This window comes from Schistosoma mansoni, chromosome 6 (assembly GCF_000237925.1).
Source record: "Schistosoma mansoni strain Puerto Rico chromosome 6, complete genome".
Lineage (NCBI taxonomy): Eukaryota > Metazoa > Platyhelminthes > Trematoda > Strigeidida > Schistosomatidae > Schistosoma > Schistosoma mansoni.
The window spans coordinates 2,968,967-3,041,055 of record NC_031500.1 but is presented as its reverse complement, the minus strand read 5'-3'; the positions used below and the strand labels follow the sequence as shown (position 1 = coordinate 3,041,055).

Below are 72,089 nucleotides of genomic sequence, written 5' to 3'. Positions count from 1 at the left end.
GGTTTGAAAAAGCTGAATCAACTGAGGGACCACCGTTTCCAGGACCAACACAGGCCACTCATATTCCTGTGCTTTTCAAACTGAAACTTACCTTCTTACGACGATAGTAATAAAATAAAAACGGGTCGTTTTTGGGTGAGACCTGAACAAAAGAGCATTCAGACAGACTACTGACTTACACAAAGGATTATCCTAGCTAAATTTTTAAAGCAATATTTAGTTCATTTTTCGTTACAATCTAGTTTTGCCAGCAAGACAATATTTTTGTGTCCACATCTTCCCTTGACTGAATAAAGGCGATTCTTTTGTACTTCGATAAAGTTTTCGCTACGAACTTCCCCAACAAAGTTGTAAATAATCCAAAAACAAGCGCAGAGAATGATTATCTCTTGATAAAAGAAATCTCAAGCTATAAACTAAGATACATACGCTAGGAATAATTTGAAGATACGTATTATCAAAGGTTTCTCTTTCATTATTTCGTTTAAAAAAACAACTCAAGAAAAATGTGACCCGTGGGAGTAATAGAAAACATTCAAATAAGAAATCTAAGATATCCATTATAACACAAAATGGAGACAACATATAAATATAATTCATGACGAAATTAAAGTCAGCTAAAGAAACAAGACATGTGTTATTGATGATTCTGGGGAGTCAAATGAAAAAGTATGTAGAAAGCACACTGATATTATTACTTTAAGAATATTATTCTTTATCTAACAACAGAATAAATATAATAACAGTATTTGTAGATATACATCATGAATACGCTATGAATCCATAGTTTACATTCAATGTTGGACTATGGCTGCGCGATTCAGCACTCCTGAGTTTCAACCTTTGTGGATTTAGGCCTTTCCGTAAAGTAAGAAATGAAAAATGCACACATACTTTTTCAAGGAGGAGAATGGATTGCTAAACCCAGACCGTGAACGACCGGAATTCCCGGAAAATAAGCTATCAGTATTATTGTGTGCATACCCCGCACGTATCAGCATGTGTTGCAAAATAATCTAAAAATAAGTGAGAATTTCACAACTTACTTGTGTTTCAGAATTCATTTCAGGAAAGTTGGGAGCATGAGATTCAGAGCATGCTCTACGGCGTCCACCTTCCACACCAGTCGAGTGGCCAGCGTGAGTATCGGACTCTGCTGTTGTTCGTGAAGGTGTGAACGCGGAAAATGTGTGACCCTTCGTGTCAACATAAAGCTTGCGCTCTGCTAAATACCTAAGGTGATTTCTATCCGACTCGGAAAATGGCTTCAAATTATCCTGAGATACATTTAGCGATTATAAAAAGAATTACTTCTGGTGAAGCATTTTCCAAAGTTTTAATACCAGGGTCATCAATGAAATAGGTTATAACAACAGATGCAAAGAAAAGCACAACTGATATTATTGGAACGACAATATTGACAGCGGTCGGAGTCTCATCGATATACTTGTCCAACAGTGCCAAATCGGGAGTTGTTAAATTTGAAGTCATTCAAAACTGTAGGCAACTGTCAGTTACCTTACCCTTTGCAACGAATCCGCGAGTGCTCGACTTCTTCAGAAAGCGCGTACTTTGAAGTGACGCCTTCTAAACATGAATGTATTTAGCTTGGTATAACAAATAGCAAGATCCAGAGTAATATTCCTGTATTGAGAACAGGGAACCAATGTAGTGTACAACAACTTTACGACTTTATTTGTGGTAGAGTCTTTTTTATTGAGTGAGTAAGTTAAAGGTGCATTAACTACTTCTTCGTCTTGTTGCGATAGATCTGAGTTTGTACTTTAGATATTCATCAGATTTACATGAATTAACACCATGGAATGATGCAAATCTTGTGTCGTCTCAGTTGATGTTTGCGTGTTCAATGATAATATTATCAGGTATGTTGTGTAAAATCATCCATAATTAACGAAATCCTTAGGCTGTATGTACATGTCTACCTTTTTTGAATTATACCAATCTTTGTCTATTTGCTCATACATCGACAGAAACACTAACTTTGTTCTATTCATACTGTAGCGGTAAATGAATGCTCAAAACAAACAGCTCTGTAAGTCTTCAACATATAATACTGGCCACATTAGTTTTAATAGACACATCTAACTGAAGGCTCTCGGTTACGCATCCGCACCGGATCACGGATAGAAACGCCTTGTTCAACCTCTCCTACGACCAGTAGCCAGTTTAGATCAGTCACCTCTTGATATGTTGATAACTTATCAAATATATCCTCCAATCTCCTCACTTCTGACTTTTGATTTCACTGGGTGAGCACGATTCTATTACAGGTGTTACTGTGATGATGCAACGGATATTCTAGTTTTACAACTGGATACCAGTAGCACCTTCTATGTTTGATCGTTCCCAGTCAGATAGAAATCAGAAGTCAGACGAGAAGAGGCAGGAAAGATATATTTGATTCGTTACCAATATATCGAGGACCTTTTCTATAAGCTGGCTAATGAAACGTAGGAGCTGTGTCCCACGCTGTGTTGAAACGTGATCTGGTGCGGATGCATGACCGAAAGCCTTCAGCTAAACAAGTCCACTTAAACAACGTGGTCAGCATCCAATGTCGAACACTTAATGAGCTATTGATTTTGGGGAATTATTTACAGCTACAGATCACTCCCCCCCCTAGTGAGGTAGTGATGCCCCTAAGACGTGACCAGCCAGAAGTTTAAACCCAACGAGTTTGTCGTTGGTAAACACTCTTCTGATAGCTTGCTTCGTTTAGCAGCGTCTGGTCGTCTTTCCTTAAACTATGGGACCAAAATGTACAACGTAGCAATAAAGAAATATAGTACAATGAAAATTTCGGTTCCTTGCGAAACTTCGTCGTTCTTTTCCAGCCGTCCTGGAAAAGAGGAAAAATAAAACGTGTGAGTGCATGTCGAAAATACACTCGTACTTGCGTAAGGACACAAGATGAGCGGAAAAAAAATAAACTGATACACTTACAAACAGCGTAAAAGCGATCGGAAAAAAAGGTTTTCTTTTGGTTTTTTTCAATATATAAATATATATACGCCCAAAAAAATGTTTTGTTTTTTTTTTGTTTTTTTTTTTATATAAATAAAAAAATGAGCATATTAAAAAAAATTTATAATAAACTTTGAAAGGGTAATTCAAGATAAAGCTTATGTCCTACGTGCAATATTCGTTAAGATGTTCTGGAAATCTTACTCGTCTTCCAGAACGCGTTGTTTTAGGTTTTTCTATCGACATTGACGAAGTATCAAGTTGTGTGTCGGTTGTCGTGTAGGGTACTACGAGTGTAGTAGCTGTGTCGTTTGCTTGTACCGAAGGAAAATCGACGTAGCTAGGGTTTCCTTCTAGGTACGCAGCTTTGAGTCGATCGATACTGATGCTATCTTTCGTACCGTTCTTATCGACTACATAGTACTTAGGTTCGCGTTGAAGAACTTTGAAGGGTCCTTCGTATGCTGATTCGAGGGGTCGTCGATGTGAGTCTCGACGAACGAAGACGTGTGTACTATGTCGTAATTCGGGTTGAACGAAAACATCAGTTGATTGAGGTCGAGTGTGAGCAGGTTTAACTGAACGCATAGCGTTTGTAAGCCTACTCGTGTAAGAGTTTAGATCCATGTTCAATGAAGAAGCTGAAGGATCCACGAATTCTCCTGGGAGTCGGAGTGTCGTTCCGTAAACGAGTTGAGATGCCGTGTATCCAATGTCAGCTTTCACTGCATTGCGGATACCTAGCAAGACGAGTGGAAGAGCGTCTGTCCACTGTGAAACGTTTGAAGCTGATAATGAAGCTTTTAGTTGTCGATGAAAACGTTCTACCAACCCGTTTGCTTGTGGGTGGTAGGCGGTCGTTCGGAAGCGCGTGATTCCTAATAGTGAGGTCAGACAACGGAAAAGTCCAGATTCGAATTGGCGTCCGCGGTCTGTAGTGATTGTGGAAGGGCAGCCGAAATTTGCTACCCATCGTCCGACGAAAGCACGGGCCACGGTTTCAGCAGTAATGTCCTTAATCGGTACTGCTTCTGGCCATCGAGTGAAACGGTCTACGCATGTTAGGAGATATGAGTATCCGTTCGAGTCGGGTAAGGGTCCTACTAAATCTATATGGACGTGGTCGAAACGAGCGTCAGGGGTTTTGAAAGAGCCTAAGGGACATTTGTTATGTCTTATGACCTTAGATTTCTGACAGCTTACACAGGAGCGTGCCCACTCCCTCACGTCTTTATTCATGCCAGGCCAACAAAAGCGTTCGGCTATAAGTTCGATTGTTGCACGAGCACCTGGATGAGAAAGATTGTGCAACGTATTGAAGACGTTGCGGCGATAATGTTTTGGTACAATTGGACGATCCCTACCTGTAGATGTGTCACAGAGTAAGGTTTCCTTACCTGTTCCCATCTGCCTAATACTTAGTTTAAGAGTTGTCGAGGATAACTCATGCTGAAGATCAATGTCTTCTTTTTGAAGCTGAGCGAGTTTAAGAAGGTCGATTCCTTGGAAACTGTTCAAGGAGCTAATTCGAGACAAGGCGTCTGCGACTACATTGTTTGCTCCAGGAATATGTTGTATGTCTGAAGTAAACTGCGAAATGTAGTCGAGTTGTCGAGACTCTCGCGGTGAGTACTTGTCTGAAGATGAACTTAAAGAGAAGGTAAGAGGTTTATGATCGGTAAAAAGCGTGAATTCTCTTCCTTCGATGGAATGTTGAAAATGCCGTACAGCACAATACATAGCTAGGACGTCCAGGTCGAAAACCAGCCTAGATTCCGTGTCTAACAACCGTCTCGAGAAAAATCCTAAAGGTTGCCACGAGTTGTTAACCCATTGTTGTAAGACTGCTCCGATTGCTGAGTCAGATGCGTCTACTGCGATACCAATGGGTGCTTGAGTGTCCTGATGAGCAAGCAAGGTTGCTTTAGCGATGTGTTCCTTAACTGTGGAGAATGCTTTACGGGCTATGTCGTCTAAACTAATTGATTTCGCATTTCCACGAAGTTGATCGGTTAACGGTTTCATTAGGGATGCGCATTTAGGTATGAACCGTCTATAGAAACTTACGAGTCCGTTAAAAGTTCGTAAGTGCTTGATCGTGGTCGGTTCTGGGTAATCCAGAATGGCCGCCACTTTGCTTCTAAGGGGTCGGATGCCTTGGGCATCAATAGTGTGTCCTAAGAAGTCTAAGGAGTTAGTTCCGATTTGGCATTTCTGAATGTTGACAGTAATGCCATGCCTTTGGAGTCGATCGAAAACAATGTCCAGATGCTTGAGATGCGATTCTCTGTCCGGACTTGCTATTAGACAGTCATCAACATACGCATGTACGAAGTTGAGACCTCGGAAGACATCGTCGATAAACCTTTGGAAGGTTTGAGCCGCATTTCTTAAACCAAAAGGCATTCGTAGAAATTCGTAAAGACCGAAGGGAGTGATGATGGCGGTTTTAGGAATGTCGTCAGGTGCCATCGGGATTTGGTTATAAGCTTTAACCAAGTCGATTTTCGAAAAGACAGTTGTACCTTTCAAGGTAGCTGTCAAATCGTGAATATGAGGCAGCGGGTAACGATCGGGAATGGTTTTAGCATTCAGACGCCGATAATCACCAGTTGGCCGCCAATCATTGCTGTCCTTTTTAGGGACCATGTGCAATGGGGATGACCATGGACTATTCGATGGTCGAATTATCCCTAGGTCCATCATGTGGTCGAATTCGTTTTTAGCTAACCTAAGCTTCTCGGGAGCGAGTCTTCGGGCTTTCGAAAATACAGGTGGTCCTGTAGTCGAGATGTGATGTGTAACATTGCTGGTTACACAAGGTAATTTCGATTGCGATTGGCATATCCCGGGGTATTTGTCGAGTACTGCTTGGTACAAGGGGTCTATGTTGTGCTTAATCGTGACTGGGGATAACCTGCAACCAGAACAAGGAGTTACGCAAACGGATAACTTAGTGTTTCCGTCTATTAACCTTCGTGCGCGTGTGTCGATGAGTAGATTGTGATGTTGTAACAGGTCTATACCAATGATTGGCATAGAGACATCTGCAACCACGAAAATCCAGTGTATGGGTTTGCGTAAACCCACGTTAAGGTAGACGTACCTTTTACCGTAAGTAGCGATCGGCTTTCCGTTTGCCGCCTGTAAACTTAAAACAGACTCGCGAAGTCTGTCGTCGGGATTTGCTGGAAGAACGCTAACTTCTGCGCCAGTGTCGACGAGGTAGCGAACTTTCGTAGTCACATCCGTGACATATAAGAGGCGGCTGTGTTCGCCGGCTACGGTTGCCGTTAACGCGTGCCGGCTGGGAAGTTTCCCGAACTGTTTTTCGTGTCACTCGATTTTGGGGTCGGATAATTGCAAGGTTTCCTGCAGTTTCTGGAAAACTTACCGTACTGGTTATGATACCAGCACCAGTCGGGATTGTCTGTCTCTCGTGGTCGAGAGCCAGATCGCTTACGTGAGGCACTTCTATGCGGGGTTTTTGACCGACTACGGTCATTGCGAACTCTAAGATATCGTGTAAGCGTGTGACATAGTTCGGCCATGTCAGTCGAGGTCGATTGGGGTTTTTCTTTGACGGAAAAAACCTCGGCCTTAGAAGATCTAGTGATTTCCAAGATTCGATCGGCAGATGCAGCTAGTTCATCTATGGCATTGTTTTGAAATGAAACAAGCACTGCCTGCACCTGTTGAGGGAGTTTAGACAAGAAAAGTTGTCTAAATAGGCCATCATCGAAAGTTCGTTGGCCGATGACTTCTCTCATTCTAAGCAACATGTCCGTCGCAGAACCATGTTGCAAGTCGATATTGTTAAGGAGTTGGTCTAACCGTTGTCGATCAGTTAGGTCTCCTCGTTTTAAAATCGATAGCTTAAGCGATTCGTAAGGTTCGGAAACATCACTAGTAAACATACAAGGTGTTACGTACCTGTTAAACTCGCGCGGTAACGCCTTAACTACCGCGAGGAAACGTGTGCGCGAGTCCGTGATTCCGTGCATGCAAAAATCGGCTTCTGCATAGCAGAACCAGGACTCGACATTGTCGGGCCAAAATGGCGTTAACTGAATCGAAATAGGGGGAATAGACTTTAACTTAAAAACCTTGGGTGAGTGTTCCGTCATATTAATATAGATAACGAAAAATGTCTAATTAAAATATATCCGAGAAAAAAAATTCGCGAAAAAAGTATATCACAATATATAAAATTCAAATAAAGAATAACAATGAATAATAATATTCCAAAATGGAACAGACTCACAGTATATTGACTTGGTGTACCAGATCACGTCGGTCTCACCAATGATGATGCAACGGATATTCTAGTTTTACAACTGGATACCAGTAGCACCTTCTATGTTTGATCGTTCCCAGTCAGATAGAAATCAGAAGTCAGACGAGAAGAGGCAGGAAAGATATATTTGATTCGTTACCAATATATCGAGGACCTTTTCTATAAGCTGGCTAATGAAACGTAGGAGCTGTGTCCCACGCTGTGTTGAAACGTGATCTGGTGCGGATGCATGACCGAAAGCCTTCAGCTAAACAAGTCCACTTAAACAACGTGGTCAGCATCCAATGTCGAACACTTAATGAGCTATTGATTTTGGGGAATTATTTACAGCTACAACTGGTTAAAGTGTTGTCAAACTACAAATAATTGTGGCATCTTCAATACTATCCCTCCGATTATCTGAATATTAACGCCTGAACTAAATTGTTCTGCACCAAACAACCAACAAAAAGGAAATAAGGGCAAACAGAGGAGAAGTAAAAATGAAAATGCGTTCGAAAATAAGAACGAAATAATCAGGAAACACGTCAAAATTTCCGCTTTTTAGCCTGTATAGAGGAAATAACAACCAAAGACACCATTAATTTAGGTGCAAGGAACGTCCGGACAATGTAGGAAACCGGAATAGTCTTCCATATTGCCGCAGAAATGAAGAAATACAACCTGGACGTGCTTGGAATCAGTGAAACACATTGGACGGAAGTTGGATAACAAAGACTAGCTTTAGGAGAGCTGCTGTTATACTCTAATCATGAAAAAGAAAATGCTCTACATACACAAGAAGCTGCATTGACGCTGTCCAAACAAACACAAAATGCACTTATAGGATGTGAAACTCATGGATCAAGGATCATCAAAGCCTCCTTCAAAACAAAGAAAGAGGGCATCACAATAAACGTCATCACCTATCAACGACTACAATGAAGACGTCAAAGATAAACTGCACTCAATCGTTGAGAAATAACGAACAAAGGACTTGACCATTATGATGGGAGACCCAAGTACCAAGGTTGGAATGGACCACACCGGGATGAAGAACATGTACCAACTGACTGGAAAAAAGGACTTCTGATCAAAATACCATAGATAGGAGATCTCAGCAAGTGTAGCCGATAGGTTAGTTTGAGGCCTATCACAGAAAGGTATCTTCTTCCAGAACGTTGAGTTGTATGCTTGGCCACAGCGTACCAGCTATGCACTGATTCTTGATTCTGCCTCATATAATACTCGAAAGGGAAGGCAGAAAAAGAATCTAAAGCTCGATGTGAACGAACATCATCAGGAAGGTGTTTCAACGAATGTACATTATTGACTAAGTTTTCCGGTGCATAACGCCACTCAAATTCTTTAAGAAAGTTAGGCGAGTCAATTCTAACCGATTCTGTAATGCTTTTACGTAAATTTAGATGTGCTGACGAATAAGTCGCTAATTCTAAACGCTTGAAATCAAGGTACAAGGGTTGTGGTAAACAATGCTGAAGATTTACGGAACCCAAATACAGAAGGAACGGCTGACACTCTGTCGCTTTCCTTACTGAGACAAGGTCTAATGTGCGACAGTCACGTTGAAAGTAGGAAGGAGTACTTGGTGCGTAACTTGACATAAACTTATTTATATCCCTAATTATATTTTTGTTCACGTTTCTTAGTCCTTTGTGAGAAGAATCTGTCCACAAATTCATTAGTTTCTTCGTTACATTCAAGTATACCATATGCTTTGGATTTGAAGGGAAAGCTGAGATCATGTTAATTGGAAATCTTTCAAAATTGGAATGGCTTTAATGGTGAGCAGATTAAATCTGCTGATGAAAACTATCATCATTTCGCAATGTATATTCACCATTGTGAAACCTCATCTTTCTGTCAAGGTGCCGACCAACCACAACCCATCTGTCGTCACCTGCTTTCCCACTGTGATCAATAATGTATCTAACATTCGAACCGGTAGGTGAGTCATAGATTTCAGCAACCAGCTTATTAGCTGTGTATTTGTTGAATTTCACACTGAGCTGATCCCCCATTTTTTTGAGTTCGGAAATGGTGTCCGCAGATCTTTCGCAGAATTCTGACGGCTCACAATTCCCTCCATAGACACCTATCATTAACAAATCACTAAAGTTAGGGGCAACGATGTGTCCTAATATAGGCCATAACTGTTGACTGGAGCTCTTTAAAATAGAAGTCTGTCTACACAAACATGCAAGCTCAACTTATCAAAATCACAAGTAGACAACCAAAGTTCGACATATCCTAGCGGATTGATTTTCAATCTGAAATGGTAGTAAACATCACTGCTGATGAACTTGGGTTGAACGCTTGTACACGTTCGTAGGATACATCTGATGCTCCCTCATAAGTCCGGAACGAGATCTCGAAACGCGTTCAGAACGCGACAGGCATCTGTGGCACTATCCCATTATTGTAGCTACCGGATAGTTGATAGGTTCTTACTATAATTAATCTCAGTGTTTATTTCCATTACCACAACATAAATCACTGCCAAAGTCAATTACTGTTGATCGTCCCTTCGTTAGTAAGTTGAATAAACGAAAAGAAGTTATCTTTTTTCACGAAAGTCGTTAGAATTTCATTCTAATTTCTGTTGTAAGTTGGTCTATGACAATCAGAGACGCCTAACAGGTTCACTGTTGCCCTACGTCTACGAACGCTCACTGACGTTTTCTGAACCAATTTTGCAGGGCGAACGAGGTGGTTAGTGATAATGTACATAAACACAGAGAGCACGACACTTACTTGAATGTCTTCGTAAGCTATCTGTCATCGCCACTAAGCACACCAGAACTCTTATGTCAAACAAACAACAAAGTTCAGATATATACATTTCAGGATATTTCATGTGTCTACATATTTAGACCTGTTTATATGACAAATTTCCGCTTTTGTTATGAAACAATACGTTATGTTTGAGAGATTTATGATAATGTCAATACAGTGAGCGGCATTTCAGATTGAGTACTTTACATATATTTGTCTATATACACAACGTAAGGGGAAAGTCTATTTTTCCCCTTTTTGAGGTGTCATCTGGTTTATTTCCTTTTTATTGGTTGTTTGAGACCATATTTAGAATTTGGTTTTCTAGTAGAGTCGCATAAATAGGCACAATATGTGAAATGCATCTGAGAACCTGTAAACCAAGAATATTCAGTGGGTTATTGACTTCCTCACTCGTTTTTATATTCTCTCAGCTGTAGTGACCTACTTGAATAAAAGAGGGGCTATATCTAAAATAAAATTACACAGCTACTGACTTACATGTATTACTATCTTCTGAATTCTTCCATGACAACTGAACTTTAGTTTAAATGGTTATCTGGAACCCTTTTACAACATTCAAGCTGAAACATTACCACAGTTGTTTTTAACCTGTTGAAAATAATGGAGTCTAACATTTTAAGGACTCTTCTTTCCGTCAACATAGTTCTCAACCTTGGAAAACAGAGCAAAATTGGCTTTCATAATCCCCAAGCTTTTTCCACCAATCCTTGATTATTTGACTCTGGTTAAGACGCCTTGATTATTTTATTTTATTTTTGTTAGATTCTGTGCTAACGACAGCAAGGTTTTGTCTGACTGAAATCAAGGTTCTGACGGGATTGAACTATCCTACCTGCTGGTCAATGTCATGTGCTTAGGTTGGGATAAAGACCATTCCTATCATATTTGTAAGTTATGTTGGGTGCTACTTTTCTCAGTCTTCTGTTTCGTCTGGTTTTACAAATGTATTGCAGCTGTTAATGTCACGACTATTCTAAATATCCTTAATTATACCATGTTCATACTATTAGTGTTGCTTTTCCTGAGATGTGTTACATTCTTCAAAGTTTTACTGTGCTATAAAATGAGTTGACATTGCTGCAGATTTTGTAGTTCCCATGATAATAAAGAGTTAATTTAATGCCACAAGGGCTATGTCGCACCTATTTATAGCTATCTGTCACGTGGCTTATGTTATTTCCGGCACAAAAATTGTCACACGCTGTCACAATGTTGTCTTCATTGTCTACGCCTAACATCAAAGTCAGTCTTTTCATTTATAACTTTAAGACAATGCCATTGCACGGAGCTGAAAGTTGGTGAAGTACCGCCACTAACGCCAAAAGCACAGGTGTTTTTGGGAAGCTGTTCATGCAAGAAAGTTCCGATCCATGAGTCAGAGACTGTCAGCAACGAGAGGACACACTATTTAGAAGCAACTAAAGTTAATAACAAGGCAGGTCCTCACTTCGAATTTTTTAGAGCGAATGAAAGAAGGAAAATCAAACAACTCATTGTACTGAGAATTATACACAGAGATCAAGACTATGAGTAACAGTCAGCAACAAATGGGAAAGAATTCCTATTATAGAGTCAGCAGGTGATCCCGGCTTGGTTTTCTGTGGGTGTGAAAACTTCTCTGTTTATGAATTTCATGAAACAATGACAGTGACTATTAAATATCAAGTAATTGTTTCCGGTACCTTCATCTAAATGTTCAATTAATGGTTTTGGCACTAAGTAAGATTGTCATTACTCATTTAACTTCCAGTTTTGTCATTATTAGGGTATTATCTTTTTTGAAGGTTTCTTGTGAGCTGTGTTAATTCTTCAAATTTCCCCCTATATTTGGGGGGTACCGTATTTCCTGCTTGTTCTTTGGATTGCTGCTGATATGATTAGATGAGCAGATCTGTCAATTGGTGGTAAAATAACTTGCCCAAATTGTTGGAGATGTCCTTTGTGTTTGACTGGTTACTAGTTTATATCCCTAAAATGTCTAATCACTTGATGTTCTCACAGTTTGATAGCATAAGGCTTGTGCAGGGTTTATGGCTGTTTGTTTTGACCGACCGAAGTGCATTATTGCTAAACGACGGAACCAAGTCTCCGGTTCGTCAGAAACATACTTCTTCTCGGACACGCAAGTACATTAGGGCTCTGTTACAATTTACTTACTCAATCTATTTTGCATTTAATTTGTATATTAGATTTTGACTGGAACATTTCGATGGTTTGTTGTTCCTTCTGACATTTCGAATGTTTTTGTGGTCGCTTTTGTATATGAAAATAAAATTCTGGCTTCCTACAACGGAAGGGTAGAATTATACTGTTTGTTCCTTTGAATTTTTGTTTTATCGTTACTTTAGGGGGCTATTTTTCACCAAATAATTGTCTTTCGATCCAGTCTGTAACGGAAATTGAGATGTGACACAAATTTATAATATATTATTTGACACCAGACTTTGAACATTATTCGGGGTTTTGATTGTATTCGAACTCTATGGATTCATTCGTTTGGTGTCAGCAGATTGTTTTGAAAGTATTTTGAAACTATCACTATACAAAGCTGTAGACTGTAATAAGAATATATCGCAATACCCAGGGGATGAAAAGTCGAAAGAGATTTCGCATTCAAAATCTGAGGTTCCTTGTTTAATCTTCGATATCAGTGTATGTGATGATATCATGACTTTTCGCATGTCAAGCTTGAGTAGACTTAGTTGTGCTTAGTTTAGGCCGAATGGGGCTGGGCCTATTAAGGAAGAATTCGAAGAGAGACTTGATGTAGAATGGAGCTTGAATGTATAAGACATTCAAGACGAAGTTGAGTCACCGGATTTATAGTGCAAAAGTTTCGGAGGAGGAACCAGCCAATGGTTCCTTTAGCTTGGTTGATGACAACAATGCTGTTGATATAAAATTAAAGCCTGAATTATCAATTTGAGGTGATTTTGAATCTTCAGCTACATTTACGACAGAATTTCAATTGAAATTAATATTTCTTTAAAAGCTCAAGATAACGTTGAAGTAACTTCGTCGTCTGAATAAGTCTTATACAAATGATACTGATAGACAGAGTTCATTCTATTTGAAGATGGCTGTAACGTTAAGACTTTTCAAAGAAACGAGCTTAAGAAATACGGTCAGTAATGGACGAGATTATTTTAGTGGCAATATGTTATTTAATGGATATTTTGAAAAAATAGTCAATGTTTCATCCGAATACACTACAAGGGAGTTAGTTTTTGTCTTGTATATGTGTCATTGATACCGGACAGTGGGTTATTTGACACAAATTACGGCCAGTAATCGAGAACGTATGTGCATTATGTTTCCCTAGTAACTTGAATTATCATCCATGCGAGAGCTCACATTTACGCGAAGAGAAACGTGGTTTGGTTGGCTGTCTATTCGAAGGACTCAAAGAATCCGATATGTAGTGAATATGAATAAAGACAGACAACTGTATTTCGAGGAACATGAAAGAGTATTTAACATTTAGCGCTTATGGTTGTAAAAGAGATAGCTATGCAGGTTGAAGTCAATTTCTGGCAAATAATAACTGGCAAACCATTGCAGACCAATACCGCACAAACAGAAAATGAAGGAACTGTCACTGATTAACAGGACTTTCTGAAGTCTGTAATGTCGAATTGCTAGCGTACAACTGCAATTCTTCTGAACCATTCTATTCCAGTTCTCGTGAAATTTATTGTTGCTCAGCCACGTTAAGTCTTGAAGGGTGAACAAGACGAGTAAAGGTCAAGAACATAAACATGAGAGATAATTAGTTCTTTGCGAGTTACCCTACGGATCACTGTCATAGTCAGCCGGCCTAACAACACTGAATAGCGTTACTACCAAACTTAAGCGGTTTGAAATTAGTAATAGCTGTGAAAGTTGGTTCAAACAGTCATGCCCTCGCTCCATCAAAATTCAAAACAAAATGACTACGTCAAAAACGGTTCGAAACCAACATTATCACCCAATCATTCAACCAACAGATGTTCGACTAACTCAACTGGCCAAATCAGTTAAAAAATACTTTTATATCAATACGGCAATATTGTTTTATCTTGCTTATAGGGCAATATTAACCTTTGTTAGCATAATGAATGTTTTCAGTTCTGGAAATTTCCACTTTCTCGCAATCAGGAAATGCATAAATCCGTTCATGTCAAGCAAAAAAATCAAAAAAGGGAACGGATCAATATTGCGGGCGTCATGAAAAAGTGTAGAATAAAACAACGTTAAAGTGTTACGTGTGAATCATTGAAATTCAGCAAAAACGTAGGAAAGACAAAATCGTCGTTGTAAAATAAATAGTACACGTCCTACATATGATTAAAAGATCGAAGGAATGTACAGCTGTACTGACCGAAAAGAATAATTTCATGCATAAAGTTTAGGCAATAGGTCACATTACAAGAGCGTGTAAGTAGAGGGATTCACATGCACATGAACATAAAGTCTGAAAAGCACCTCACGATCAGATAAGTTATACTACACGGTGTACTACGTGTAGACCAGGACCGAAGAGTGGTTTACTGACAGAAATCAGTCTGTCTTTCAGAAAAGTTACAATGGACAATGATTTTTGTGTAGCAACGTATATGACTGTAAAAAACCGTAAACTTGATATGTATGTAGGTACGAAATGAACAGCATGCGCAAGAAAATACCTTCCCCAAGATATATGAACACTTATTATGATAGTACTTTGTTAAACCAAACTGTAAAAAACTAAGCAATTTATTCCGGTGAAGATATCACCTCGGTAGATGTCACAGTAAGAAGAATGTCCATATTAATCAAAGAAGTCAGCTGAACTTTGAAGATGGACTAATTTTACTTGCTTCGAAAATAAGTAATCAATTACAAAGCAAGAAATACTTAAAACGAATTGCGGGAGGCTTTTCATTCTCAGTAATATGGAAAAAGATCAACTAGTTCTCGTAAACACATGAATAACAGCGATTCAGTATGGCGACCGCCGTAAGGCAATATTACGTTGAGTATATTACAACTGTAAATGATATCGGACAGTTGATCACAGCACAGAAATAGTAAAAAAAGAGTAATAACAATTGCAACCAAACAAGAGGCAAATAAAATATATTTGAGTGCAGTGGTTGGTAAAAGTAACGCTACATGTATTATGGGAAACAAAGAAATCTTTCCTCAAAGAATATATTCATAGGGAGATTTTTAATCATACATAAACAAATGTGTAACTCGGATATAGCTCTTCACTAAACTGATAAAAACAATCTAAATTTCGGATTCAACCACCATATTGAGTTTATTCATTCCATGATCTCTGTTGGACTTGTTTCAAACTGTTTGCCACTTTTCTCTGAGCAAAGTATTCAACACTATGAGTCAACTCATGAAACCTAATGTAGGGAACGATCTGGGGGTTGACTATGCAACTGCCATCCAACAGAAAAATTCATAGTGTGGAATTAAGCTAAATTTGGTTACTAGTTATCACTGGCTGTATCAGTCAAAGCTCCAGTATTTGGTCTGAATGCGATAGGTAAATGACGCAAATTTTATTCCATATGACCAAATTACGTTCTTGAACATAGCGTACAGAGCCTTTTTGAACCAATCGTATTAAATTGTCAAAATATAGACTCTGTGCTTGATTTGCCTAGTTTTGATTGAACAAAGAAAACAAATCGTATTAACTGCACAAACTACTTCAAGTGATACAGCCTTCACTGCAAAGTCAAGTTTTTCTTTCACACAATATAGCGTTCTGTACGGAAAAAGAATGGGTAATAAGTCAGTATTTATTGCCTAAGAATCAATAAAAATGCGTTTGACAAAGGGGAATCAAATATTTATCGGCAGATATTCAAAGAACGAAAATTGTCAAATAAAATACCTTGAGTTCAGTCGAAAACAACTTTCTTGTCAATAGCCAAGCCATTTGACAAAAGTAAATCCGGGATAGATTTATATAAATTCTCAGTAAACAAAGGCTGAGAAATGTAGAACCACAAGCACGCGAATCCCGATTGAATGTTTAGATACACAACAGGTTGATAGATAAATGAAGCAACGCTTTGAAAGGAATTTTGAGAGCATTATTGCTGCAACACTGGTATTTTTTCTGAAGACAAGATTATTCGGTCATGAAACAACTATATTTGAAAGTAGTCTGGCATTTTTAGAAGTCAAACGTTCAGCATTTATTTTTTCACCTTTCCATGAATCATCATTCTTTTGGCACTTGAAAGTGCCTCACATGTGGAATGATCTAAGGTTCACGCTATCAGGACCAATAAAGACCTTTCAGAGCAATTTTTCGGCACTGCAGAGGGTTTTACATTTTCTCCGTAGCAGTTTAGACAACAACACTCTCCAGCCTGGTAAAAAATAATTCAGATGTGGCTAGGGACTCCAGGCCTTTCTTTTTTGTAACAAAATTTATCTACGAAATCATCTAGTTCTTCACATCTGGTTTTCAACAGCTGTTTAGACCCGAGTACATGCTTTTGAATGACCATGGTCCACCATATGCTCAATTGGTCTCTAACGATTTCACCTGATCATAAGTTTTTATCACTGATGATGTCAAGAGAAATGAGGTGTTAAACCACCTATCTTGTTTAGTTGAGCCGACACAAGGTTTTCTGGGGCCAGTGCCCCCATATTGTGTCGTTTGAGACCTGCAGTTAGTGGTTTAAATCTAGAATCAGTGATAATATCGATCGAAAACAGTTATAAATGACATCGTGCCAGTATTGTTGTACCAGCGAATGAGTGTCGTGTAATTAATGATTAAACGGATTGCTGTATCAGTGTTCGGTCACCAGTTCTGTTTTGGCATTTGGTGATAGTTAATAACAATGTATTTCATTCTCTATAAGGACGTCAACATTCTTATTGACAAGTTTACCTCATGTTTATTCTGGAGTTTCAGAAACAACATGTCATAGTAACTATCCATAATTATTAGACCGCACAACAACCACTGCTATGTTCTTACCATGCAAAGCAGTTGATAGTTGTGAAATGATCAGTGAGGGAGGAAAGTATTGACCTAGGAAGACTTTTATAGTAGTAAGCTTGTTTTATTGATGGTTCTTGGCTTTAAAATTATTTTCTGGAATCAAAAGTTGTTTTTTCATAGTGACATTATGACCATCTATCACAGAAGTTACGCCGAAAGGCTGAGATTATTTGCTAAGAATCAAAATAGGTTTTTCGCTATCATTAGACAGGTTTACTCTAGAACCAATAGTCTGTTTCCTATTATGTGGAGATTAGCTATAACAAAAGGAAAACCTGACAAGTATGTTCTTGATATAAGCTGCGTGGCTAACGGCAGATGTTATGAGGCATCATGTGTAGACAACTGCCAGAATCAAGGTCCTACAGACTCAAAAGCACTTGCGATCACGGTCACTGTCCCAGAAGTACTACTGATATCTGAAACAGGATAGCGATAATTCCCTCTTATTTTTGTAGTGTACTCAAAATCTGGCTGCGGTAGGTAGATTTGAAAAGCAATAATTTGAACAGGGATTGATAACCTTCTTACATTGGAGATGGTTTGAACGGAAGAGCCAAACAAATCCTATCCACCTACATCACGAAACTGCTCTAGTAAAAACGAGCTGCTTATCACATCAATAGACTCGAGAGAAACAAAACCTGCTGTTGGAATAAAAAATCAGAGATACCATGAGAACTGCACAGAATGACGTCAAAATCGAGAGACATTGGGCATACATACTATTTAATTAATAATTATGTACGTATTGGACAGTATGTAAACGTTGCATTCTTAAGCTATGTGCTACTTTACCCTCTAATGATGAAGTATGGAGTTGGAGAATATTGTTGCAAATACTGTGTATATAAAGGCTAAAAGAAGTAAGGGATACATTTAAATGTTTTACGTCAGGTGGAGATGATGGAGACAAAGGTCGAAGCCGAAAGTGGAAGACATTATTAGCCTTCCCTCACATATCTAATTGTTCATACTTGAAGAAATGTTTAGGTATTTACGAGATAAGTTTACCAAGCCTCTTGCGCGCAGATTTGAGTTATGATTTTATTGTGGAGCAGCAGCCGATTGGAAAGAGATTGTTCCGGTTGTTCTGTAGGAGCAATAATTTCATTTCGGATGTCGTTGATTTTGTGGATTCTATTGTAGGCTTTATTATCCTGTTGTGTATTCTTCAACTTTAGAACACATTTGCGGTGTGCATTCCCAGCGAACGTCAAAAGATTGGGTTGGAAATCTACCGCAGGTTTCTCTCAGACATGGTAACACATCCTTTTTCCTATTTTACTCTTAGAGTGGCAAAAAGTTTCATCAGCTTGGAAACATTGACGACAACTCAGTGTTACATGCTCTAGAACAGTCCAATGACGCTTATCCTGACAAAGAACTCTTTCGTTCAATCCTCAAGATCCTTGAAGATTTTTTAAGAAACTCACCATTTTCTGAATTTCTAAATTCAGTTTACTTTAATCGCTATCTTCAGTGGAAATGGTTAGAAAAGTAGGTTTGTCTGTAATAAATTCACGTATTTACTGTCCTCTTATAACTCAAGGTTCTGGTAAAATGCACCAAGATCCTTAGGTTTTTCAATAATTTTATGGTGATATTTCAATTTCAGTAGTGTTAGTAATTTACTTCCTGAATATTCAATTTTTACTTTCTAGTTGAGTCTAGCGTCAGTCTACGTAGTGGTTGAACTGTTCTGTAATTGTAATTGTCATATATAATGGTATTTTGAGCTAATAAACTTCATCATACCTTTAACCGTCTGATAAGGTTAATAATCCTCTTTATTTTGAAAAGCCTTTTGTTCCATATCATACTGATTCTCAACATTAGGGAAAATGTTCCTAAACTGCGTTTTTGAGCGACGGCCCCTATTTTAAACAAACACTGTGAAATTTGTCGTTCTCTCACTTCAATGACTGCAGACTTTTTACCCTATTTTTGTGTTCCGTTGTTGTTGGTGTTGTGATTTTAGTTCCCTCATCTTCCTTTATATTGATTTTGTCTGTTCGTTAACGCTAACCATGGAATCATAAACCTAGACATACTTCTGTCTTATATTAATCTTGTCTTTGTCCAAATAAACGGACTGGCCAATACTGCTCTCACTATATTTAGTTTATACATGAGTTCAAACTATTTCTCGCTTGTTTCACAGGTCCGAATGCTTGTTATTTCGTGGAAGGTCCATCTTTCGGAAGACTATATTTTCCGTAACACAATCTTACTGTCTGTATATTGATGATAGTAGATTCTTCCAGTAAAAGGCTAACCATCTAGATATTGGGAAGAAAAAAGTTTTAATGGTTATTCCATAACATTCATATAAAAGTGAGTGCTTCTAGCGTTACTGAAAAACGTTTAAGGGGAACTCAATCAGTAAATTCAGTTTTATTCGAGTATATTTAGTAAAGGGCACCGATGTGTGTCCTATAAAACCTCTAAATAATGAAATATAACTTTTGTAAATTAAAAATAGCTAATTCTTGCTGTTTATGGCTCGTAGATGCCAGTAGAATAACTCATCTAGTTTGCCTTCACCAATCTGCGTCTTAAAATGTGACAAGAATTTCCTGAATTTGCTCTGAATTACCGGTTTATTTCACACTTTCAGAACACCAGTCACCAAACACACCTTTCGAATGTACCGAGTCCTAGGCAAAGGGGGATTTGGAGAGGTGTGTGCCTGTCAAGTTCGAGCAACTGGGAAGTTATACGCATGCAAGAAAATGGAAAAGAAACGCATGAAAAAGCGTCATGCAGAAAATATGGCCATGATGGAGAAGGAAACATTACAACGAGTCAATTCTCGTTTTGTGGTTCGTTAACTTTTAACTGGTTGTATTTTTTCCTAGTATGGTTAGAGATTTATCATGCCGTTCTATTCATCAAATATTTTTACACTGAGTTATTAGTTGGAGTTAATTTTCACTTTTTTCATTTATGTCCAAAACTAACAAAGTATTTTGGCTTCCAAATCATAACATTTTGAGTGTGTGTGCTAAACTCCAACATGATTGGCACTAGTGTCTCTTTCGACCTTAATAATTTAACTCATTTATTAAGTATGCTTTTATGTTTACTGTTCGGAATCAGTCTGTGTAGGGGGTAATGATACTGTTAAGCTCCCCAACTAAAACCAAGTATGGCCGGGTTTGAACATAAAACTTTCTTCTTGAAGCTGTCCCCTGACTATTAAGCCACTATACTGTTCGATAACATCAAAACTCACTGAGTTTCATGATTTTACTATCCAATGTATGAAGCATTGATATACCAAGACATGCGAACCCAAAACAAATGCTTTTCATTCTCCGACTTCACATCATGAACTGACCTCTCCACTTCCGTCCTATTTCCGGAGCCAGCAAACTCTGTTCAACAGTTGCTAGATCATGCTTAAAAGTTTTATCAAGCAACTAAACCTTGTTTCACAGTAACACTACGGATTTAAGGGTAGTCTACACCATTTCCAAACAAATTTCTGAACACCAGCATTACTCACTTGACGCTGTCACCCTATGTGGGAAATCCCCTAAAAAGAGAAACGATCAAACTGAAAGAGTCTTTTAACGTTCGCAGGCTAGTGTAACCAGGTTCATAAATCTAAAAGGACTGTTCGCTTTGCAGTACGATATACCTGGAGATTCATGGTTAGGCCAACGTCATAACGACACCAGTAGTGACTAACGTTGGCATAAGCTGGTCTGGATTTCGCGACCGATCTCGATTAGCAAACTAGCACTCACACAACTACCCATGCACATAAACTTCCCAAATTACTTCCGGTATCTCACCATCAGGGCTAAGGGCCAACATAGGTTCCTATCTGTGTTATAGAAGATCCTTACACGATGTTGTACAGTTTGATTTCCAATGCAGCTTAACACTAAAGTGTAGGTCCGTTTTCGTTTGAGGGCTACTGAATACTTCACTGTCCAAACTAAAGTAACTGAGGCGGGGTTTGAACCAGAAAGTTAGCTGTTAGGAAAGCGCTGTAATTTCCTAGCCACTGTTTAATAATCACAGTACATGTTAAATTACCCACCAAAATCACTAACCCAGTAAATACATTTTGAGAAGCCTGTATTTTATGGTTTGGTGGAATCGTATTATCTTTACACTTAATGATAAGAGTAGTTCTTCACGTGATAGATCTGCGGTAGATCTCTGTTATCACATGCCTACGTGGTTTATTCTAACCTTTGGACAGATAAACTATTTAAATCTTTCCATTCATTTTATCACCTATATGTTTGCTCTTGTTAATTACTCAAGTGTTAACTTGAGTATGCTTCATATATGCGTGCATCTAGTACGTCTATGTCCGTATATTCACTTGTATCTCTTTCTTGCTAATAAAGACTGGGTCACCTATTACTCACTGATTAGGGTATTTCCGAAACTGCAGTCCACATGCATTTCCTTTCGTCTCTTATTGTCCACCTACATTGTCAAATGCTTGGAATATACGTTTCTTAGATACTTTCGTATTTGACTTTTTATACTTACGTTGTTATCAACAAGGTTAGTTAGGTAAACAGGATATTTTTCATTGAAATCAATATCGTTCGATCATTATCGAGTCAGAAATAGGCCATTAAAAGTCCATGCTGCCACATTTTCTTTCTTTTTCATCAACGCCCTAAAAATATTCAACGTGCTACTCTGGAGTCCATTTTTCATGTTCTTCACAAAACTTGAATTACGGCGTAATCTAGTCTTTCGAACAACTGATACCCAGACCTATGGCCATTTTGTTTTGTAAACAAGCATGACAATGGGCATGATTGAGAGCAATAGATCTATTTAGAAAATTCAATGAGTCCGATGATTAAGATTTCGTTTACGTCGTTGAGAAGAACTGTACATCAATTATTTAATATCAAATGTTTTGTAACATTTGAGTGGTTGGAATTCATTGCGAACTTCTACTTTTCTGTAAATAGTCTATATTCACAAGCTATATAACTCAGAGTAGTTTAATCAAAGCTGCTGGGTCATAAAATCAGATAAGCTATCTCAGAACGTGATCACAAGGTTTAAAAAACATAACTAGTTGTAAGGATATATCGGCTAGCAGAAGCAGTTATTATAAATTAACTTCCAGAATTTGTTTCCGTCACGTCTATATCCTCTTTAATTTCTACGACCTTTGTATTACGCATAGCTTTGACATTTATTATTTAAAAAAGATAAACTATTCGACACACACTTTTATCAGGGTTATCTTATAAGTCATACAAAATAAAATACCTGGTAAGAAAATCATGAATTACCTAAGTTTGGTAAGCTAAAAGCTTATAATGAATGTGCCTTAGTTTGAGTCGACGATAACTGAACAGTCAATAATGTTAGGTAAAGAATACCAACATTCAGAGGTTGTAATTGAAGATAAATTGAATGTACATAACCGAAGCTAAAGAAGCACTGGGCATCTGGGGTAACAGGATTACAAAGGTTCAATACACCCTTCCTTCGAGATACTAAAAAAAGCAACGAATTCACGATAACCCTTATCAACAGATAACAAGCCTGTCAAGGTCTACTGAAAGAAGAAGAAATTATTATGGAGGATAACTGAGAAGGGATCAAAGAAGCATTAACTTTAACGTGCCAGGAAGTTTTCGACCGCAAGAAGCATCATCATAAGGAATGGATCTCTATGGAAACCCTGGATAAGATTGAAGAGTGGAAGAACAAGAAGACAGCAATTAACAACAGTCAAACACGAGTAGAGAAAGTCAGGGAACAAGCTGAATACACAGAAGCAAACAAACAAATGAAGAAGAGCATTAGAGCTGACAAGCAGAAATACGTGGAATACCTAACAACGACAGCGGAAAAAGCTGCAAGAGAAGGAAATATAAAACAACTATATGACACTGTAAAGAAACTGGCAGGGAAATATAGTGAACCCGAGAGACCGGTCAAGGACAAAGAAGGGAAGACAATCACGGAGACTCAAGAATAGAGGAAAAGATGGGTAGAATACTTCGAGGAACTGCTGAATAGACCAGCTCCACTGAATCTACCGGACATCGAAGCAGCACACACAAACCTACCTATAGATGTCACTCCACTAACGATCGAAGAAATCAAGATGGCCATCAGACAAATCAAGAATGGGAAAGCAGCAGGACATGACAACATACCAGCTGAGGCACTAAAGTCAGACATTTAATTAACTGCAAAGCTGCTCCACATTCTATCGAGGAAGATTTGGGAGGAAGAAGAAGTGTTGACAGACTGGGAAGAAGGACACCTCATCAAGATAACAAGACGATAACAAAGGCGATCTGAGCAAATGTGAGAATTACAGAGGCATCACACTGTTGTCAGTACCAGGAAAAGTTTTCAGCAGAGTGTTGCTGAACCGGATGAAAGATTCAGTAAACGCTCAACTTCCATATCAACAGACTAGAATCCGTCAGGATCAGTCTTGCACAGACCGAAACGTGACGCTACGGATCATCGTTGAACAATCAGTTGAGTGGAACTCATCACTATACATCTACTTCCTTGACTATGAGAAGGCGTTTGGCAGTGTGGATAGGATAGCGTTATGGAAACTTCTTCGACACTATGGTATGAGTACCTGAGAGGATTGTCAAAATCATATGACGGACTACACTGCAAAATGGTTCATGGGTGACAGCTGATAGATGCATTCCAACTAAAGACTGGAGTCAGGCAAGGTTGCTTCCTCTTCCTTTTGGTGGTTGACTGGATTATGGAGACCTCGACATCTGACTGGAAGCACGGAATACAATGGACATCTCAGAATCAACTAGACGATTCGGACTTCGCAGATGATCTGGCCCTCCTATCCCATACACACTGATAAATGCAAGTGAAAACAGCTAGTGTAGCAGCAGCCTCTGCGTCAGTAAGCCTCAACATACGCAAGGAAAAAGTGAGATCCACAAATACAACACGGAGAACACCAACTCAATCACACTTGATTGAGAAGCTCTGGAAGAGGCGGAATCTTTCACGTATCTAAGTAGCATCGTCGATGAACGTGGAGGGTCAGATGAAGATGTAATGGAGAGGATTGGGAGAACAAGGACAGCATTCCTACAATCGAAGAACATATGAAACTTAAAACAACTGTCAACCAATATCAAGGTCAGACTCTTTCATACGAGCATCAAGACAGTTCTAGTATATGGAGCTGAAACTTGGAGAACTACCACAACTATCATCAGAAAGGTACATTTATTCATAAACAATTGTCTACGCAAGATACTGAGTGTCCGTTTGCCGGATACCGTGGGTAGGAAATACATTACAGAAATCTTCAAACTGAATCACGAGGCTAGAACTAACTTGGAATCCTGAAGGGAAACAGAAAAGAGGAAGGTCAGGGATCACACTGTGTCGGGAATTGCAAGCTGATATGAAAAGGATGAATAGCAACTGGAAATGATTGTCCAGGACAGAGTTGAATGGAGAATGTTGGTGGGAGGACTATGCTCCTCCACGAGCGGTAACAGGCGTAAGTATATATATATTATCAGTACGTATATAATGAATTGATAGAAAACATTTATTGTACGTAAGCGATGTCTCCAAGTAGTATAATTCGCTAGAAGTTGTTTAAATGGTCGTCCTGTTTATTCACAATATACAAAAACAACAATGGCGATTTAGTTATTAAAACATTCGGCTCTCAATCATTGGATCACAGATTCTTCTGACCATGCTTTACCTACTCCATTTTAGGCATTTGGATATATCCTTAACCCCTACGCTAGAATTGAGCCTCAAAGCTAAGTATATGAAGATGCTCATAGTAAATTATTTATCGAAACAACAAAAACTGGGAATATAGACAATATGATATTGATTAATGCACTATTCTTTTAAAACAATTCATTTTTTAGTCAAAGTAAACGTACATTTTCACACGTTTATTTCATAATCTCATCCTGTTAATTATTATTATTGTTATTATTGCTGATATATTCAGGTCAATCTGGCGTATACATTTGAAACCAAAGATGCTTTGTGCCTAGTTCTTACAATTATGAATGGCGGTGATCTTAAATTCCATATCCATAATATGAATAATGGCAGTGGTTTCAATGAGAATCGAGCAAGATTTTATGCCGCAGAAATCACTTTAGGTTTACAACATATGCATACACAAAATATTGTTTATCGTGACTTAAAACCAGAAAACATTCTGATTGATGATCAAGGTTGGTAATTCTTTATTGTTCAATTATTTTCATTGCTTCTCATTAAAATTACGTTTATTCTGTTTGCTTGTATGAATTATCTTTGATTCAGTAGACTATTCTTTGAAGTTTATCTGCACATTGTCGATATCAATTTAATAATGATTATGAATGAACAAGTTCGAAGTAGTTTAATTTTTCTGCTTCTTTTTACACATTCTTAACAAAACTTGCCAAAAGATACATTCACTGACTGTATCATCGTAGATTTTATTTTGGTACTTATTAATTTAAAACACAGATTTTTCATTATGTTGAAGTACCATATTAAGAACTGAAAGCCATTGATTTTTTATTGAATTCTCTTGTTAGGTTATTTACCACGGCTGTTTAGTCTCTGGTAGTCCATCGGACAAAGCCAGTGATCCTTATTGAACCATTCGAACCAACCGAAAATCGTATTAATTAATTTATTTTTACTGTTCTCAAATTAGTTTCTAGAATCCATAAATAGTACAAATGTTTTTCATTACTGTTATTATTATTATTTTTATTACTATTATTATAGGAGCGGTTAGTTAAGTGAAAAAGAAAATATTCTATTCAATTATTCCATTCTTAAAATCTTCGTTACATATTAAAATGTATTTATACTATTGACAGGATAACTTTTAGACTAGTAAACAGTTTGAATCAATATTTATTGAGCTTCTTTGAATTTGATTTCCAACTCCATGAGTGATTCTTTGTGATAAGTCAAATAGTTCTTTCATATTCATGTCGTAAGCGTATTTAAACCTAAAGCACACAACTAACTTCTTTTGTTCAAACCTTACGATTTTCTTTAGAAAATACGAATTATGTTATGCTACACGTGTTTATTAATTCGACAGCCATTAATTCCTGTTGATTTCTTTGAAATAAACAAGTCAACGTTTTGCTTGTATTATGTTCTTTTAGCTATATGGCTCAATCGCTAAGCTTTCATTATCGTTATGGATAAATTTTACATGAAGTAAGCTATGATAATGTTGTTCAAAACGACAAACAACGCTTCTGAATTAAATCAGATAGAGCTCTACAGACACAACATATTCTAAAGCATTCATCTGAGTTACAAATCTTTATCATTTCACGAGTCAAATTGTTTTGATAGGGATTATGACTGCTTCTATAGTTTAACAAACGATAAATCTAGGAGCCGTAACAATGTAAATATTGTCATTTGAATGTGAACAAGAGATGGATAACTCTTTGGCGCTTAAGAATCTACTTCTTGTAGGGAATGGCGCAGCATATTTCAAATGATTTCGAACCCTTACCATAGATTTCAGTACAAAAGTCATCAATTAAAATCTAAATAAGGTACTGGATGTAATTAGTTCTATTTAATCTTAATTAGGCGTTTGCTTAGATACATTGGAATGTGCTCACCAAATCGAGAATATTAACTAACGTGGTTAGGTTTCTGAGAATTATTGGTTTTATGCATATAGCAAGATATCTGGAGTTTCAGCAATTAGTCTCTCAGTCTTAGTATTGCATTTTCATTCTGTCTTCAGCTACTTGCTTTTTCAGTTGTAATCATTCGTTTATTGTCTCCATGGGTTTATTTATAAATTGAGCTAACATATACGGTAACTATAGTTTACCACAAAAAATACAATTCTCGTAACTCATTAGTGAAGAATTAATCAGATTATACTCCCGTAAGGATTGCATCGTGAAATTAAGAATTCTCCAACTGCATAGCAAATAAATTTTATTTTATGCTTAAGCTAAGTTGGTTTCGGTTGTTTCGATAGGCAAAATGCTAGAAAAAACATATGTATTATTTTATTTATATCAAAAACTTATAACATAGCCACTTCTTACATATCTTTCTGACCCCATCTATTTTATGACATTTTCTACACTAATTGTACAATTTAATAATTATTCTTTCAAAATAATTGGTTGGGTTTAAATATCCATCTACCACCGTTGTTGCCTGTTATATCTTTAGCTAAATAGTTTAATCAGCAATGTATTAACGCTTATAGAGGTGTAAATTCTCACATTGATCATGTTTCTTAGTCTGACTCATCTGTAAATTCATTCTCACCAGAACGTGTTCATTAATCGTAAACAGATCACATTTTTAAGGTTAAGAATTACATATCTTCATTGAGCATTCCTTAAATATACAATTTCAACCATCTTAGTCGACATAAATCGCTTCATTCTTAACATAAAAGTTTCTTTTGATAGTTAGTTTATCAAAGATGTATCAATGAAAAGCGTTAGCATGAAATTAATGCAATTGAATATACTCTGTTTCTCTCTTTCCTCTGGTCATACGCCTGTTTAACTAGTAAATAATCTGGAGAAAACGAACAATGGATGACTTATTCTCTCATCACAACTATACTGTATATACCAATGGGAAATCCATAAATTGATATTTTTTTTCCATGAAGTAACTTCTAACTTAACTTTTCATATTTTTACTGAGTTTAAGGAAATGCTGCAAAGTATATGTGTTGGTTTTGCAAATTTATCTTTAAAGATATTGAACATTTCTATCTACTAATACGTTTTGTTAATCATAATATTTTTTAAAACTAGGACACGTTAGAATTTCGGATCTTGGCTTGGCAATATATATTGAACCTGGTGGTACAGCTAAAGGAAGAGTTGGAACTGCTGGTTATATGGGTAAGTTTAGGACTCACCTGTTTTATCTATCTTTAACTGGTCTATTATATATATATATATATCCAGCTGACGATACCCATTTAGGGTGGAACGCACGTTCTGGATTCCACTGCTAGCCACCATCCATTGACCATGTTATTTTGATTTTTTGATTTTGCTCCGGAATTTGTATGAAAATATGTTCTATAACTATACAGCAACTGAAATTTGGAATGTCGCTTTACCAATCTTTCCCTTATACTTTCTATTTGTTATTCTTTCACATCCCTGATACATAGAAATTTAATTCGCTACTGATCATGCTTCTTTGAATAGTAAATGAAAGGAAGATGAACTGATAATGACAGCAGTGTCTGATTGTTTGTCTTTATTTACACATCGTTAATTTCACTTATAAAATGAGTTGATTCCAGAAGCACATAACAATTATGATTGTGCATAGATGAAAAGTCAAATGTTTTGTTTGTCTAAAACGTAGCCTTCATATTCAGAAATTCACTATTTTTTAAACTTTTTATTGGCTTCTATTGAGTTTACCTCTAAAATATCGTTTATAGGTATCGGTGCCAAGGTTGGACTTGATAGTTTCAAATACATTGAGCATTAGATAGAGAGTTAGTAAGAAATACAATTTTCCTACTCATTGGGATAATTACATGTATATATATATATATATATATATATATATATATATATCGTTTGTTTATTAGCACATTTGGAATTCTCACCTTTAAGAGCTGTAAATCCCACCTTGAGTTCATATGATACGTTCAATACATTGACTGCATTTCCTTCTGGTTTGTTTTGTCTTATGCTTTCCAGGTCATCTGTTAATAAGCATATACAAACGTGTTGTGCAATAATATTATCTTTTGTAGACGCAGTAAAATATTTCTTGGGACATACTAGTCTTTCTCTCATTGAAAAATAGTTTATCAAACATGGAAACAAAATGAATAACCAATAAAAACTATGATTTAAGACTCCAGTATATAGGTGTTGCTAATCTACCGTCCATAAATTCTCTGTTTTGTTACATTGGATTAAAAGCTATCATTGAAATCCGAACGGTATCTTGATTTAAATATAAAAGTTGTTGACATAAACATCAAACGTTGCTGATTCCATAGATTTTAATTCATAATTAAAATTTGGAATTCTCATATGTATTTTTTCACGCTGAATTGTAATGTTATCAACCTATCATTGAATAATTACTTGAGTAATTCATAAAGGCAAGCTTTAGGTCTACTAATTATACTCAGAAATAATAAGTCAGTAATTTGTAATCAGATCTTTTTGCAATATACTAATGAGTTTGAACCATAGTCCGAAATTTAACTGGAGAGATATATGATGATAGTGCACCGATAAAACCAATACATTTTAAGTTACCTGAAAACCATATTTGCACTGTTGTCAATTGAATGTTGTATTTTCTATACTACTGAGTCGAAATTCAGTGGTTCACGGAATATAACACAACAATTATACAATCCAATCAGTGTGACCTGTCCCACTTCCAACATGGGTAAGCTCTATCTATCATGTTCTATAGGTAACGCGTTTCACACAGAATCTGAAAGTTCATGATTCAATCCCTAGCTAGTTTATGTGTCTGGGGTGTTGGAGTTCTTAACTAAGTCTAAATAGCTCTCAGGTGCTCCATAATTTTTCATGGTTTTCTGAGCTAAATAATTCAGCAGTCACATTTCCACTCTTTCGAGATTAAAAAAATCCTCAGGGATGATCATCAGTGTTATCTTCAAGTGGTCTGACTTATTGCTTCTGTGAAATGGGATCCACATTCTTATTGAAAGCCTGCAAGTGTTTGACGCTTGATATTTTCGATAATGTTTCGTTTCTCTAAGCATCTTTAAACTATCAGGTCTAATTAACAGCTGTTGTCAATGCTGAAGGTCTCACAGCTTACATCATGTGTAAACAGGTAAAAACGATGTATTCACAATTTTTTCATCGTTTTATTTCAAACACTGTGTTCAAATAAAATTTTAAATTGAATCTTTCCCAATATTGTTAATCATTTGACTTTAAACTATACGTTTGATTTTAATCGAATAATAACTAGATACCTTGTAAATGAAATTTACTTAAAACAATCAGTCATGTAATGAAAATTGTTGTTCATTGCTTACAGAGTCTGTTGTATAGTTAATGTCGTGTATTCATTGTATGTGTAGGTATAGGTCGAACATGTGTGTTCTGTGTGTAATTCAAGTAGATTTAGTGAATTGTTATCTTAGTAACATAACTACACTGAATTTAAATTTTATTGTCATTAAGTTATCATCAAAAGTCAGTTGCCCATTATTATTATTATTATTTACTTCAATTTACTTACTACTAATATAGCACCTGAAGTAGTCATGAATACACGTTATACATTCAGTCCCGATTGGTTTGGATTAGGTTGTATTGTTTACGAAATGATTATGGGACAAGCACCATTTCGTCGACGTAAAGAACGTATTCGGCGTGAAGAAGTTGATCGTCGTGTATGTGAAGACACAGAAGAATATAATTATAAATTTTCCGATAATTCAAAAAAATTTTGTCAATCTGTAAGTTAATATTATATCATTGTATGACTAATCTCTTTTATTATTACAAAAATCAATTTATGTAAGTGCTTCAAATCAACGTAGAGTGGAATTAACTATACTTGTTTAATTAATCTATCTGTTTAGCGTCATAAACAGTATTTAACCTGAGTTACTACACTTTACACCACCATATTAAAGGAGTGAGTAAACTAATATGATGAAAAGCAAGTTTGTTAGAATCATAATATCATTGATATTAAAAAAAATTTAAGATAGAATATGCAATGCTTCAGGTTTTCTGATGTGGATTATTTTTGCTACCGTTTAACATACATGTACAAATATTATTTTGATAGTTACAAACCATTTTAAGAACTTAATTTTCAATTATTATTATGGGATGATTTAGAGCCTCAGTGCAACTGCTTCAACTTAAAAATTTGAGTAGTGGTACCTGTGTACTCCCCCTTGCCAAGAAAATTCTAGAGAATCTGATCAGTGGTAAAAGAGCCAAACGAATATGACATTGATCACTAATCAACCAGTCGTTATATCTCAATCCTGTAAGAGGTCCGTCGCTACTTGTATAACTTAGTGGTAAAGTCCTGGATTGTTAAGTTGAATGACTTCTATTCGAATCTCACAAGAACGATTAGTTCCCTTTAGATTTCAGGTGTACTTTTATAACGAATATCAACTAGCATGAAACTTAGATCTAAAGGTTCATATCAACTATCCCTAACTAACTAGCACACATAGAAAATATGAATGATTGTTGATTACATCAACCTGTACTTGATTACAGAGATGTTATTCAAAGTTTGAAAAATAAATCTATAACATCACAATAAAACTAATAACATAACAAACAAACACATAAAAATCATCTAACTAATTTAAATACACTAGAAATTGTTTTTATATCGTTTCACAGTGAAAGTGTTCTCGTTTTTTTGTCTGTTTTTGAAAAAGTGCAATTTTCTAAGTTAAAATAATGGGAAAAAATTTTTGTTGTTGTAAATTTGTGTTTTAATATATAAATCTTTGTCTGTTTACATAATGTGCGATGGTTTATATATATATATATATATATATATATATATATATATATATATATATATATATTAAAACATTTTTACATTATTTATATATATCGTACATCTACTCCCTGTCAGTCTTGTGACGTAAACACAACTGATTGTTTCATATTTATTTTGTGGTGTAATAAATTTACTATTGGAAGTAAACACTTACTTGTTATTGTTGCTATTTCATCGATTACTTATTGAATAATGTAATGAATATTTTAATGGCTGGAATAAGAAAAGAAATACTAAGTGAAGAGAATAAATACAAAGAATTCTATTGAGGATTAACGTCTTGGCTCGGATAGATAAAATAACATATTGGATACATTTTCTTACTTTACTGAACTATAAGATACGTAGAATTCCAGTAATAATAATAATGATAATAGCAGTAAAAATAATACAGTAGGGTTTAGTAATAGATAGCGAATAAAAGAAGGATACTATGATGCAACCAAGCTACAAATATAACACTAAGGAAAATCAGGCTTTAACAATTCAGTGATTGTTACTTCATCAAAACGGAAGCAATTCAAACTTCTTTGTTTATCAGTAAAGGGTTTTGTGGAGATGATAGGGTTTTGATATCACAGACTGATCGTAAATACACTATCACTGGAAATCAAAAAGCACTAGACATCTTTTCTGTCTTAGTCATGTATACAACTGTTTCCCGGGTCAGTGGTTTAAAAGTTAGGCGTTTGCGCTTGAAGCCGAAGGTCTTCAGTTTGATTCCCTGTGGTGAAGTAGTGGATTCACACCTATGAATTTGTTAGTATATATACATATATATAATTACAATCTGTTTACTATGTGATTTTCTAATTATAGTATGTCTAAACTTGTATATACAAGTTTCTATTAATTATCACTTGATAGAAACTGGTATTGTGTGCTGTCTTATCATTTCAGGCAATCAAATGTTCATCTAACACTCACAGTATGTTCGCTAATCTATACGGTTTGATAGATTACACAATATGCACTTTAATGTTTAATAAATGAAAGCCATTGGTAGAAACCCGAAATTCCATACTTGTCAACAATGTATGTGTATATGAAATCTTTAGAGTGATATTATTCGGTAAAATATTTGAATACTTTTCATCCGCCCACGATCGAAGGCAAACACATCCGAAAAAAAACTTGGCTAATCTGTTTTTCTTTAGAAAAAAATCTCATTTGGTATTTTATGTAATATAACAGATATACAATTATATATAATATTTATGGGCTATTAATATACTTTTTCTTTGAAAAAGTACTATCTTTCAGGAACATGTAACCAGATCATTGAATTAGATACTGCGGTTTTAACACAATTGGCTTTTAGTTCATATCTCTTAGGTGAATAATAATAATATTGTTAATTTCATCTGATAATCTATGTTACCTATAAAAATTGTTTAAATTCCTTCAATTAGTAATTGATGTGTTGTGTATTTTTTAAAATGTACATGTAGTAATAATAATAAATCGTGGTGGATTTTAGCGACTTTCTTAATCTACATTCGTGATGGTTAGTTTCCACTTTCTGAAATTTCGCTAGAGTTCTTTTTTGCCTTGTATAATCAAATCTAAATTCTTCGTCATACCTTTTTTAAAGCTTTTACAAAAAGATCCACATTGTCGACTTGGTTGCGATGATGCTGGTCCCGAAAGTGTTAAGCATCACAACTGGTTTTCCTGTATTAATTGGGTACGTTTAGAAGCTGGACTTGAGGATGCACCATTTCTTCCTGATGTAAGTTTACCACTTCGGTACATATTACGAAAATAAACATGTGTTGGCGATAAATAAATCTATCAATCTGGACATTATACTTCTTACAAATAATATAAGTTCATATAATATTTATTGAAGACTAACGATACAATTTAAAAGTTCAGAGCTTTGGTTCTATCTCACATCACAATATTTGAAAATCGGGTAGCTAACATAATGGTTAATACTCTTTAAGAGCGTTAAGCATTAGGCGAAACAGCTATTCTAACCTAGTTAAAGTTATAACATTATAATTTTAATATTTTACCAATAAACTAAGTGGATATATATTTATAGGCTAATACTGTCTAACTAACAGTAAAATCTTAATTCACTAACTTAATACTCATTTAAATAAGATCACTTAATATCTTGTTAGCGATGATAAAATAATAAGTTGTGTCACATGTAACAAGTCCGGCATTCATTTCTCTGATAAGTTTCACTAAGGTCGAAACGTACATATTTATAGCTCACAATTATATTTACTTATAAAATCAAACTAAAAGCTTTTAGGTTAATCATAATTATAATTTTAATATCAAGTTGTATATAAATTTGTAGGATTACGAGTAAATAAATAAATTTACGATTACCAAAAAATATCCCTAATTTGTCGCATCATTTTTCTAGAAATACAGAACTTATGAAAAATTACTAATTTGAGTAAGTTCCTCTTTAAAAAGAAAATTTTATTCAACATATACACGTAAAAACAAAGGAAATAAATCTTTGAAATTTCTTGAATAATGTTAAATTTAATTCTAATATAAGAAATATCTAGTTAACTTTTATAGTCCAGTCGCGTCAAATGTAACTCTTCATCCCCACGTGGTTACAGTGTAAAATTCACCCTCTTAAGCACTTTGATTACGTTCTCATCATTTCATAATTATAACTTGTTATTATTTATAATTATTCTACATTGTTAATACTCTAAAAATACTAGATTGTAAATGTGTAAATTTCTATTGGGTTACATTTTATTGAAGATAATCTTATTGAGATTGTTTCAAGGCTTATCAAAACATTGAAATACGTGAAATTTGAATCAACTAATCATGTTAGAAATTTGTATTCTTGTTATATGCAATTATTGATGAAATATGTTTTGAAGAATAATATCATTTCCAGACAACGGAAGTAAAATAGTTTTCACTAATGACAATGAGTGATCGTTGAGCTAGTTTGAAGATTGATTGAATGTTCAGTTGTTGTGGATGTACACTCCTGAAGAGTCCCATGCGATGGCAAAACGACTGCCCAATTTCTTCATCAAAGTACCAGTCATTGAAATAGCCTTTAATACTTTCACAGTTAACTGTTAATTTTTAAATCATTAGGCTATAGATTTAATTTTTGCAAACTTGTAACGTGTGACTTAAATTGTGTGTTCGGTTTAACATGTACTTCTGAAATGATAGCTAAAAGTAATTCATTGCGTCAAATTTCTTAGTTGTTTAATCTATAATGGTGTGTATATTTGCATACTAGACTGATAAATATGTCGTTTAGTTTTTCGTGATTACGTAATTGTTTCGATGATGATGACTGCGATGCCAATAAGGGAAACCTTTCTTTATATATCAATTCCTACAGTTTATTTTGCTCAGTTTCATTCCTTCTAGTCTCTTGAAATTAATGGATGCTGATAGTAGAACAAGATCATTTTGTGTTTTGTCTTTATTATTGTTAGGTAGGTAAGGGCTTTTTGGTGAATAGAGGTATAGACTTTTGCGTTTATGATATTATTAGTGTAGTGTTACGATTTGATATATTTTGGAAGTAAAGTGAGATATTATTTGATTATAACGAATCGGTTAATATGGAAGTCAAGGGGGACTTGTGGAGAATGCAGAATTTTCATGGCTTAAATTACGAGCTGATCTTAGACCACTTAAAAAACTGGAAGCACTGGGTGGCCGTTTCGTGTTAGTACGGGACTCCTCAGCGATGTGCATTCACGAGCCCGTATTCATGAATAATGGTTTAAACTGAAAATCCTTCAATCGTAACAAATTCCACCATACTAATAATAATTATGTTCTCACTAGTGACTAGCTTCAAGATGGAACTCTTGAGGTTCTAGTGAGAAGCCGCGACCAATGGAACTCAACCACGTCGAGTGTAAGATAGTAATCTACCACAAACAATGGATAGTGTTCGCTCATTTTCGTGACATTAATACCGTTGAATTCCGACTTAGTGGTTTGAAGGTTAGGCGTCTACTCACAAGACTGAAAGTCCCAGATTCGATTCCCAGCTGCAAGGTCATGGATGCGCTCTTTTGAGAAGTTCCATTATTAGGGTGAAACGGCCGTCTGGTGCTTCCAGCTTTTCAGTAGTGATCTAACTAACAACTGCTCGTCATTCAAATTACTATGATAATGAAGTCTTTTTAAAAATCTTTATTAACAGTTAATCTATACGGCTTCGAAATATTAAGTTCTAATTTTCAAAAAAGAAAACGCTTTGTTCACTTTTACGTATGTGCATATCTGACCAACTGGATAGTATCACTAGCTATCTTTCAAACTCAGACACTAGATATACAGAAATGCCAAGTACATAGACGTGTAAATGATCACGTTTTAGAACCATTTTGTTCGTGTTGTTATTTTTTTATTATTAAAGCTAAATGATACCTATGGGGTATTAATTCGACTTATCACTTTTTTCTTAAAAAAAGAAGTGTTGCTATTGATCGGTAAAATGGGAAAATCCCAAAAACAATTGATTTGTTTATTAAATGATCATAACCGTCAACTTGTTGTAGGCCGGAAGAAAACTAGGAGCGGTCGAACCAAAACATGACATTAGCTCATGATTTCATTGTCAATTGAATTGAGCCATGTTAACGAGTATAGACTACCTGGTCAGGGTCCATGTGATTATTGTAAACACTGGTTAGAAACTTTGAATGACATAGCCCAAAATCATTTGAAATGGCGCAGGTGCATCCGTTATTTGTCTTCCCCCATATTCTAAGCTTCTGAATTCCTTAGAGTTATTTTTATTTCAATAATTTATATTTTCTTCTCGAATCGATTCTTCTATGTCTAATATTTTCTATTACCGCCAATACTATCACTACCTTTACTACTCTCTAGGATTTTCTTTAACTATATCATCTCTCTGTGCTAATGAGGTATGGTAACTCAAACCTATGTAAGTACATACTACGTTCTACGTTGTGACTAACTGAAAACTAACATGTGCTCGTGCCGATAGACGCACGTCTAAGGGGAGATTTCGTTAACAAACAGTATTGTCTAGCTGTAAATAACTTTAATTATTGTAAAGTTATGTTTACTGTTGTTTCTAACTGTTAATGCGTGTGTTTGTATTACTTATAACTCTTGAGATCATTGTAATATTCATTATTGCCAAATAAAATTAATTAGGTGGTTAGAAGTGGTTGAAATTGATGCTCTTTGTGGATTTAGATCTCAGATTATCCAGATTCACAGTCTGAAACGCTATCATTGAGTTATTCAGGCCACGATTAGCGTCATGTAGTACCGGGTTATTTTCATTGATTGATTACTGAGTAGGGTCCAATGCCATGTTTGTGTGTAGTTCTTTAGTAGTGATCAAATTAAGCTGAATTCTTACTGAATATCTCCAACGACCTAACACCAAAACACAATTTACAAAATATCGAGTTACTGAACCACCGACATTATTGGATAATGATTGTGCTATATCACTAGTATTCTAAAGTTAAATATAATTAAAATTATGAAATTTCAGTTGAATCGCCTAAGTGCCATTGTGCTCTTTGTTGTGAAATCGAAATGGGATATATTCGATCATTTAAGTGATCATCACTATGCTCAACTGAAATGTTACACACTAGAATGAATCAACTCAGTTCAGTGTTACGTGGTTAATGCTAGGTTCCATTAATGAAAACCTCTCACAATTAAGCATATTTTCACCAACCATATGTTTTAATATGAATAACTGTTTTCAATACGTAAGTTACTGAACTTTTTCGAAGAAGTCGATTAGGTATTTAGAAAAAAAGAAAATTATCGACTTACACAATTATGCTTTGTGGTAATTGTGTAGAGTTAGTGTTCGGAAACATTCAAGTGAACTAATTTTTATAACTGATTTGATTAGATTTTATGACTGGGTCATGATATCAAGATGATTTTATCACTGCAACTTATCATCTTTGCATACTTAGTATCTAGTCACTTAGTAACAAATAGAAAAGGGAAAATTATAAGTGACTTATTAAAACAGGAAGTTTTGATAGGTTCAAATAGTATATTGTTTGTCTTTTAAACAATCAGTCATCGGGCTTTACATTATATAGTAAGGTATATGATGGTAATAGTAGTAATCTGCACATGAAAATTATGCTTCCTAGTTCACTACTTCGATCTAAAATTAGTTGTTGAACTATCTTGATAGGTGAGGAGTTGGATTTTTACAAATCTGTTGGTGTCGTCATTCCAGTAGAAAACAGTTTTTTTATTTTTGACAATCAGTTTTTTTGCATGAATGGAAATCACTCATACAAATACTTCAATATTGGTTAGATTTTATCTGTCTCAGTCAATTCCAAATGCCTAAGAAGAACATGTTTAAGAAATATCTTTGTGACAATCATCAAAACATATGGTTGTTTATCTTCAAATCTAAAAGTTTTGAACTAATTTTACCCTTACATATGTTGTATTTATTAAATTAGGATATTGTAGAGGATTTTTATTTGAATTATTGTTCATGAATTCTAATGTACTTGGATTTCGTTCTCTCAAATGATAAACAAAGATAAAAAATTATACCATTCACTACACTAGCTCTGTCTGAATTTCTCACCTATTTGTGTGTGTATGGTTAATCAGTTGTGATCTTCTCAGTTAAGCTAATTAGATAGAAAAAACAAATACTGTTACATTCATTGATTAATTAGAAAATATATTACTAATGTCTTAACCTCAATACTCATAATATTTACACTTAGTTATTTTGTACAATCCAGTAATTTAGACATTTCATTACAAACTGGAATCAAAGATCTCATTTCGTGGGCTTTAGTTAAGACAGTTAGGCTAATATCACGCGATCTTCTCCGTTCACCTCTCTCCTCTCTTCAATCCACAAATTGTGATTGAATGATATGTACGTCAATATGTACTTAGTTACTGAAATGTATTCCTAATTATATCATTGAATAAAAATAGGAAAGAGAATTCAGTGAAGCAACTATTCTTTTCGACGAAATCATTTACTTAAGCTGTATATTAGTATATATAGCTATTTGATAAGTATATGAGTTTATAGAAGGATAGAAGAGATTGAGTCATAAAATAATGATCTGAGATTACAAGTATCCACTTAACAAATATGAAGAAGAAGAAATGAAAAACGTACAAATCATGATCACAATCGAATAATAATCATAAAAGATATTTAGACAATAGTAATAACTGATTATGGTTTAAAAAAATCACAAAATAATAAAAACAGAAACGAAACCAAAACATACTGGAGAAGGGAATTAGGCTCATGGGAAAATGAAAGGTTGGCCTAAATTGATGGATCATCAATGCCTCAGTAGTGTATATGGTTTTCATTCAACTTCCCTCTGATCCTATTCTTTTGACCTGGTAGATTATTAGGTGAAAAAGTGTGTCATAATTCTGACCCGTAAACTATTTTCACCTTATTTTTCTCTGACCCCTTGCTCATTACGCAACCTTCTGATATTTGAAATCTCAGATCACTACTCTATGATGCAATTTCTTCTATTCTTCTATAAACTCATATACTTATCAAATAACTATAAATACGAATTTACAGCTTAAGTGAATGATTTCGGTAAAAAGAATATTTCCTTCACTGACTTCTATTATTTTTTAATAATTGTAATTTAGTTTTGGCTATATTCTCCACTTTTGACTTAAACTTTACATACTAGATTCTAAAATTGATTTTTTCTTTATTGAATGGATATCTTTTTACTTTTATAACAATGGAATCATTCTACTGTGACTTAACCTGATTGTTGTTAATTTACCAATTGTTTGTTTATTTGTTCTCAGTGTTTCCCATATATTTTTTTGTTTTTATCTTACAGCCTCATGCAGTTTATGCAAAGGATGTTTTAGATATTGAACAGTTTTCTACAATTAAAGGTGTTACTTTAGACAGTAAAGATATGGAATTTTATAAAAAGTTTTGTTCTGGTGCTGTTAGTATACCATGGCAGAATGAAGTAAGTGTATAATATATATATATATATATATATATATATATATATATATAATGCCGCTGTAACATATTTTTATTCATGTCATCGAAAGCTAATCTTAGTCAGCATCTAAACTAATGATAGGAGGAAAGTAGTTGAGCACAGCGATTAGTTTACTTGTTTCTGAAATCTCATAATTTTTGGGGAGTTACATTCATTTATTTAAAGACATAAATATTGGTACAAAGGGACATCGAATACATATGCGCCTGAGGAGTTAGTTCTTGGTCAAATCCCGGCACATATTCAGAAGACCCGTCTAGCTTCTACCACTTGCATATCCTGTGGCTTGAGTGAAGTATCCGTCTACCAACCAAAGGAAAAGTTCACTGCATAACATTTCGCTCTGTCCCACTTCATGGATTTGAAGCATGACCTTTAAGAATACACAGTATTCATATATGTGTTTTGTGACCACCGAGTGAACAGTGCATTAGGAATAGGACATTAGATAAAGATGACTAATCAGTTGATGAAGTAGTAAATCTTAATCAACTGAGGTGGTTGAGATATGTGTTAGATATGCACAATCACCGCCTACCTCGACGGGGGGTGTTGTCTAGTGTAGGAGTAGGTTGGAAGAAAGTTAGGAGTGACCGAACCGATACATGTCTTCAGTCCACAAGGTCATTGACTGTTGGTCTGAGCCATGTAGGTTTGTGTAGGCTACCTTATTAAAGTCCTCATGAATATTGAAATAAATGGTTAGAGACTTTGAGTAGCATGGCTCAAAACCATTGATAATGTCACAGGTGTATTCACCCTTTATCTCCCTTTAGTTCTTGAATCCCGAAATCTTCTTATATCTATTTATTTCTTTTTTCTAAACATAATATTTTATACTACTGCTGATACTGTTACTACTTCTACTACTTTCGGATTTGTCTGGATAATTTTATCTTCCTCTGCTATAATCGAGTTCGGCGAATTGAAGCGATGAATATGTGTCAGGTTCTATTGACATTTAAGGCTCAAAACCACAGATTACGATTATTTCAGGAATTTTTATTAGTAACTGAACATGTATGGTTCAGTAAGCATCCGTCATCTTTTATAATATTCAGACGAATGAACTTACTGGCTCTTAAATTCAGACAAATCCCTTAAAATATATGTTTGTATGAAAACACTTTCTTTCTCCGACTTTTCGTAAATCTCATGCTTGTTAAAGGATCGCTAACTTACCTTACAGTATGCAGAAATGCTGTTAATGTACAGAATTTGTTGAATATGTAGTAAAAAAATAGTTGCAATGAAACATTTTTCTTTGGTGTAAAACATTTTGGTACGCAGTACGTGTGGTTAGAAAATATACAATGATGAATCAATTGGTTGATATCAAATAACGTTTTAAAGTTATTGGATGTTTAGTCAAATCAGGTAGAATTCGGGCTCGATCTAGAGATTCACTATAAACATACATCGCCTTTTCTACAATTATTGAATGGGTAGTATCAGTGTTACACGTAAGAAGATAAGTAGATCAATATAGAAAACCTCTTTTGTTTTTCTCTTTTCACTGATATCTGTCGTTAGAGAAATTTCTAGCCTTTATCTAACTAAATGTGGTATTGTGGCTGGTAAAAAACTAGGTTTGAAAAAGTTCTTAGCAGTCACACAGAGTGTTTGAATCATTATCATTACGCTTTATCGTCAATGATAGTCTAAGTTGAGTAAAGTAGTGTGTGGTTTATCTCAATAGAATCAGCCTGACTGACTACTAAATTCAAGGGTTGGTAATTTTCAGTGAAGCGACTCGAAATCCATCTGAATTTTGTGTACTTCTTTCTCTGATTATTCTACCGTCAGATATATTACATTGTTTCCAGCTTTATTTTTTGTTTTTAAGCTGTTTTTACACATTTATAGTTCACCGTATACATCGGCTAAGTTTCCGCCTACGTTGCGAACTAGACGTGGTGGGAATAATCAATTTACTTTTTAGTGTGGGATTACAGAGTAGCTTCGTAAAATATGAAAATCGTACATTAAATACATTATTTGCACATCTTCCTTCAGTTGTCCTTCACATGTTTCACGCTTCTTTCAATTCCGTTGTTATTACAATTGCTCCGTTTCCCTTTCTGTTCTCCTCAATTCAACCTTCGGCTGACAGGCATTCCACTTCCGATTGCTGCTACATACTACTTATATCTGTCAACATAAGTAGCATACACCACATAAATACCGTCAACTGTCTAATTTTCTTTTGACTTGATGACCAATTCTGAACCATATCACCTAGTCTCCAACTACTGATCTCATTTTTCACTTGTAATCTAAACCGGATGGTGATTACTTAATAATAATAATCATAAATAGTCATTATTACCATATCTTTTATTCTTATAATAAATTCTTATCATTCTGCTTTTCTTTTCTTTTAGATGTTAGAAACTGGTTGTTTCGATGATTTAAATGAATTTTATAAATCTGATGGAACTTTAGTAGATAATTTAAATCCCGATACTCCACCTATTCAACAAAACTCTCACAGTCAAAGTTTTTTCAGTAGGTTGTTTAAGCGTAAACATCGACCTCATGGTCCCCCTATTGATGATAACCAATCAATAATTAATAATAATAATCCAGTAGACATTGAAGAACAAATAACAACGAGCGGTGTTTCATCAGGATTAGAAAAGGCTAATAAATCTGATTTATCGATTGCCGAAACCAAGTTATCAAATCAAGAACATTCATTTAAACAAGAAAAAATTGTTAAATCCGATTGTTTAACGTCTATATCAACTAATACACTCGGTACTCAGAATGATATAAAGACTGATGATTTTCTTACTACAAAAACAACTAATAGTCATTGTAGTGTGGACTCTAGCGCTGTATCTCATGAAATTATCAATTCAAAGCGTCAACATTCACATTTTTGTACTTGTTTTTCAACTCTATGCTGTTCTTGTACGAAATAATTTCTATGTGGTTTTTTGATTTTGTTTTTGTTTTTGACAAAGAAAAATCATTATTTTCATCTGTATGTTTACAATTGTACTGTTAATCAATTATCTTCTGTTTTGAATTAACTATACACAACTGTTCAATGAATCAGTTATCTTCTAATATTTCCTATTACTTTTCTATTTTCCCGAAAAAAAGGGATATCCTTTTTAATGATGGATCGAATTTCATCCTATTCATAGCATTTATATATTTTCAATAACCCTGACTTCTAGGTTATCAATGAGAATTTCTACAGTTTCCAAACCATTTCACTTCAAATTTTGTTATTTTATTCAAATTTAACCCAGTTTGTTTCTTATGACAGACCACATTTTTATTGGTAAGTGTACAATCAAGCAAGAAAATGAAACAATACAATAATTGGTCTTTCTTATTTTGTATGTTGTTATTATTATTCTCATCCTTTGAAGGTGATGATAGGCATATTTCCTTACGTACCTGCTTACTTGCTTATTTGTTTTCTTCCTTGTGTTTATTTGTATAAATTTATCCTATAAATAATTAGCGCCTGATCTATCTGTTCCATTTATCTACAAATCAATTTTAACCTCCAAAAGTTTTGTTTTATTTATTTCTGTTTTATAAACACTGTTTGATTTATCTACCTGATGTAGAATCCATTTCAACTTTGAACATCTACGTACGTCTGGTGACCTATATTTTAATTTAGTGCAAAAAATCAGTTATTTTTTTGTCAGCAATATTTACGTTACTACACTCCTAGATTACTCAGACTTCCGTCTTAATTTTTTAAATTTTATTTTCTACCTTTTCATCAAACTTAAACCAACCGACCGACCGATTAACCAACCAGTCAATCAATAAAATGTGTTTCAATTTGCTTTCATTTGTTTTCTGAACATAAAACTAAACAGAGGCAATCCAGCTTGACATTTTTTTACTTTTCCATAGATATGTGTCATACGCTAACATATATGGGATTGTTAATCTCAACTTTTGATTCGTAATATTTTTTGCACTATTTCATCGTATACTGTTTGTTGCAATATTACTGACTTGACTATCTTGTTCACAATGCTCACGCACACATAGACCTACTACTACACTTGCCCATCGCTTGTGTTAATTTTTGAACACAGTGCAAGAGTCGTATTTCATTTTATATCCTAGGGGTTTTTTGTTTGTACACTATCATCCCATGGGGCTTTCTCATTTTCGTTTTATGTAGATATCTTTTATTTCCTATAAAAAACAAACTGGGATCCCAGTTTCTTTATCTGCTTTTTTGCTATCTCTTTCCTCTGACCATCTCGCTCCCTGTCTCTCCACTACGCTTTTTCACTTATTATATGCATTTTCTTTTTATAACTAGTTTCGTGTAGGCATGGTGGACAAAGGTCAACTTTGTGTTTGATGACTTTTCATATTGAATTGTAAATAATGCATATATTGTGTAAAAATAAGCAAATAAATTTTGTGTTGTTTTTACTTATGTATTGCTCTTTTTTGAAGTACATTTGTATGCATGTATATGTGTGCACACTTGCTTTTAGTGTTTTAATTATAAAAAGAAAAGGTTATTTTCCTCATCCCTTGTCTTCCTTTCTAATTTATCATTTAAAGAGTAATCTAGTTAAGAAGAGTTTTTACAAAGAAAAATGTAACCGCATAAATGAGTTCAATTTGTATTATAATTTCCATTGGAGTCATGAATCGATCTAAGTTAGATCACGATTGAAGACCTAGAGGCACCGGATGCCCGTCTCATTCTAGTATGACCTCGCAACCGGGAATCGAACCCAAGGTCTTCGGTCTCGCACGCAAACACTTAACTTTCAGATCACTGAGCAAGCATCCAATGGTGTTAAATGTGATTGTTTATCATTTGTAAGTTTATAATAATTTATGTTGGATGTTAATCATTATCCGATTAACAGTTAATGTTGATTGTTATCATCTATTAAAATATTTGCTCATTAATAAAGAAAGGCATGAAGCATTCATTAAATTTGTGAGAATATATATGTGGAAACCGCACATGACTAATGAATTCCCAGCTATAATTGGTATCACAGATGTTAACTTCAAGGAAATCCTAGATTTGTATAAACAGTGCTAAGCCTTCACTAGTCAGTCCTCATCAACATAGAGCCTGAAACGTACGTACATTGGCCTAAGTCCCCATAGCACATCAGGACGAAGCGATAAAATTGATAATACATCTGGCAAACAGATCGAAATAATGTAGAAGCATAGATAAGAATATTTAAACATTGGGAGTATGGTTCGAAAAATCTATGGTGAAGTATGTATGGAAAAATATTGGGATTCCAAGTCAACAGAAAGGTATAACCTGTCCACAAATCCAAACTCTGTCAATTTCAGGTGACTGAGGGATTTACAGCACTTCTTTCATTAAGTTATTTGTTATATCGATTGAGTGCGTTCTTGCCCAGTTGATATATACGAACGTGATAAGACCGCCAATTAGAGAGCAGTGAATTTATTGATCTCCCAATGATACAAAAAAGCCGTATGAACAGTCTTGAGTACTTGTCAGTCCTGCTTTCTGCCTAGCCCAGCCAGTTAAGTCCAGAACACCAATAACAGCCTCTGCAATATGAATCATTATTCTCAAACATACTTGGTTTATATACCAAACAAACTGATCACATCGTACCATAAAATAGAAAATAACATTTGTACAAGATTCGGCCAAATGTGGCTGTGAATAGGGGGAACAATAATCAATAGACGGGATAACTCAATAATGGTAAATCGTATAATAATAATCTGTATGTCAAAATAAAGCTTATAATAAGAGGGACACGAATATGAATAGTTTAGTTACTTAACAATTATACAATAGGAAATATACATATCACATTGGTCTATAAACAGTCCTCGCAGTTACCATTCATAATTCACCACGGGATACAACATTACTCACGGCAATTCTTCTTAGTTTGGTGATTCATGATATTCTGGCTTGGATAAAAAATCCTTGAATAATCTGGAAGGAAAGTAGCTGTTTAATGGTTTCAACGAATCTACAGAGAACACCTAGTCCTAGGTTTTGTGTCAGTTGGCACTCGTCTAGAATGCATTATCTCAAAACTCTAGGTACACTTTACTAACGAGTACCAAACAGCACAAGATCTAGATTCATTGTTTCTTGTTGACCAGCTCCAACACGGACATCTCAACACAGTACCTACGATGTCGAGTTCCGTCAATTGGAGTCTATATTGCAACTTGATCAATAGAGTTCTATCAGCAGTAAAAGACTGGACAAATATGGTCCTGTTTACTACTCAGTGACCAATCAACTGTAAAAAATGTATTACCATTGAAAACCTTACAGTTATTTACTAATTTACATAGTCAAAACAGTGTGCACTTATTCTGGCTTTGTAAGCACTTAATCTTGATTGAAGAGTAATTGAGACGTCCGTGTTTTCTCTTCATAATACCTATTATCTAAAAAGTTATCAGCGTATGTTTGTCAATATCTTTACCTATCTTATTATCTATAACTCATCACATCAACAAACGTATACTGATTTAGTCATTGGTACAAAATTATTGATTATGTAGCTGTCTCCATTTTAAAAAATAATGAAGCCGTTTAGACTATTCCCACTTGTTACTTCAGAAATACGAAAACATAACCAATATAAATTAAAACGATAATTATGGGTAATTGTATTTTGTATTGTTTTTAAAAACAAAACATTATTACAGATATTGGCATACTTATAATAAATACGAATGTTATCAGAGGTGAATATGTGTATCATGATGTAGCGAAGATTCCAATAGAGTTAATATGGTTGTAAAACGTTTTTTTTATTTCAGATAGATAAGATGTGAGTGGGAATGTTCTAGAACGTCGGACTAGTGATTAGAAATCATTGAGTTAACAAACATGAGGTGATTATGTAATGAAGTAGCTGAAAACATTAATCGTAATGAAGAAAGATATGATTTGAAATTAGCCAATTATGAACTAAAGAAAAATAATGATAATGTAATCAAAACTTCAGAAACAGTTGAAATAATGAATGATGCAATATAAAGAATGCAATATTTCAGTGCAAAGAAAGATTTATTACAGTTTCTTTTTGGACATATAGATCTGGTTTTAGACGTTTGATCGCTATAGCTTCGGCAGATTTCAGCACATTGGTGTTCTATTGTCTATTAATCACCTTGAAAGACTTTAGTGTATCGACTTGATATTCTGTACCAATGAAATGTCTCTAGATGGAACTGCTGAATGCTTTTAATTCACTCGGCTTTGGGCCTTTGGGAATATGTTCTTTGAATTGGATGAAGGCTTTTCTTTCTGTTCTATCAATGTAATCGCTTCGGCAGATATATGTGAATTTGTATACACAATTGTTGGTAACACGAAAGAGATACCTATCGATCTTTGATTGTGTTAAATATGTTGTTTTTGACAAGAAAAACAGCTTAGGTACTGGATATGTTCTTGTCGATGCAGTTTTTAGTTTTATGTTGATGGACCCTATCAAATCATCAACTTTAAATTTAAGCTGGATAAAAATAGGTTTTTTGTTTACTGTAGTTTCTTTGGGCTTTTTATCTTCACGTTGTTCATATCTCTTAATAAATCTCATTGGGTATCTGTCGTTGTTTAAACACTTTTTCACATTCATTAGTTCCTCTTTTAGTGTGTCAGGAGTACACATTCTTTCTGTTCTGTGAAATAGTTTTTTAACAATTGCCTTTTTGTAACTGAGTGGACAAAAGCTATTGAATTTGAAATAAATCTCATTCCCTGTATCTTTTCTATAAACTGAATGTTGTACCATGTCATCCTTCGTTCTGTAGCAATGTCAAGGAAATGAGACTTATTCTCATTTTCATGTTCCATAGTAAACTGGATATTTTTATGGGATTCGTTGAAAAGTTTCAGCATATTTGTTGCATGTTGTTTATCATTGCATACGATGGTGTCATCAACACAACTGGAGTGATGTGTCATTTCACTAACCGCTCCTTTGGGCTTGATTCTTTCAAGAATAGACATGAAAATATCTGCTGAGACAGGACCTAACGGATTTCCCGTTGCTACTCCATTAGCCAGTCGCTAGATGACATTAATCAACTGGAACTGAACATCTTTTGTACACATGCTTAGCAGTTGTTTGAGTTCTGATGCCGGTAAAGTTAGAATGTCAGAATGCTGGCAAAATATATCTATGGTTTCAAGAAATGATATTTTAGTAAACAATGATGTTACATGAAAGGAAACTATCAACTTGCCAGCAATATTTATATGGTTCATACTATTGACAAGTTCAAATGATTCTGTTAATGTACACGTAGCTAATCATTGACGGACTGGTTCTAACTTATCCGCCAACCATCGTACAACTTTGTGGTAGGGCTTCTTCATTACACAATCATCTATTGTTTGTTAACTCAATGATTTCTAATCACTAGTTCGGTGTTGTGGAACTTTCCCACTCACATCTTATTTATCTACAGCGATCTTGAGTGCTGTTAGAGGTATGAGGGTGGTTGTCACGTCCCGGTTACCCACACCATGGAAGGGTTCTTCTATAGATACCTGATAAGAAAATTGGATTAGAAGTGGTCTTAATGACCTGAGAGCGTGACCGCAATGTCCAAGGGACAACTGCTTGAGGTCAGTCATACACGACCTTTCTGTGTTAGCTCCGTACTTGTTGAGACCTTACCACCGGAGACGGATATCCGTGGACTAAGGCGAGGTGTACATTTTTAGTATTGACCTTTTCTAACTCCACCCTTCCTTATGGGAAGGCAGCATCGCTGTTATGCTGGTTGTATGAAGGAAACACCTTACTACCGTCACACCTCTGTACAGTCAACAGTATGACTTCGCCTTCGGACCTTGGCTTTGCTGCTTTTACTCTTATCGCTCTTCAACCGACCTGTCTGGCATGGTGGGCCCTTGAGGAACGATTGTTCCAGTCAGTATAGCTCGATTAGTTTATCACGATAGGCAAGCCCGATCATCACGTCAAGGTAGCAGCAACGGTCAGGATCTTATTTATCTACCTCAAACAAAAAAGTTTTACGACTCTATTAACTCTATTGGAATCTTCGCTACATCATGATACACATATTTACCTCTAATCACCTTCGTATTTATTATAAGTATGTTAATATCTATAATAACGTTGATTTTAAAATATTATAGGTTGTAAGCAGTTGATGAGAACCTAACAAAATAAAATAAATTCATATTGTTTAGTACCAAACTTTGTTTTTACTTCCCTAAAATTTTTTAAATACATCTTTTATTTGTCCATAATCAGTTAATTATTTCAGTAGGAATAACTTCAGTATGTTAATCTGTCATTGTGTAGCACGTGATTTCATTTATTAAGTTTCACGACCGAACAATCCATTTGCAAAACGCTGAATCAACTACAACTACTCATAGATTTTAGGAGATAAAACCACTGGTTGAAAAAATAATGTACCACTGATGTTGTTATTTATTTGAATGGCTATTCATCTATCATAGAGTGGTTATGAATTACTTTTCAAACAAAATTAATACAGAAAGAATAATAAATTGGTATAGGGTTTTGGAGATTGTTGATATTCACTGAATTCATGAACTGGTCAGTGTTAGATCACCATTGAAAACCTGGTAGCACTGGATGCCCGTTTCGTCCTGGTATGGAATTCCTCAGCAGATTGCATGCACGAGCCTTTACGCGGGAATCGAGCCCAGAACCTTTGGTCTTGCACGCAAGCTCTTGACCTTTAATCCACTGAGAACAATAAATGTTGGGAAGTAATCGCTAACCTCTCACTTTCACCCACCGTAACTTCAAAAATGAAGACGATTTATACTTATGTTCGTTTTATCAATTTAATATTATTTTGTGATTTCTTTTAAGAATCCTTATGTTTGCCAGAAAAAAAAGTACAAGTCATAAGTGTATAGTTTCTTCACTATTATTTCTGACCATTCTTAATCCTCATTCAAACTATGCAGAATTTCAAATGAACATTTAATTCAATAATGTAATTGTAGTTCATTCTCACGTTTACATAACTACCAACATTAATGAGGGTGAATGTAAGTAAAAATGTGTGAAATCGACTAATTTATTTTTCTTCCATAAAAATGACGTAAAAAATGAGCTGGTTTGTTGTGAACTAGTATTAGATGTAGTTGTTGTATAAATTAACACAAAGGACGCTGAAACTGTTTTCTAATAACATCTAATAACAACAATGAAGCTTCTGGTAATTCCTTCAAAAATTTGACTTTAAGCTAAGAGATTACAGTAACGAATTTAATTTTATGTACGACGGTTTGGTTGGTCGATTTTTCTGACATTCACATAATAACAAAGTGTATCCTAAAGGTTAGTTTATAAACTTATACATGGTAAATGAGTCACAGTGAGAAACAATGATTGAACAAAGTCAGATTACAAAAGAAATTTCGTTAGATTCTCATTCTTATTAAGTTCTTTAGTAAAAATAATGTTTACTGCCTACAATATTTCAAAGTATCAAGTCACTTGTGTAAGAGTTGATGGTTTTGCTAATGATTTTTATGGTACTACAACTGTTTAGATAAATGTATTAGAGGTAGTCAAAATAGAACTTGTTCAGAAGAACCTCTTATTGAGTAACTTTTATATAACAGAACTCTCGAACAACTGACTGAATTTAGCAAATAATCAAAACTGTCATGGTGAATTATAATCGAACAATGATTAACCAAGGAAATATAAAATTACCTTTCATATAAACATTTATAACAATTTGTTTCACTCATCGTTTGATAGCAATATCAAGAAGGAGCAATTTTATTTTACCAAAGATTTCGTCAAATCATTATAGTTCTTGTTTGGAATTTGGTCTCGTTAGATAACACTATTATAAGTTTGTGATAATGTTTATTTATCTCATTACTTACTGAAATTATATAAAACCCGTTCAGCAATTTTGAGCGACATTTTATGTTTTGAATATCAGTGATTCTGGGCGGTTTTTATAAATCTTAAACTCATGCTAATTTTTCTATTGTTATTTCAGTTTCTAATTGAATACCTACCAACCCCGGGATCTGATTGATGTTCCTGTGAGGACTCACTACAGAATATCACAGTTACAATATCCTCCGTACGATCTCTTACCGAATAAACTACTATCGATATTGAACTACCTCTCTTGGTACAACCTACATATCAGTCTACTATGTGAGCATACTGATCTATTTTCTGTGATCCATGCAATTCTTAATCTAATGATAGTATTGTCCCCATATTTTGTCACACTAAGAAGACAGTGTCCTTCTGGCAAATGATATGTATAATTTGTTTAACTGGGTTAAAAATCATTTCACCTTCTGAGTAGAATTCATTCCAGATGATAATAATATGGGTTGTCTCCATGTGATCTGCTTTTCGATCTTGTAGTGCATTCACCTATATTCATGTAATCGGTTACCTCAATCATTGATTGAATATATATATCAATGATACAACATGATCTTTTACAATTAGTTTGTTTCTGTTTCTCAGAAATCCTATCAGGCTAGATTGAACTGCTTATCATTCACAATGATGAAATATGTTTTAACAAGCAAAATGAAACAACAATCTTTTATTTATTATACAAATGTAAACAACTAAATAATGACAACAATAATCAAGATATCAATACAATCAATCAATAACAGTCCCATTTTGATAAAGTCATACGAATTTCATTTCAAAGTATGCATAGTAACAATATTGATAATAATTAGAAAAGATAAGCAAGCATATGAATAATACATTATTATTATTATTATTTAAATGAATAACCTAGTATTATTATGCCATGTTCTAAGAGTCCTAAGGTCTTTTATAGATTTAATTTAGTCTTTTCACCTAAAAATGATTTACAACGAAATATGCTCATCATTTGGGATTAAAAAAAAAATAGAAAAAGGGTATAGCGATTTTTTTTGTCATTTTGTGTGAGTTTTATTCAATCACGTTGTATAAGTTTTTTTTAACATAAACATGCCTAGTACTTTATTTCCTTTAAAAATAGATACGAGTAGTATGTTGCAATGAGTATCTATTTACGTTTCATTTGGATCCAATTTTTTCTTCATTAATATAGATATTTGATCTTCCAATTGTTTAATTCGTTTCGACAATAACGCTAATTGTTCTGTTTCACTGTGATTATTTTTATTTTCTGATGAAATATTTTCATTAGTTATAGTATCACGTCTATATCTTTTGACTAATAAAGATTCAGTCTGTTCTAATTTACCAGTATCAGTAATATAAGCTGTACCATGATGTGGACTTAAGAAACCGCTTGTAAATGGACATTCTTTCCATACGGCTAAATTTAATCTTGGTATACGACTACAATCGATAAGATCTTTTCTACCATTAGGTCGAATGAATGCATTTTCAGGGACTTCAGTGATATTATCTGAGTTTTCGCATATAATGCGTGATAAACTAGATCCTGCACGTTTGATCTCGGCTAACTGAGCTGATGAAAATATACCAGGTGCTTCATACCAAAATCTATCACCTGACCGAAGTTTACGAAATTGCTCTGCTATGATACAAGCAAATGTTGGCCCAACTCGAGCATCTGGAAGAAGATCTTCTAATATCCCACCTGTAAATAAATCTATATTGCCTGGGTGACCATAGACTCTTCGTAATCCTTCCAAAATATACGGTTTTGAAATTCTTGATTTTAATTCGTTGAATGAATCTGGATGCGCTGAACTACCTAATCCACAAATTTTATATGCATATTCCGTATAACCTGGTAGTCCATGATCTCGTCCACGTTGAACATTAAGTGCTGCTAAATCCAGTGCAAGTTCATGAGCCATAGCAAATAATCTCTCAGTTAATTCACTATTCAATGATGGATTTCTTGAACGATCACGTATACCATTAAATAAAAGACCTCTTAATATAGGATCCATACCACCATCTTTAAGTAATCGATCAGGTGCAAAGAATGCTTGATGTAGCAGCAAGTGACCTTGATCTATAGTTTCCCAATTTTCATTCAATCTAAACACAATTGGTGGCACCATAGTATGACCGAATCTCATTGCGGCTGTAGCGAATTCATTACTAATTGTTGGATTAATTTGATAATCATATCCATTGTATTCTCCTAGCAATTCCATTCCGTCAGCACCTAATATCATTGGTAACCAATACTGATAAGTAATTGCTTGCATGGATGCACCTACAATTTTTCTAGCCTCATTAAATATTCTGTCACCTGACCAATGTGGATTTAATGTTCGTAAACTGTCAGCTAATCGATTATGCTCTCTTAACCATAAAGTATGTAATGATAATAAACCAAGATTTTCATTGCTACGATGATCACCAGCTTTGAAACATGGTACAAAATCCTGTTTGGGATCAGCTTGACAATCAACCTATTTAAAATGTAAACACAAAAATAACAAGGTGAATATAAAACCTAATTAAATAGTTCACTTGGTATAGTTTGCCTATATCTTACCATTGTTGGTCAGGGCTGCAATTGATCAGTCTCTTGTTGATAGATATGCAGACTGCCTCGATATTGCCTTAAGTCACAAGCTTTATAAGCAAAGATCGATAGTGGCTAGCAGTGGAATTCAGGACGCGCATTCCGTGGTATCTGGGATGTCCGCACAGGATGCAAATATGCCAACAACAGAGTGATCTATTGCAGTCTCAAACAACAATGCAAAGATACAAGTGAAATAAACATCACCCTATTGCACAAGCAGGTGACTATCAGGACTCAGTAGCTGAGTGGATAACGCGATGGTGTTTGAAGCGAACAGTACTGGGTTCGAGTCCCACAGTGGACATCAACTCTGAGATGCAGGTATTTCCAGTTGACGATTCCCAAATAGGACGAAGCGCGCGTCCTGAATTCCACTGCTAGACACTATCCATCTTTGCTTAATTAAACAGTTTTATTCCAATTTACTAACTGAACTATTCATTACATTTTAAGGTGTACCCCTATATGATCGTTAATAATCTAACTGAAAAAACATTTCTATCTACTACTTTTTATGATTTATTATCTAGATATATATCTAAATTTCATTCAGACTACTTTAACTTGAAATCAACATTATTATTTAATCTAAAAAAATATCACAGAATTATTTAATAAATTTTAATCAGGGATTGGTTATTTCATACTATTGAGACAAATGCTTAGTCTTAGAACCAGGTTTAATATCTTATCATTATTATTATCATTATTATTGAATATTGAATAAGTAATCTCATTAAATTTTGGACATCCTTTTTTCCTAAAGATAAACATTTAATATTGTTGTTTGTTTGTTTTTTTATCACTAAACAATATGATATCGCGCACATTTAAGAAGAATAATACAATAATGATTATCAATCATAATGTGTTGTTTTAATAAACTACCATTTACTGATTTATTTTTTAAAAAAATTTGAAAAAAAAGGAAAACACTTAAATCAATCTAATTCTATGAATGTGTTGTTATTTATTTATTTTTCTCTTGAATAACAATTTTGTTAATCATAAAGATAAGAAAACATTATCAGGTTAAATTCAACTTAGTATTGTTTGTTTGAATCTTCCCATTGATGTTTAGGACTGCAACTAGTCAGTCTCTAATTGGCATATGTGTATACTGTGCGTATTGCCTCGATATAGCTTAAATTCACAAGCAGGTTACTTACGAGTTAGTTATCAGGTTAGTTACTGTTGAAAACGTTTGTTCATGTGTACTTTATTTGTTTTACATTAGAATGAAAATGTTTTTGATGATATCCTTTTATAATTTCTCCGGGTTAATTTAACTGTCTTCTTATAGTACATTATTAATGTTTATATTAGTTGGGATTAAAAATATTTATGATTTTATTATGACATGAATAATAGTATTTTCTTTAAGAGTTATATAATTATACACTAGTTTTCATAGTTGAAAGCATGAGTCAATTGAAGCTAGATTACCATGGACAACTTGGAAGTGCTGAACGGCCGTTTCGTCCTATCATGGGACTCCTCAGCAGTGCGCACCCACGATTTCGCCTCTCGAGATTCGAACCCAGGACCTACCAGTCTTGCGCAAGAGCACTTAATCGATAGACCACTGAGCTGGCCAGCATCCAACGGTGTTAATGTCTAACTTCAACCAATCCACGAAGTTGAGCAACCGTTCACAAATTGTCTTCAGTGAGTTCTTATCTCACAACAGACGTGGTTGAACTCTAGATTATTATGTATAATACCTCCTCAATTGAATATATTTACATTGTAACAATAAACTAACAAGTAATAAATATCAAACTAAATGACCTTAACATGGGGTTAGATATTGTATTCACGTAGACATTTTCTTTTAAAGTGATAATGATAATTTGTTACAAATAACAACAAATACAACTTCATTGAAATCATGAACTGATCTAAGTTAGACTACCATTAGAAACTTGGAAGGAATGGATGGCCATCACGTCGTAGTATGAGACTCCGGAGTAGTGCTCATCCTCAACATCGCAACAGGAAATCGGAACAACTACCGAATATATATTTTCCTTCTTCACAGGAATTTTCATATTGTTGTGAAATATTGAATTAGTTGAATTTCTACAACTAACAACGAATATTTTGAAAAGTTTGGCAATGAGCCTCATTAAATTTAGAAACTATGGGAAAAATGGATGTGAACCTATCTGAGTATACATGTATATAGTGCATCATACATGATGTTGCATAGTTGAGTAATGTTATACCATCAAAATATATACTTTGTAATGAATAGATACTACTAGTTTATGAGTAAGAAATACAAATCAAGCACACCAGTCATTTCCAAGATGACATTTAGCTTCCGTTGTTGACTCTATAATGATTGGACAATAATGATACCAATGAAATGTTTATCCTATTTTACTTCGTATATATTCTGTCGTCATATCTCGTTAATAACAACGTGGATATAAGAATGCTAATACGAAAGTATTTGGGAAACGTATGTTTCAGACATCTAATAATCCAGACAAGTGATAAGAAATAAAAAGAAACGAATGTGAAATGGAGTGGTAGAAGTCAGTCAGTCAGTTACAATATTGAACTTCGTACATACGTACATCAGTTCGAGTTGCTATACCACAATAGCACAGAGATGCAGTTGTCAATTCAAATCCCATAGTGGTAGATATAGTAAGAGTATAAACTATAATCGGAAAAATCAGGGTTTGAAGATGTTATTCAAGGAGTATAGTTCAGTGAAATAGATTTCAAAAGAGAAAAAAGATAGGGACATGAAGAATTCAGAAGATTGGAATTTGGCAGAACATAAAGAGTGGATGCACCTTCGCTTTAGCAAACGATTTTGAGCCATGTCATTCAAGGTCTCTAACCATCGGTTGCTATGATCTCGCGGATCCCAACCAGGTAGTCTACACCTACCAACATGGCTCATTCCAATTGTCAGTGACTTCATGGATTTGTGCCACGTTTTGGTCTGGCTACCACTATCTTTCTTCCAACCTACTCCTACACCATAAAACATCGCTCGTCAGGGCAGTCGGTGGTTGAGCATACGTAACACGTGTCCCAGCCATCCCAACTGATGAAGTTTCACTACTTCATCAATCGATCTGCCATCATTACCTAGTACCAGTTTCCTAACAACTGCATTACTTACCCGGTGGTCCCAGGATATGCGAGCAATGCTTCGAAGACACCTACGATCGAACACTAGTAGCCTACGAATATCCTCTACTCTTATCGGCCATGTTTCACTGCCATAAAGTTGGACGGAACGAACTGATGCTCAGTAAACCCGTCCTTTTGTTGCTAGACGGATATCTCGCCTACGCCATAAATGACGCAAGTTGGTGAAAGCTAGACGAGCCTTCTCTATCCGTGCTGAGATTTCGTCATACACCAGACCACAAGGGCTGATGAGACTCCCAAGATAAGTGAAGCTGTCAACACGCTCAACTACTTCACTCTCTATCATTAGTTCAGGTGTCGATGCAACCCAATCCTGAAGTAACATTTTGCATTTTGAGGGGAGAATCGCATCACAAACATGCCTGCATTGCTGCTTATAGTGTTCAGGAGACTCTGCATTTTGTCAGCATCTTCAAATAGAACTATGTCGTCGGCGTATTCTAAGTCAACAAGTGAGCCTCCTGATAAAAGTTCAACTCCTGGAGATTGAGATGATGAAAGTGTTATCTCTAAAAGCATGTCAGCGACAAAGTTAAACAAGAATAGAGAGAATGGACAGCCCTGACGAACACTACTTGAGTGAGGTAATCAATTCTGATGATAGAAATATTCAACTTAGTTAATAATGGGTGACTCAGCATTGTGTAATCGGAAAAAGGTACACGCAAAGATATATAGACACATGCATACATGCTAAAGGTCACATAACACGGTAAACAATATAATTGAAAAAAACAAACTTTATGGATTTCTCCATAATTAGTTTATTATTTATGATGATGTTTTTTCACTTAACACACATACATATATTGATAACTTCAATATATTGATCAATGATTACGTGAATATGTGATGTGTAGTTACTGTCTCCGAACCTCATAGGAATTTAACTTGATCAGTAAATTTACAAGTTAGATTTCGGTAAAGTTTTTTTTTAGAGCTCTCTGGATTTGAAATTTCTGCATTTTTCTATTCAAACTAATACTCATATATTATTATACACTGTTTGAGACATGATTTATCGTGTTGTATTATTAACAATGTGTACTCATTGTCAAGAAAATGAACGGAAGTCGTTTATTTTTACTTATAATACCTGTTTGTCGTTTTTGTAACAAATTAATTTGATTAAAACAATTACAAAAGTTGTATTCTGAATAATCAATGTTGATAGAAAAACATCGGCTACTGACATGCTCAATACGTTTTCAAAACCATACTGTAGACAAATTACATTGATATCATTCTTCTGCAATCCTTATCTAATTTACAGTCATTCAATAAGTATTTTAAGGCTTCATCTAGATACGTATATACATATACTAAGATGCCTAATGTTTTATCATTTATGTCACCTGATTTATTGAATTAAATTATTCCAAGAGTTTCGTTCGACTGCTTTAAATCTGATGAGCTCTTCATGTAACTTGAACATCTTAAGTTTGATTTTTAGTTGAGATCTGAAAGAGAATTTACGCTTGACAAGTTATAAACTAGCTAAATATTTTTGCTACGTTCTCTCATTTTTTTTCGAAATGCTTTTTAGGCTGATTATTCGTCATTAATCAATACGTTGTTTTATGAAAATATAAAACTTCAATAATATAAATTTCTACACCTACCTGTCCTCGAATATTGAAAGGTAATAAAGATTTACCAGCTTCTGTTGGCATGCCTTCTCTCATTTTGCCTTCATCAAAAAGTGTTTCTCTCAATTGACTATTTTCAAAATCATCACTTCCATATACATTGGATGCATCAATAAATGCTGTGATTTGATTTAATTGCTCTCTGTATCTTGGTTTACCTAATAAAATTGATGTTGAACCAGAACCACAAGTTGCACTAGATCGTGAAAATCCAATACAACGATGTTTAATGCGTGGATCATCTGGAGGAATCAGTATTGGAAAACATGGTGGATCATTAATGCATGTTTCATTACATCCGAGACCATCACTAAATCGACTGGTTGATGCATCGACTGGTGTAAAATCTAAATCATGATCTAAAAATTGTCCCCACTGCATTAACATTCCGCTGAATTTATTATCCTCATCAAATAATTTGTTATCAGTATAGTTAGTATTATCGTTCATTTGAACTTCTGAATAGTTTGTTTTCATTGAATACATTTCATCCTAAGCAAGGACGATAATAATATAATTTAAATGATTATTTTTAAAGAAACTTACAAGTTGAGTTACATTGGAAGTTTAATGACATTGCAAATTGAATAGACAATATTGTAGGACAACAAATTAAATATTCTTAATAAATTTCAAAGACATTACTTTTCCTTGTAAGCTAATGGCTTTTCATAAAGAAAATAACAGTTTAATGTAGTTTGAAATTGAACGCAGGTGCTTCATACTTGAAAGAAAGCCCTTTAACTATTGAATAACTTGTTAATTTCAATGAATGATATTTAAATTTGTAGAATATATTAGATGTACAAGGGGATGTTCATTATTATCATAAGCTTCTGATCTTTAATGAATTTATAATGGCATTCATTTATCATATTAGAGACATGAAGTTCTAAGGATTATCACTAGAATTCCTTTCTTTTAGTTTCAGATATACTATCAGTTATGCTAGATCTTGTGTATGAAATCAATTAATTCACAAGTTTTCATTAATGTTCTAAGTATCATTCAGTTTTTCTGGACTATTGGAATCACTTAAGAAATGAAACTTCATTGCCACTCAGAGCTGTGAACTTATTTTCATGTTATCTGACAAGAGCTAAAAATTATATCATATTATTTCACAATGGATTAGATAGATAATCCTTAAATTTGTAGTTTTACTATTTCTCTGCTACATGTATCGCTGTACCGTTTTATTGAGATGATATAAACAATACAGATGAGAAGTGGGGTAATATTCAATCCTTATATGACTTCATTAAACGACCGAAAAGTCTAACATGGATCCAGTTTATATGCTACTTATTTAGTCAATTATTTATCCTGTTTTTATGATGAGTAAATATATTTATTATATCTCTTCTGTTTAATTTTCAAGTCAAAATCGTTGTCTTTTAATTTACCGTACTATTGATAGCACTTGCAATTACTCTATCTTCGCAAATTCATTTAATAACTATTAATTGTTGACCAGTATGAACCGTAATGATATTGAGATTAGTGTGGAAATTGTAGAAAGTAAATAAAAATAAGAGATTGGGCTCAATCAATTTTCTTTGTTTTCAGCTTGTGCAACTAATTTAGAACTCTATCGCTCAAGTCTTCGAAAGTAAATACAGAAACGCAAGTTTGTTTTGAGCTCTTAGTAAACCATTAGGCCAGAATCAATATACATCTACAAATTTACTTGTTCTTGTAGAACAGGTTATGTCGTCCGCAATAAGCGGGCTCTCATGAACTACATCCGATCATTTCTCTGCATGGTTATCAAAAAGATTACTATGGTCAATCAACAACTTCTTTCTTGAACATCTTGTAAACTCTGGTCATGCTGCCCCGACAGAATCTTCTACTCACGTTATCCAAAAAGTCGAAATAAGTGATTCAAAAGCATCATAGATCTAGAATTTGTGTACAGCAGAGGCTCTATCTACTGATTCCAGCTGAATCTCTGTGCACAAAGGCAACATGTCCAATCTCATATTACGATGGTCTTGATCATCCTTTCTAACTGCATGTTCAATATTCTGTTGCTATTAAACCCTCAATATTTCTTCATAATTATTAATTAGCTATTGTTACAAGATTTATTTATTCTGTTCTTCATATTGATCAGACAAACAACTACTTCTGTTCTGGAAAATATCTTATTAATTTTTCTCATCACTCGTTGGCTTGTTACACGACTCTCTTTCTATATATGATATTTCCACATAATTTATTCACAGTTTCTTAATATTATTCATCTTGACAATAATCTTCCATTTCGAATCTATTCTTGATTTATTCCATTATATTTGATACTCGGAAACATTTTCTATCGTCTTTTATATCGTGTAATAATTTCCTATTTTATTTGTAGACTTGTATATTCTAATTAACTATAAATACAATGATGCAACTCTAGTAGGTGATGTCCAAAAATCCGTCCATTGAATTTTCTTTATTTCTTGTTCAAATTGGAATCCATTGGTTAACACTTCCAAGCCTCTATTTATGTTACTAAACCATGATTAAATCAGTATTTAAGCTACTTGAATCTATTCAAATTTGCTGTGTTGGACCCATAGGTTCATGGTTGTTCACTGGAATTTGACAATATCTACTTTCTTTAAACGTATAGGTACAAAGCGCCATAGTGTTTCAGTTAGCGTTCAAAAATAAAGTATGAATTAACACAATGTTCATTATCTTCACTGCTACGTCTCACATGAATAAAGTACGAGATATATTCCCAATCTGTTTTTATTCTAGTGTATGTAGCTTGTCTCATAGGTGACTTAGCAAGCCTAACGAAAATCCCGATCAGTACAGTCAGCGATGGTTAGGAGACTCATCGGTCGATTTCGATTATTTATATACTTTCCCGTCGCTGACCATAGCATTAAACATAGTGTTTCCATCATACATGGATAAAAATTTAAAAAAAATAAATAATCAGTTACTAGTAACTTACGCACAATTTTGAAGTAAAATTTAGTTAGTTTTATACAAGTGAACTACCAATTGCATGTTTAAAGATTCAGAGATGCAAAACTTTCGAATCCGACTGGAAGTAAAACTGTATTTTATGAGAACGAATAGTCTGACTCCGGGTATAGAGACAAAGTCCAGACAAGTTTGCTGGACAAAAAGTTGGAATTATTTACATTTCAATAGCTGAGATTATGTCAAATATAATTTTTACAAATAACACTACTTTGTTATAACTGATAAGTCTAGCCAAATTTAATAATTGCATTCTTTTAGGATTTGTAAGCATCATTGTACTTTGCAATCTATTTTGTACTTGAATAAATGTTCAGATCAGAGAGATTAGTTTGTTAAAACTATTCACTTTTAAATTATATTATTAAGAAAATATGTGACTAGAAGAATATAACCAGCCGGCACCGTTAGTTATGGATGATGTTTAGTCAACATTGTAAATTCAGTGAAGCTAAACTCATTGAATGTTAAACAGTCTAAAGGTAAGGCGCTCACCACAACGCGCAGATGGACTAGCTCTAAATCTTTGTGGGGTTGTTGTTGTACCTTTCTTAACAGTCTCATAATAGAAAATCGTGGTCTTCTGTAGCTATTGATCTACATTCAGTATATGGTGTAAACTATCATTAAATTAAACTACTTATTGCTTGTGATTTAACATATTCTATCTCGTTATACATTGTGAAATCAAATTGTTTATTACTGGTTGTTTCAACACTTTAAGCCTTTTCAAGAAAACATTAACCAGATGATCAGCATGAACTGTAATCTATAAAAACACCGACCATTGGTAGATTTTTCCAATGATTTTGAAGGTTAGTTTTTAATTTACCTAATATCACTTTACCGGGACAATTTTAAAATGATGAACGTTGCAACACTTCATTTTGTAAATTTTCTGAATTCCTATAACTTTCGATTATCATCACCCCATCGCACAAGCAAGTGGCTATCAGGACTCAGTAGCTGAGTGGATAACGCGATGGTGTTTGAAGCGAACAGTACTGGGTTCGAGTCCCAGAGTGAACACCAACTCTGAGATGCAGGTACATCCAGCTGACGAGTCCCAAATAGGACGAAGCGCGCGTCCTGGATTCCACTGCTAGCCACTATCCATTTTTGATTATCATCATTGTTTACTATTGTCAATAAAAGAATCATCAAAGTTATGAAGGTTCGAATAAAAATTGTGCTGATACAGCCACGTGATTTCCTCGACTATACAACTTCGTAAAATTACAGCAAATTGATTTTTATTCGCTTTTAATAATTAAAACTGAATAAAATAGAAAAACTGTTTTCATCTAAAATCCATAAAACGTTTTTTTATAATTTTATCCAAGCCGTATAGATGAACATTGTTTTGTTAAACAGTAGTTATAATAAAGGAGCATAAACTTCAAATATTTGTTGTTTTCTGTTATAATGAAAATAATAAACAAATTTGTATTTGAGAGTTTTGTAATTTAATAAGCTAAAGTCAATGATTACATACAGGTACATGAAATAGGCTTTGTTGTATACTGTGCGAAATTTAGTACTTGGTTGCCAAAATCAAAATCCATATATTAGATTTTATAGGGTTGAGATCATGAGTCAATTGAAGCTAAACCCCCATGGAAAACCTGGAAGCACTGGAAGGCCGTTTAGTCCTATTATGGGACTCCTCAGTAGTGCGCATCTACGATCCCGCCTCGCGAGATTCGAACCCAGGACTTACCAGTCTCGCGCGAACACTTAACCTCTAGACCACTGAGCTGGCCGGCATCCGACGGTGTTAATGTCTAACTTCAACCAATCCATATATTAGAGTTTGAATTTAATGTTATGTGATATAAATAAGAGTACTTTGACAACTAAAAGATCATTTCATTATTCAGGTCAACAATTAATAATATTATGGAGCAACAAAGATATCCTCTTTATAAGTTATATTCTATACAGAATATTTCATTTTCCAATGATAATTTAAGTGTGTCTTTACATAATATAAAAAGTACCTGATTACAGTTTCATATTCTCAACCGATATGATTTAATGTGTTAGTTGGATAATCAAAGGCTTTTAATTTAGCGATTTCTCATTTGAACTTTTAAGTATATTTCAATTGCTAAAAAGGTTCATATGTTCTAGAATAAAGTGATGAAAATACATTTTAATATAAAACCTTTCATCTAAATTAGAGCGAATAGTTTCACAGTATTTGAGCACCGAGTTGATGTAAGACATTAGATAGGAACTATATATTTGTATAGTCTCAGCAAATGAATTTGAAGTAAATCCAACGTTTCGCCTGGTAATCTGGTCCAAGGAAATATTTCCTCGAAAAAGCTTGGACCAGATTGCTAGGTGAAACGTTGGATTTACTTCAAATTCATTCGCTGAGATTTTGCAAATATATTATTCCTATTTAAATACATTTTGATATTCAGTAAAATAAAAGTTGATATCTTTGTATAGTATATGAAATAAGAAAAGTCTTTACCCATTAAAATGTATAAGAAACCATGGTTACCATTGAGAAGAAATAGTCTAAGAGTAGTGTAAGCTGCTCACCATTTACTATACGATTTATACACTCCGATGAAATAACAAGTGCTTGACAAAGTTATTCTTTCATGAAAACATACAGGTAAACAGAAAAACTCAATACTAAGCATGCTTTACTCTATAAAGAACGTTTATTTTAATATAAAGAAAGATGTAAACGAAGGCAATATCGATTTGAAGCTATATTTCGAAACATATTTACTGTTAATATATTATGTGAATAAGGGTCCCATTTATGATAGTATTCGTTATGCCCTGAGACCAGTTTCAATGAAACCTTAAAATGATAATACTATTATTGTTTACATGACTGACTGACCTTAGTTGGAGAATTATTTGGAACTACAAAGGACTAGATATCTATCCTGTCCTATCATAGAATAACTTAACAGTCCCTATCTACAATCCCACCATGGACCTTTATATCTCTTGTCGGGCTGTTAACGCTTAGATCACTGAGCTGGTTTACAACTGTTTACAAAACGCCGATTCAAAGTTTCCAATGCTTTTCTAACTAATGACAATTCGTGATGTCAGGTCTAGGGTTCGACAATCCTCACAAAACTCCACACCGATGATAATAATAGCTTCAATCGATCATAAGGCTGTCGTCCAGGGCTGAGGAGTATTTAGCAAACAAATAATTGTTTATTGTTATTGATTTATACTGGTTGTCAAATTGAAATCAGTTTCTGAAGATTTTCATTGATATATATATCATTCAGTCAAGATAGCATGACTTACTAGATTATCTGTGATTAATCAAGAATGGAAAAGAAAATCGTATCATGACTGATAATCCTACAGTTCTGATAATCGTATTAGTCAGTCAGTCATCCTGAATTCTTATAACGAGTAATTTTTTATTCATCAATTTAACTTATCTCCAATGTACTGATAAATCGATTGTTGTTACAGAGAGATTATCAGCAAACAAATCGTTTGTTTGGTGAAGTCAGTGTCCTAATCTTTAATACTGATTAGAAAAAGGTTAACTAAATTATGTAGTACAGGAGTAAAAAGTAAATGTTTTTTATAGAGATAATTGCGGGAAGTTGTATATGTAAACATTTCTGCCAATCCGAGTGGAATTTACTTAGTTTTTGTAAATTGGCGGCCTGTTTAAACATCTGGGCTACCTGTTCCTGTCATCTAGATATTTCAACAAGTTATCTAATTTCGTTTGTTTTGATACATCATTATGCCTATTAATCGCACAATCTATTCAGGTGAGTTTCTGAAAAGTGTAAGACCTTTCACTGTAAAGGTTACAGAAGGCCTAATCAGAGATATCGTGGTTGCTGGCAATATGCAGCGAGAAGAATGTGCATTATCCAGATGTCGATTGACTGGGCTGCTAACTTCTAACTGGCGATCACTCAATATTTATCGTCAGGAAGGACGAAGAAGTAGGAAACGGAAACTTGTTGAAGTACTTTGTGCTGAGAATTCTAAATTGTACCAAAAATATAATATTGAATAAAGCTAATAATAATAATACTAAAATAATAATAATAATTAAAATCCAGCACTTGAGGCTGTTTGACTGTACGTTTAATATCAACGTCAATAAATAACGTGTATGAGGATCGCCAAAATGTTATTGTTTTCTGCAGACTTGCAAAAATACAGTTTCGAATAGTACTAAAAAGCAGAAAACCTATATCTAGTATTTGTTCGAGTATATATTGAATAAAACTCAGAACACAATTAAAAACCTTAAAAAAATTTAAAAACAGAAAGAGCTGTTCGTATAGGTAAATTATGGCTAATAGTGGGATTCACTAATGGACTCGAACCTGGTACCTTTCATTTCAATCGACTACCCATTCGTCACGTAGTTACTGATTATAGATAGCTGCTAGCGTGTCCAATGAGTACAACATTCATATCATTAGTAGATCGGTGTGAAATGCACCTGTGTTTGAATTAAAAGGGATTATTGTCATTGAGATTAAGCATGTCCAGCTGACATGTCCAAAATGGAACAAAATATGCATCGTGGATTCCACTACTACTCACAGTTTATCTATTCTAAATACTTTCAACGAAATAGACATATCGAAGCAATCCGTTTAGGATGTACTGATGCTAGCTAACACTTATCTAATTTCAGTCCTTAATATCAACAAGAAAATGATTTGATCATTTACTGATCATACAAATATCTGGTAGTGTTCATGTTTAATTAAAGTTTTCTTCTTACAAAGTTAATTAATCAGAATCAGGGTTTCTGATAAGAAAGCAATTAATTTTGGTACAATTCACGCGTACGATAAATTTCATTCACATCTCATTCACATCTGTATTTTTAACGTCAGTAATGAAACAAATTCAAATAAACTGAAAGAACACTTTAGGCTTCATTTTCACAAAGTCCTTTATAATTTATATACTATATGTTGGCAGCATTGTTCCCAGGTTACAGAAATTTACAATATTTATGTATTTTGTTCATTTTACTAAGAATATTAAAACTCTATACTACAACATTATCATGTAAGTTAATTAAAACATTAACAATAGAGTTAAACATCAATATTCTATCATTTATTGTATAGTTATGTGCTACACTATATTCTGATTTCTATTTGATAGGAGATTATCTTGAACATTGGGGTCACTTATTTTCTAGCTCCACAAATATTACAGTTAACCTACCTATTTTAGATTTATTACAAATATTAATTGAATGTCCTTATGCATTATAATAAAAGGGTTACAAAATATTGCGAGATGAAACACTGAAAAGCACAAATAGAAATAGAACAGTTCATAACATATTTTTCTTTATATTTACCGTTTGAAAAAAAAACCCAGCGATAAATATGTTGGGATTAAAAAAATATTCTGGTACATAATGGCTAGAAAAATAGTTGTAACAGCTAAAATGGTGGAAAACTTTGATGATCGAGAATAGATGGCAGATACTCATTAGTAAACCACTTATAAAATGCGTAATCGTAATTTGAATGGATGTTAAAAAGACATTCTCTACTGTAAAAGTAAATTTATGGTATTGAAAAAGCTGCTATTATCATTATCAATGATAGTTTTATCTATTTATGTATTACAGTATTAGTTAAGATGGTATGTATTGTTCACGATCAATTCTCTAGAACAAATTGATGTTTCAATATGATAAACTTTGAGATCGATATCAACCGTAGAACCACTGAAACATGGGAGCAACGAACAGCTATTTTTTTTCTTTGGAATGACTAAATACTTCCCAGTTATACCTTGCAAGAGAAGAAGACCAGTGTAGCAGCAGTAGGTCTAAACATACATAAAGGGAAAAGCAAGACTCTCCGATACAACACAACATGCATCAATCGAATCGCACTTGACGGAGAAGCTTTTGAGGATGTAAAAACCTTTACATATCTGAGCAGCATCATTGATGAACACTGTGGATCTGATGCAGATGTGAGGGCAAGGATCGGCAAAGCAAGAGCATCATATCTACAACTGAAGAACATCTAGAACTCAAAACAACTGTCAACCAACACCAAAGTCAGAATTTTCGGTACAAATGTCAATACAGTTCTGCCGTATGGGGCGGAAACTTGGAGAACTACGAAAGCCATCTTCCACAAGATACAGGTGTTTGTTAACAGTTATCTACGGAAAATACTTTGGATTCGTTGGCCGGACACTATCTACAACAAGTTACTGTGGGAGAGAAGAAACCATATTCTAGCAGAGGAAGAAATCAGGAAGAGGCGCTGGAAGTGGACAGGGCACATATTGAGGAAAGAAGTCAACTGCGTCACAAGACAAGCCGTCACATGGAATCCTGAAGGCCAAAGTAGAAGAGAAAGACCAAAGAACACATTACACATAGAAATTTAGACAGATGTGAGAAGAATGAACAAAAATTGGATAGAACTAGGAAAGAAAGTCCATGACAGAGTGGGTTGGAGAATGATGGTCGGTGGCCTATGTTCCGTTGGTGGTAACAGGCGTAACTATGTAAGCCGCAGTTATGCCTGATTGAACAAAAAGCATTTAGGTCTTTCGACTTTTGGCTTGCTCTCTCGACTGAAACACTTTTGTTGTCACTCCGGATAATATCATCAGCATCTACTTCAAGGAGAGGTGATCTCCCTGATTACTGCTCAAGTACCAAATCAGTCTGTTTTAATGATTTTGTTTCTGACTGGTTATCTTCATAGATTTCATTATCGTCATACATATATATATATATATATATCACTAATCAAAAGTATGATTGCTATCAATTTATTTGTTTCATGTTGTTGCCTTCTACACTTTTGTTCATCATTATTATCACTACAATCGTTGCTAATTTTAAATTAATTATTTTCTAATTTTATCACGTTTTATTCTATAGTAACGCCTAACAACTTGAACGAATATACTATTTCAGATAATCTAGTTCCTTGTCTTCTGATCACATACTTTTATCATTTCAATTATCTTTTTGTTTATTTTTTTTTTGTAACGAATTTTTAGAAGATAAAAATGATTGTCATTTTAATTTTGAGTTATTTTTTAAATTCTCTCTATGTTAAAATTATTGTTAAGATGTTTTTAAAGATGTGAATAAGTAGATTTTAACACGTTTACAGAATTGACATAAAACATGAACTGAATGTATAAGTGGTTCTCTTTTGCTCTCTCTCTCTCTCTCCATATACATCGGTTCATATTGCTATATATTGAATTGAAACAAATCAGTTAATTGTAATCGGAAATACAAAGGATAGCCGATACAGCGAATAAATAAGTAATTACTTTGTTTTCCAAATTGTTTAATCGTCTATAAATGTGTTTGTGTTAAATGATAATTATAAATTTAACTTGTACTCTCTTTAAAAACTTTACTAAGTGACTTGTAATCCAAAGAGTAATTACACATTTGTATAGGGTTATGGAGATTGTTGAGTTTAGATTGATATCATGAATAAATCAATGTTAGATCATTATTGAAAACCTGGAAGCACTGGATGGCCGTTTCAAGCCTCGCGCGACGGATTGTTGGTGAGCACTAATGAAGAGTCCCATACTAGGACGAGACGGTCGTCCAGTGCTTCCGGGTTTTCAATGGTGATCTAACATTAATCCATTCATGATATCAATCTAAATTATATAGCTGTAGAATATTCTTTCAGCATAATTTGCAACATTCTAGCAACCCAAAGCTCAAGTCGTCTTCATATTTCAAGAATCTTTGATACAATTTAAAAGTTCAGTCATATTTAAAACAAAATCAATTATTTTTAAAAATATTTCTCTATTTTTATTAGCTTCGGGTTGTGGATATTTTTGAATTTTGTTAAGATTACGAACCTGTATTGCAGATTAATTAAAGTTATTCTTGTACACTATTGCATTCGGCTCAGTGATTTAAAAGTCAAGTATTTACAAAAGATACTGGAAGCCCGAGGCTCAATTCCTGGCAGCGAGGTCGTAAGTGTTCATTATTGAGGAGTTTATTACTACGACGGAACGGCTGTCTATTGCTTTCAAGTTTCCAATGGTTGTGTAACTTATCCTTGGTTCATAACCGTCATTTTTTCGTTAACTTTACTCACACCATATTTTTTTCACTAAAATGTTACTATTTCTCATTTTTTTGGATTATTAAGAAAGATCTCTTCCAGTTAGAAAGTTTATTTATGGTTCTTTTTATGGTAATTCGTTTTAAAATATATAGTCTCAAGAAAAACCTGATAAGTTTACAGTTCTCACATAACTGGCATTCGCAACTTTATATGCTAATGTGTTACTATTTTTACCAGATAATTTACGATATCTTGATATCTTATGTACATTTAGTGATTCCATATTAGTGAGATTAATTGAGTGTAGTCAATTAACGTCATCCACCTCCGTATCTTTTAGATGTAATATGAGTATTTTTAGAAATCCACAGTCCTGATTGATAGTATTCTTTGGTTTCGGAAGTGTCAAAAAAAGATAAAATGATTTCTCGAAAAATAACAATTCAATCGTGGTTAATCACGGTGTTATTGTGTTTTGTTAATGTCTAACTTCGGACAAAATCTAAATAATGTATAATACAGTCAGATTATACACTACTGGAATATCTATGCAATTAAATTATTAAAGAAAGCATTTGTACAAAATTTCTATCACTGGTATATTTTCAACGCGAAAATCAAAATTACTTATGAAAAATCTATAGCAAATTTTGGTATAATAAAATTTACGAAATCACAAAAGTTTGCAAAATCTTATGAAGCGGTCAAGAGTAAGATTCGTTTATTCTTCTATTGGAGCTTTCTCAAATGAACGATCGTTCAGAGCTTCTTCTATCGATATCTTACTGACTTATTTCTAGTGAAAGGAAAGTATTTTTATTAAAGTGAGAGGATGAAACTGGAGCCTAGTAAGTACAGATTGACAGTAAATGAGGAGAATTCAGGTAAATAAGTTAAGAAACCTTAATTATTAACTGATAGTGATCAAGGACTCTAGAGCACCTAAAGTAATGGATTACGTTGGAATTGGGTTTGTCCTATTTTCACATGTTCTGATGTTGTTCAACTACTTTGTGGACCAGACCCGTGTGTTTAAGGAATAAAGGGTAGTCCCCTATGAAAACTACCTACTTTTATTTGGCGGCCTACTTCTTCTATAAGACTTCAAAAATGATTTCTTGAATATTGTTTAGTGTCTTACCATATCTTGAGTCTATTTTGACAAATAATTAAATGTGAATATTATCAGTCGTACATCATCTGTGTGACTGAATATTTTAAGATAAATTGATGTACTTATTGGGTATCATACATTCGAGAGCCATTGATCGAAATAACACTTTGTCGACATAAATGGGTATGAAATAGAATTTGGTAGATTGTTTGATGCTTTCAGATGTATCACACAAGATAATATCCCTGAAATCCGGATAAAGAGTCTCAAAAAAGATGAAAGCATATATTGGATTTTGCTGTTAGCCACAATTTAACTATACCAAAAACTTGTTACAAATGAAACAACATTCACGATATACGCTCAGGATACACACATAAAAATAGAGACTGATTGATGTCAGTTCTTAATGCCAACAACGGCAAATTACTAATGTTTATAAATATTGTCGGAATAGTTATCAATACTTTGACAGAATTATTTGTTAATGTTTTTCAGTATTCAGTTAATATTAATCACACCATTTTCTTTATTCATACTACAAGGAATAGCTTCATTGAAATTCTAACTGGAAAGATATACTATAAAACTATGCTTCTCTATTCAAACTCTAGTAGTTTGAAGTATCCTGTTGTTGATATACTGACTGGATTTTGTTCAATCTCAGTTTGTAGATTTGCATCCTGTTTAAGTTGCTTGCATATTTTCCACTATATCATAAACTTTTATAGAATAGACGAAATGAATATCATCTCCAGGATGTATATACATCCAGCTGACTAGTCCGAAACAGGATGAAATGCGCGTCCTGGATTAAACTGCTAGCCACACTCTATCTATTCTATATGCTTATCTATCAATTTGTTTAACATTTTGTAAGGAGTATATTTATCGTTTTCAATTATAACATTTTATAACTAATCAACAATCACTTAGTGTTCTTTGTTTGAATCTTCCCATTGATGTTTAAGACTGCAACTGGTCAGTCTCTTATTGGCATATGCGCATACTATACGTATTGCCTCGATATAGTCTTAACTCACAAGCATTATAAGCAAAGATCATATTGCTAATTCATTTTATTCACTGTTAATTTAATATACGATTATTATTATTATCATTATTATTAATTATTAGAAATGATATTATTGATAAACTATGACAAATGGATAAACATTACTGATTAATTTGTTTACACATGTGATCATTATTAGAACAAAAGTGACAAGGATAAAATCTTCATAATAATTACAACAATGACAAAATATAACCCTTCTATTCTCTCGCTCCCTGTCTTGTAACTTTTATTCTTCTTTATTCTCTATTTCTTTTACTACCCTTTTGACTATAAAATACTTTTAACAATTTATAATGTGTTATGAATTTAGGGACGATGATTAATAATTAACCTTGCTCATTAGAAGCACCAAGGCATACACATACATACACAGGAAGAGGATTGTAGAAAAAAGAGGATAGAGATAGGAGGGTGAGATGACGAAGAAATAATTAAGGTTTACAGTTTTTTTTTAATAATAAAGAAGGAAACAAAAGTACCTGATTAGCAAAAATAAGAAAATCTATGTTCAATTAAAGTGACAAGTAAATTTGTTCAGAAATAAAGATATAATTTTGTTGATTATTTCATTTTGTTATTATCCATGTTCTCTATTTTTTTATCTATTGACGGGGAATGTTTATTCTTTTCTTGTTCAGAGAGGGGACGGGTCACAGAAAACTGTATTTTGTTCAACTCTGTTTTCAGTTTTATTTTTAAAGATTGATAAACCTTTTCCTCAGAATTTAGAAAGTGATTATAGTTAAGAAAAATACCTCATAACGTTTTTTTCGATCGAGCTGGTAAAATGAACTAGTTTGTTTTTTTAACC

The 72,089-nt window shown here is 34.2% G+C and overlaps 3 protein-coding genes across 4 annotated transcripts; 1 reads left to right on the top strand and 2 right to left on the bottom strand.

Moving 5' to 3' along the window:
• Positions 1 to 459: 459 nt before the first annotated feature.
• Smp_002740.1 (hypothetical protein) lies at positions 460 to 1,579 on the bottom strand (the record flags this gene model as incomplete). Of its 2 annotated transcripts, XM_018797968.1 has the most annotated exons (4): positions 460 to 857; positions 895 to 1,016; positions 1,047 to 1,277; positions 1,312 to 1,491. In XM_018797968.1, 4 exons carry the CDS (start codon positions 1,489 to 1,491, stop codon positions 821 to 823), a joined length of 570 nt encoding a protein of 189 aa, XP_018652957.1. In that variant the 3' UTR covers positions 460 to 820. The 2 variants fall into 2 exon arrangements, with proteins under 2 accessions (XP_018652957.1, XP_018652956.1); XM_018797969.1 differs by having other exon boundaries at positions 895 to 1,277; positions 1,312 to 1,579.
• A 16,322-nt stretch (positions 1,580 to 17,901) lies between these two features.
• Positions 17,902 to 44,202, top strand: Smp_123640 (serine/threonine kinase; the record flags this gene model as incomplete). The annotated part of the gene is given in 12 exon segments (XM_018797967.1): positions 17,902 to 17,953; positions 17,985 to 18,080; positions 18,120 to 18,232; positions 18,249 to 18,349; positions 18,384 to 18,587; positions 19,708 to 19,912; positions 25,069 to 25,300; positions 27,887 to 27,976; positions 30,350 to 30,558; positions 33,235 to 33,372; positions 39,491 to 39,628; positions 42,052 to 44,202. 12 exon segments carry the CDS (start codon positions 17,902 to 17,904, stop codon positions 42,592 to 42,594), a joined length of 2,121 nt encoding a protein of 706 aa, XP_018652955.1. The 3' UTR covers positions 42,595 to 44,202.
• A 7,126-nt stretch (positions 44,203 to 51,328) lies between these two features.
• Positions 51,329 to 58,491, bottom strand: Smp_123650 (putative peroxidasin; the record flags this gene model as incomplete). The annotated part of the gene is made up of 2 exons (XM_018797966.1): positions 51,329 to 53,069; positions 57,988 to 58,491. 2 exons carry the CDS (start codon positions 58,489 to 58,491, stop codon positions 51,720 to 51,722), a joined length of 1,854 nt encoding a protein of 617 aa, XP_018652954.1. The 3' UTR covers positions 51,329 to 51,719.
• Positions 58,492 to 72,089: the final 13,598 nt, after the last annotated feature.